A 72089-nucleotide genomic window follows, 5' to 3' on the forward strand; every position below is an offset into this window, starting at 1 on the left:
AAGGACAATTACTTGCATGGATTACGGTGGTAATCATGTATTGCGAACTGTCTCGGACAGTCAATCCGCAGTCACTGGTATCGATAGATCCATGTCGATAATTAACATGCTTCGTTTTCCTCTGTGTACGTGTTGGTTATGCGTAAACTATTTCGAACTCTATATGCTATTATCAAACTTGTATGCTCACCTTTACATTTTATGTATTGACTTTATTTTAACGTATGTGACAGGCAATTAGGATGCTTATCTGCTAGGAAGGCGAGCTTAGAATAAGCGTCTAGAGCATAGTTGTCTGTAGATCTTGCAGATCAAGTCTCTAGAGGCAATTGAACAATTTTTATATTTATATTTAAATCTGAGTTGTCGGAACAGAATATTTGACTAGTTGTTATCTGTGATAATTTGTTTTACTATTTGGGATACGGTATGGGACGCATTAATTAAACTAAATAGTAATGATAGTTGTTGTGAAAACTTCTGGACAATCTGTTTCGCTCAGTACCATGCCCCGATGATTCCACCATCGGTTGGGGTGTGATAGATTGGTATCAGAGCCATAACTATAGGGAATTAGGCTAGACACGACTTAGTCTGGGTCGCTGTCTTAGAGACCTAGACTATAGTTAGGAACCAACAGACCAAGCTTATGTGCTATATCCTGTTACTCTTCGCTATCACTGCACTCGATTTCCAAATAGAATCAAGCGATTTAGTCAGGATTAGGTGTGAAAATCGCAAACTCCCGACTAAATTGCTTGGTCAATGCTGATTTTATCAATTCATCGATGATTTCTTCATTTATTTTTCAAAAACCAACGAGGAGAATTATACCAAATCAGGAGTGAAATCCATATTTTGATGAATGATCTCCTCAATTTTACTAAAACAAGGAAGAAGTTGCTAAGCTAGGGGCGAAACCCTAACCTTGACAACTTGTTCCGGATTTTATTTCTCTGACCAAAGCCTCGATGGACTCCAACGACCTGAACTCACAAGTATGACTTAGGGAATACGTGTTGAATGCCCAGGAATCGAGGCAGCAATGCGAACCCGAAAGTTGAAAAGTGACGACAAGTCCACTGCGAATAGTCGAATCGCTTTGGGTAGCCGATGTCTAGTAGCTGCAGACAATCTATTCCTCGATTTTATGTGTTTCGATTATGAGCTAGCAACTGCCAACTCTGATAACTCGTTGATTTTATGTGTTTTATGTGTACTTGTCTGTTTACGTGTTTTAATTTTGAAAATTTTTCGATTTTCGCTATCACTTCAATCGACACACACGACTCGTATTGCCATTCTATCTCAAGACGCTAACAAGTCGCTGCAATTTTAGACAATATTATGCTACGACTATACTATACTACTCGATATGCTATACGCGATCACTATATTCGAACAACATGCAAACTTGGAAGGATAGGTTTCTGTATTCTGACTACATCTATGCTTAAATGTGTATGTGCTTATGTGCTTCTATGCTTCTGTGATTCTGTGCTCTATGTGCTTCTGTGATTACGTGAATCTGTGGTTTTGTGCCTATGTGTTTATGTGATTCATGCCTTATCGTGTTCCTGAGCTTTAGTAAGTAGTAGACGTGTGAGGTGAGATTCGATTTGTTGTGTCTGAGACCTACGACAATGTCCGTTGCAGACCATGTCGTCATCTGGACACCGAACCCCTCTTACCCGCCAAGAAAAGAGAGACAAGCGTCTCGCTGCTATCATCGCCAAGCAAGTGGCAAAAGCTGTAAGCGAGGTGTATGAAAACGTCAGCAAATCGTCTGAGGATTCGCGAACCGATGCTCCTAAAGAAGCTAACAAGACCGTTTTCAGCTTCAAACAGTTTAAGGCATGCGGACCAAAAGAGTTTACCGGAGAAGATGGCCCTACCGCCATGTTTCAATGGTTTGATTCGGTTGAAGTCACTCTGCGCTAAAGCAGCTGTCCTGAAAATCTCCGTACCCTAAATGCGACCGGTGTCTTCCAGTCCCGAGCTCTAGACTGGTGGACGGCCGAACGAAACAAACGCGGGAATGATGCAGCTTATGAGCTGACTTGGGAAGAGCTGAAGGCCATCATGATGGACGAATTCTGCCCTCCCCATGAAAGCCAAAAGCTGGAGGATGAGTTTTGGAACATCAAGCAGAAGGACGGAGACAACGTTGCTTTAACTGCTCGCTTCAAGCAGCTTAGCATTATCGTCCCGATCAAGTCAAAACGCAAGACATGGCCATCAAGAAGTACATTCGAGCTCTACCTGATTGTGTAGCCAACTTTGTTCACGCCGCCAAGACATCATCAATCGAGGAGACCTACTTGCTTGCCACCGAGATCAAAGACAAGCGGGTAAAGTCTGGTTTCTGGGATAAACCATCCAAGTCTTTGCATCAAGCTACCACTGCAGCAACCGCCGACTCCACTGCTCAACCATCCAAGTCATCACGCTGAAAGAAGAAGCACAACAACAGCAGCTCCAACAACAAGAACTGTGCTGTCAAAACAACTGCTGCCCCTCTGCAGGCCGTACAGGCTCAACAGCAGTCTCATCACCGACCAGCTCCAGTGACCAATGCACCGCCAGCAAAGCGTGCTTACACAGGTCCCCACCCGCTCTGCCCGACATGCTCATATCATCATCCGTTGGGAATCGCATGTCGTTTCTGCGCTCACTGCAATCTCTACTGTCATTTCACTGTGAACTGTCGCTATGGTCCCCGAAACACCGCAATTCAAGCCACCGCTCATCAAGCTCTACTCCCAGCCCCTCAAGGCCAACCCGCATCTCAAGCACCCGTGGTCAATGCTCGAGTCTGCTTTGCATCTGGTGATCCTAACCACTTTGCAAACATGTGCCCGAACAGGGTGGTGAAACAAGAGCCCCAACAGCAGCAGCAGCAACAGCCTCAGCAGTAGCAGCAACAAGCAGCCCGTGCCAGAACCTTCAACATCAACGCCCGTCAAGCCCAGGCTGACAACAACGTGGTTAATGGTACGTTCCTTGTGAATGGTATTTATGCATCGTGTTTGTTTGATACTGGAGCCGATAACTGCTTTGTGTCATTTGAATTCGAGAAGCTCCTTAGTCGTAAGCGCTCTTATCTCCCCTCGTCATTCGAAGTCGAAGTTGCTACTGGAAGAACTGTCGCCGTTAATTCTGTTCTCCGTGATTGCACCCTCGAGCTCAACAATCATATCTTCCCTATCGACCTTATTCCAATGCAGCTCGGAAGCTTTGATATCATAGTAGGCATGGACTTTCTTCGCGAAAACCATACTGAAGTTGTGTGCTTTGATAAAATGATTCGATTCTCGCTCGCAAATGGTGATCTATTATTTGTGTACGGTGAAACAGCTTCGAAAGGTCTCAAGCTCATGTCATGTATCCAAGCTAGCAAGTATCTCCGCAAGGAATACAGAGCTTTCTTGGCCAACATTGTAGTAGCGGAGAAGGAAAAGAAAAAGAAGGCCGAAGTTAAAGACGTGCCAGTGGTCCGAGAATTTCCTCAGGTATTCCCTGATGATCTTCCTGGACTACCGCCAAGTCGTGATATCGACTTTCGTATCGACCTTATTCCTGGAGCTAACCCTGTTGCCAAAGCTCCTTATCGACTCGCGCCATCCGAAATGCGGGAACTTTCGAACCAACTCCAGGAGTTACTTGAAAAAGGCTTTATTCGCCCGAGCACCTCTCCTTGGGGCGCACCAGTCCTTTTCGTTAAAAAGAAGGATGGGTCGTTCAGGATGTGCATCGACTATCGGGAATTGAATAAGTTAACTATCAAGAACGGTTACCCTTTACCTCGAATCGATGACTTATTTGATCAGCTGCAAGGTGCCAAGTGTTTCTCGAAGATCGATCTATATTCAGGCTATCATCAATTGCGCATTCAAGAGGAAGACATCCCCAAAACCGCTTTTCGTACTCGATACGGCCATTATGAATTCGTTGTTATGCCTTTTGGTTTAACTAACGCGCCCGCGGTTTTCATGGATCTGATGAATCGCGTGTGTAAGCCATTTCTAGACCGTTTCGTCATCGTGTTCATCGACGATGTCTTGATCTATTCCAAGACGAAAGCCGAACACGCGCAACATCTACGTTTGGTTCTCGAGTTACTTCAGGGGAATCAACACTATGCCAAGTTCTCCAAGTGCGAATTCTGGCTAGAGGAGGTTCAATTTCTAGGTCACATCGTTAATGGTCAAGGTATTCATGTCGATCCCGCGAAGATTGAAGCAGTTAAGAGCTGGATTACGCCTAAAAACCCGTCTGAAGTTCGTTCTTTTCTCGGACTGGCGGGCTATTATCAACGATTTATCGAAGGATTCTCCAAAATCGTTGTGCCGCTTACCGCCCTTACTCATAAAGACAAGCCTTTTGTTTGGGGAACCGAACAAGAGTCTGCTTTTCAAACCCTCAAGCATATGCTATGCAATGCCACTGTTCTCACGTTGCCCAACAGAAACAACGATTTCATTGTCTATTGTGATGCTTCCAACCTTGGTCTTGGCTGTGTTCTCATGCAACGGGACAAGGTTATAGCTTACGCATCTCGTCAGCTCAAAATCCACGAGAAGAACTATACAACCCATGATCTCGAGCTAGGCGCAGTTGTTTTTGCATTGAAGATTTGGCGACACTACCTGTATGGTACCAAGTGTACGATCTTCACCGATCACAGGAGTTTACAACACATCTTCAGCTAGAAAGAACTTAACATGCGTCAACGCCGATGGGTAGAACTTCTTAACGATTACGACTGTGAGATTCGTTATAACCCAGGCAAAGCAAATGTTGTTGCCGACGCGCTCAGCAGACAGAGTTATTTGCTCAGTATTCGCAATACCCAAGCCCAGCATGATCTCGAAGCCCTCATCCGCGAAGCCCAGCATGGTTGCTTTAACGAACGCACTTTGAAGAAAGAGAGGATCTATCACGATGGAGCTCAGCTTGTCAGCAAAGCAAATGGGATCTTCTATTATCTGGACTGAATTTGGATCCCCAAGCGGACCGACTTGCGAAAGATTATAATGGACGAAGCCCACAAATCCCGATATTCTATACATCCCGGTGCCGATAAAATGCACCAGGATCTTCGCTACAAGTACTGGTGGCCGGGCATGAAACGGGATATCGCTCTTTATGTTGGAAGTTGCCTGACTTGTGCGAGAGTTAAGGCTGAACATCAACGACCTTTTGGCTTACTCGAACAACCTCCAATCCCTATATGGAAGTGGGAGAGTATAGCTATGGATTTCATAACCAAACTTCCGCCCACGCCATCAGGTCACGACAGCGTTTGGGTTATAGTTGATCATCTGACCAAATCAGCCCACTTCTTGCCAATACGGGAAGACTACAAGGTAGAACGACTAGCCCGAATCTACACCTACGAGATCATTTGTAATCATGGTACGCCTCGTGACATCATTTCAGACCATGATGCTCGGTTTACTTCGCGATTGTGGGAAACATTTCAAGCAGCTCTCGGTACGTCGCTTAACCTAAGTACCGCATTCCATCCTCAAACCGACGGACAGACTGAAAGAACAATCCGTACTCTTGAAGACATGCTCCGTACGTGTGTCATAGACTTCGGTGGTAGTTGGAACAAATACCTACCGTTAGTCGAATTCTCGTACAACAACAGTTATCATGCCAGCATCCAAATGGCACCATTCGAGGCTTTATATGGAAGAAGATGTCGATCGCCTATTGTGTGGCACGAGATCGGTCACTCGCAATTAACCGGTCCCGAATTACTACAAGAAACGACTGACAAAATCCTCCAAATTCGAGACAACATGTCGAAGGCCAGGGATAGATAAAAAAGTTACGCCGATAGAAGACGCAAGCCCCTTGAATTTAACGTTGGCGACTACGTACTCCTAAAGGTATCACCCTGGAAGGGCGTGGTCAGATTCGGCAAGAAAGGGAAACTAGCGCCTCGATATGTTGGACCTTTTAAAATTCTGGAAAGAATCGGAAAAGTCGCCTACAGACTCGAACTACCGGAGGAACTTAGTAACGTCCACCCGACTTTCCATGTGTCAAACCTCCGAAAATGCCTAGCTGACCATGATCTGATTGTACCTCTCGACGACCTTCAAGTCAACGAAACGCTGCATTTCGTGGAAAAGCCTGTCGAAATCATGGATCGCCAAACCAAGCAGCTCAGACGCTCGCGCATCCCTATCGTGAAAGTCCGATGGGATGGCAAACGAGGCGCGGAGTTCACTTGGGAACTCGAAAGCGACATGAAGGCTAAGTACCCGCAGTTGTTTAAATAAAGATCTAAAGCGAGAAATTGGTAAGACCATTCACGGTGATGTGTAGCTTTCAGCCTAATTTCGGGACAAAATTCCCTAAACAAGGGGAGGCTGTAACACCCCGTGTTACCAAATGTCAAAGTCAAAGTCAAAGTCAAGTTTGACTTCTTTGACTGTAGTTAGTCCATTTTATGTTTTATTATTTGTATTATGTGGAGTAAGTGTTATTAATCAAAAGTAATCGAACGGATCCAATGTTTAATCGACGCGAAATGCTGTGAATAGTAGGAAGTAACAATGCGATAAAGTCAATCAATCAATAGTCAAGCTAATCGAATCATCAATTGAGCTCGAAACTCGAATTATGCGAATTTGGTGTTATATTACGTGTGTGTGTGCCTTACGTGTTACCTGTGCGTGCTTACTTTATGTTATGTGTGGTAATCAATCGAATCGAAACTCGAAACTCAATCGAAATCGAATTATGATGAATGGTAGCGAAAGGATGATGTGAAATATAGATGCTTGTATGTAGATATAGTGGTTGGGATTAAAAGTAATTTGAATAGGAAACTCTATCGTATCCGAATCGTCTTCAGTCGAAATCGAAATATTAGAAATCATCGCACCGAACGCTCAAAGCAGGCTGTGGATCGATCAGGCTCCTAGCCGATCAAACAGCCCAGCCGATCAAACAGCCCAGCCGATCGGACGGACTGTCCGATCGAGTAGGCTGTCCGATCGGGATGCCTGGCCGATCGGCCAGCTCTTTCCCCTTTTGGAAGCCTATAAATAGGCATGTCATTGTCATTCTTTCCACTTTTGGAAACCCTCTGACCGACCAGCTCGTGTTCTTCACTATTTCTCAGATTTCTCTCAATCCCGGTAAGATTTCATCCTAAATCTTCTACGATTTTGATCTATGCACACTCCTACACCTTTCTATCTTTCAAATCTTGATTTCTAACCGTGAAATCATCAAGATCTAGGTGTTCTAGGATAATGTCATCATGGTGTTCTTCAAGAACTTCATGTTTTGGCCTCAATCCACCAAGAATCACTTGGATCTAGCCGATTTCCACATGAACAAACAAAGATCTATCACAGATCCGAACATTTACATGGTGTGAAGGATTGAAAGAAGGATTTCCAACTTTCTTTTAACTCTTTTACACTCAATGCCTTCAAACCGGTAGAAACGGAGCTTGAGCCAACTCACTAATCATTCTAATGGTGGTGTGATTCAAGATTCGGATTCTATCTACAAGGTTCACCGATTTCGGGTTAAACATTACACTACCGTTCCGAAACGTTCACCGGCCGGACTTGGGTGATTCCTGTCCGAGCAGGGGAAACAAGTAAGAACGAAAGTGCCATGGTTCAGCTCGTTGTCAAAATACCTCGATATAACGTCAAACAATCAGAACAGCCAAGTGTTAGGCGAACAGGCCGACCAGGTCAGAATGCTGACCGAACGAACAGGCTGTTCGAACGAATAGCCCAACCGATCAGACATGTCAGCCGATCGACCAGGCCAGCCGATCGACTAGCACATGGCCCCACACTTTGACAATAGCATTGAACGAAGTGTTGTTCGATCGAACTACGGTTTGGGTTGAATTACTCTTCGGATCATGAGATACTATGCTTCAACACTTAACCGATTTTCAACTTGTTCGATGTATCGGAGTGCCACCCGATCGAACATGCTGTTCGATCAGGTGACATCCTGCTGAGGACTCACTACTGAAGTATCTAACCGATCGGTTAAGCCGGCCGATCGAACAGGCTGTTCGATCGATCGACCTGAAAGGTAAGAACACTTCAGTGTTCTCAAATACTACAACGAAAACTTCAAAAGGACAAGCCATCATACACAAACGCATCCTACTCAAAGGAATAAACAATCCACTCGAACAGTCCAACCGATCGAGCGTACTGGCCGATCGAACAGGTTGTCCGAACGGACTGTCTAACCGAACGAACAACCCGATCGACCGAACCTGCAGTTCGATAGACCAGGCTGTTCGACCCATCATCACTTGTTTCCATTTAGCGCGTTACTCATCGTTATACTATCAAATTATTCAGGCTAACCCTACTCCTAAGCGCTCCCTTCAATCCATCAATCAATCGCTGTGAGTATACTCGAACCCTTTTTGCTTTAGCACTTTTGGGTGTTACATACGTTACTTATCTAAAATCACAATCGAACACACTACTCAATTATTTAAACGCTAACCATTCTGCATGTATTACGTGACTAAATGAATGCTTGTTGTTATGTTTACACGTGGAATGTTGTCTACCTGCGTTAACGACGTAGTACTATAGTTTGGACTCAGCAACCGTTCACAAGGGATTGTTAAGGACAATTACTTGCATGGATTACGGTGGTAATCATGTATTGCGAACTGTCTCGGACAGTCAATCCGCAGTCACTGGTATCGATAGATCCATGTCGATAATTAACATGCTTCGTTTTCCTCTGTGTACGTGCTGGTTATGCGTAAACTATTTCGAACTCTATATGCTATTATCAAACTTGTATGCTCACCTTTACATTTTATGTATTGACTTTATTTTAACGTATGTGACAGGCAATTAGGATGCTTATCTACTAGGAAGGCGAGCTTAGAATAAGCGTCTAGAGCATAGTTGTCTGTAGATCTTGCAGATCGAGTCTCTAGAGGCAATTGAACAATTTTTATATTTATATTTAAATCTGAGTTGTCGGAACAGAATATTTGACTAGTTGTTATCTGTAATAATTTGTTTTACTATTTGGGATACTGTATGGGACGTATTAATTAAACTAAATAGTAATGATAGTTGTTGTGGAAACTTCTGGACAATCTGTTTCGCTCAGTGTCATGCCCCGATGATTCCGCCATCGGTTGGGGTGTGATAGGAATGCTATTAACAGTCTGAATAGGGAGGGAAAAACCCCGTTCGAGGAGGTTAACACCATCCCCGAGCCTTACTAGGTGACGTGGGTTTGTGTCAACCACTACTTGACATGGTTTCCGGATCCCAACGATGAAATCATCCACATCCCCCGAGACCATGGAAAACGACACGATTTGCTGGGTGATGTGGGTTTGTGTCAACCACCCTTTACCTTTTTTTAGTATATTTTTTTCTTTTTTAGAACATATATTAATTTATCAATTAATTTGATACTTATTTAACAATTTACGTTTATACCCTTTTTCTAAAAACTTAAATACGTAGTTGTGCTTGATTTTTCCTTGACATTCCGTAATAAGTTTTGTTGAATACGAAGTTGTACTCACAATAAAGTATTTATTTGGTATCATAAAACGATATAATTATAAACTAAACTGTTCTAATGGTTTGGCAATATGTTTTATTTTCAAACACGTTTTTTTACATTATCGTTTGCTCAGTTTCGTCGCAACGCACGACGTAAAAAATACTAGGATAATTTATAACTCAAACGTGAAATTAATGGGTGTTAAAAAAAACTTCTAGACATTTACGTCAACCTAACTGGATTTGATGATAAGAAAAAATATCTATACCAATTTATATTTCATACGAAATAGAAAACTAAATATATACACGAATAACATTAACAAGGTCTTAGTTAATAAGATTACGCATGAATATGACATTTTTTATATTTTATATTGTCAAACTAAAACTTTGACAAATTGAGAAACGGAAAAAGAAAGAAATACAAGATAGTAAATGGTGGATTCAGAAATAGTCAGCAATGTCATCCTCTCTTTGACCTCCACCTCAAACACAAAAAAAGAAACTCAATTGTACAAATACGAATAATACATCAAACTTTATAGACAAAAACTGAATACTTATGAAATTTAATTATTATATAATGATAACGATAATTTGTTAGTTTAGTGTAGCGTTCTAAAAATTTATTTAAAATAAGTTAAGTTTGTGAATGGTTTATATATATCTAAGAAGCAAATTTGCTTTTAGTCGGTTATTGTAATAGAAAATTATTGAAATTTGAATGGTTTTTATATAGATACAAGTTTTACTGATTTATTAAAAATATATAGCAGAAATAAAAATAAGGATATATGGTAAAACAATAAGGGTGGAAAGGCGCCATACAGGTAGGGTTTCCGGGTATGTACCCTAATCGGGTACACCACCGTCACCTTTGCGTGTAGGTTAGGCAGATATATGTCATCGAAGAACAGGGGCGAAGGATTTAAGGGGCGGGGAGGGGCGCCCGACCCCCTGAACTTTTCGGTCAGTAGTGTTATATATGTACGTTTCGTATAGGATTTTGTAGGTATATACGTTTTCGACCCCCCGGTTTTATTAAAAAAAATAGGTGTATACGTTTTCGACCCCCGGTTTTAATTTTTTTTATTTATATAGCCCAAATAAAATATTTACTTAGCCCAAATCATTATATTTGGTAGAATACTAGAATGTATATTATATAACCCAAATCAAATGATTATATAGCCCAACTTAAAAGCCTACCCTATAAAAAAAAACTCAAATTCGTTTACTTTGAGACATCGACTAGAAGAACAAAAGCCACAAGCCAGAACTGCAGAAGGGGGGAAAAACGCAGGTTCCAGACCTGTTCACTTCAGCTTTTTGTTCGAGAACATAAGCCAAAACGCTGCTCGTTGTTATGATCTTGTACTCTTGTTTGACTTCTTCAATCTTCCAAAGGTTAAAGGTGTGTGTTTTTTATCTTTAGGTTTAATTTAGGGCTGCAATTTATGTGATTTAGGTTGAAATTAGGGGTAGAATTGATCCGAATTTTTGCCCTAAACTTGTTGAATCTTTCAGTAACTATGTCTAATTTTATTTGTTTAATCTTATTGTGATTTGATTTAGATAGAAATTAGAGTTTGAAATTTAGGGTGATTTGTTAACTTGTTTTGTTATTAGATTATGCTATGGGGAAGAATAAAATGATAACTTTTTTTTAATGTTTGAGAACGTTTTTTATTTGATATTAATGTTTGACCCGACCCGACCCGAATCGAATCACCGATGTCCGACCCGAACATACACCTCGAAACTACGCGATAGAAAAAAATTTTTAGGTCCGTTACCTTCCGACCCCCCGAACTTTTTTTTCAAGCTTCGCCACTGTCGAAGAAGGGTTGATGAAAGGTTGTGTATGATTGATGAGTAAATGGGTGGAGCCGTTGATTATAGGATAGTTGAAAAAAGTAATGCTAGTAACTTTGTAATGTTAATATAGTTTAAGGTAAAAATAATGTGACAATACAAGATTGGAGAGGCTATGGTAGATGAAAGGAGCACGCCTCTGTGATGTTTTTAGTAAAACTTAATTAGATGTTTAGTAAGTTCTATATAGGCCTACGTCATTCAGAGCCAAGTTAAATTATTAAGTATTTTAATAGCCGTTCAAAAAGAAAATAACTTTTTAAATAGAAGAGTAAACAATTTTAAGTAAAAAATGTAAGTAGGTCCGTTAGTCGTCTAGAATCATTGTTCCAATCTTTGTGCTGACACGATAGTTTCATTTTAAATGTTTTTAATTACTTTCTTCATCCATGTTACTTGATATGTATCCTTTACATAGATTTTATTATAATTCGTTTGACCATATGTGACTGACTATTAGCTAACTTATCCCTTTTACATGTTCTCATTCCTCACCAAAAATGGGACGTCATATGAATGTCATGATACTATCCGACTTATGATCCATCCCGAGCAGTGGTAGTCTCATGATTCTTTTTCTTTATAGAGGGTTTATCAAACTTCAAAAAAGGGTGATCAAGAATTTTGTGTAAAAGTAACACTATTTCTTAAGATGGGTGTCTACCCCTAAAGTTCTCAATGGGTCCGCCAATGAGAACAAGTGGTATGGATATACAAGGGAAACACATATTATTTCATATATAAATTAGTAACTTTTTCAAGCATAAACACTTGTAACTTGTGCTTTGAGGATTTTTTAAAAACAAAAACTTGATTTTTTTTTGTTTTAACCCAAAGGTTTTTACCTTTTGCAATTTTTACCATACAAAATTTGTTTTTTTAACTTTAACTCATAACTTTTCATTATTTCCAATTTAACTTCAAAACTTTTATCAATTATACTTTTCATCTTTGGTTTAATGTTTTTACGTTTCGTTACGTATAGTTCTAAATTTTTCAAGTTAATACGACGCAACGTACGAGTGTGGTTCAATTTTTTTATGTTTTGATTCAAATTTTGCAAGTTAACACGGCGCAACGTGCATCTGTGGTTCAACGTTTTTACCTCTATTTTTTCATGTTTGACAGGTTCGTCGCAATAAGCAGATCCTAGGTCGAGTCAGTGTTGGTGGTCGATCACGGTTGTGTGACATTAGTACTATTTGACACCGTTTTACGCCGCGTGTGCTTTGGGGGTTTTCCAAAGAAAAAATGATTATGCATGTGGTTGTCGTAACCTTGGCTTTAGGGGTTTTCCAAAAAAAATGATTTTTTTTACTTTTCACCCAAAAGTATTTCATATTACTTTTAATCCAAAACTACATTTTTTTTACTTTTAACCCAAAACTTTTTATCTTTAGCAATATATTCTCACAACTTTTTTTACTTTCAACTTTGATCCTTTATAGTTTTCATTTTCTGCAAATTTTCCGCTTTATGTTTGGTTCTAAATTTTGTAACTTAACACATCGACGTGCGTCTTTGATTTAACGTTTTTACGTTTCGTTCTAAATTTTGCGAGTTAACACGACGCAACGTGCGTGTATGGGTGAACGTTTTTACATCGTCTATTTTTTTTCCCGTTTGACAGGTTTAACATAACGTGCGGATCCTAGGTCGACTTAGTTATAACTAAAGAATCCCCTCCGCATTGCGGCGGGTCTCAATTCTAGTTACAACTAAAGATGTACACTAGTTGCAACTGGGGAAGTAAACATATTACAAGAGAGGGAGTAAGAGAAAACCAGGCTACAAGTCTTAAGACAAGTCTTGTATCCGGTGTGTGTTGTAGTGCACCATTGGGCCGTTATTTATAACCAGTCAACTAGCTTCTCATTCTCTAAGCAAGACCCTTGATTTCTATAGGAGAAGAAAGGTAGCGGACCTCTTTCTCCTCCTTCAGTTTCTTGTCTACCCATAGCATTCCCTTGAAATTATTTGACTTCTCTTCTATTGAAACGGCTACACCCTTTTTGTCACTATTCCTGGTTTACAACTCATTTGTCTTTATGCCCCACCTTTGACTTGTGAGATTATGATCTACCACGATATTTGTGTCTTTGAGTTGTCTGTTTGAAGATGACAAGAGGTTTCCTCCTTACTTGTACTCGGGCAAATGGCGCCTTGATCTCTTTAGCTATTAAGGAGGGAAAGTGGGTTTAAACCCACCCCCGTCATCACCCCCAATACAGGTTGCTTGTGTGTTCTTTAATATGCAAGCGGGGCAGATTTCTCCTTATCTTCAGAATACCTTTATTGTTCATAAGGTCCAATTGATGTTACGATGACCTAACTGCCCTTACTGTGACTGCGCCCATCAAATCAGTCATGTCCCATCAACTGTCTCACGTTTACCAAGCAGTTATCCCTTTAATACTTCACATCTGCCCACATTTTTCATAAACCCTTTCATTTTCTTCCTAATCTTCGAACCTTCATCTTTTCTGGAAGGTTAGTTTCTTTCTTTGTTCTTTAATTTTTCTGTGTGTTTTTTTGCAAACGGGTAGGAAAAACGATTTTCACCTTCATTATTCGTAGCTTAACTATTGTTCCTTGGTGGATCACTTTACTCAATATCTTATTGGGGAGGAGTATGACCCTATGCTCCCCTTTGACGAGACGGTTATCAGTGATCCACACGACGGTTATATGGGGTTGTACACCATATATTTTGAGTTTTCCCATCTTTGATTGACCTTTACTCATTTTTTCTTCAAGCTATTCAATCGTTGGGGCTTGAAATCTATGAGTTCTCATCTTACAGTAAATTACTCATTTTGAGATGCTTTGCCACGCTCATGGTTTGCAACCAACTCTTCCTCCTTTTCATCAATTTTTCCATATTGCCTGTAGTAGCGATTGACTTACCAATGAGATGTTGAAAGAGGGAAGTCCAAGGTGTATACACTGGATTAAACCGTCATTGAAACACTTGAAAGAATTTTTTTTTTTTAGATTAAGAAATCTCTGGTTCCCTTCCAAATGCCTCATCGTGATCATGTCGGCCCCCTTGATCTTCCACTTCTTCGTGATCAGATGTTTGATTTGCGGTAGTTACCCTTCTTCAAACCCCTTTAACCTATGCTCGTCCTTATCACAAACATGTTCTTGTTACAGCCGGAGTTAGTCATTTATATTTTACTCGTACTGAAAATCCTGTGTTTTTAACGGAAGACAGAGGTGATCCTTCCATGCTTGTTTCTTTATTATATACTTGTTTTCCTCTCCTACCCTAATTTTTCCTACTTTATTTTTGCATAAATGAGTTTGCTAGATGTGTTGTCTAATAAGAGTATGGATGGTATTTAATATGAGTCTCGACAGTTGCTTAGTGGTAAGAAACCGGTTGTTGAGTCTTATGAGTCTACCTATCTTGGTGGTGATGATTTTGAAAGTTTGCTTGCTGACAGTGGGGAGTTTTTGGATGCTCCTATTGCTCCTCATGTTGGTGGTCCTAATCTCATTGTTCCTAATGTTGAGAATCCCGTCCCAGCGTCATCTGCTCCTTTACCACCTCCTCCCATGGAGGTGTCCATGTCTAAAAAAGATAATAAGAGGAATAAGAAGACTGCTCCTCATGATGTCGGTGTGTCCAAACAGATAAGATCAACTGTTAAAAACGCTGACCCTATTGATCTCAATGACAGTGATTTGAAAATTCTTGAAGGAAAGTCTCCCCATGAATATGACCGTCATTCTACTACGGACATGGTATCACACCCCAACCGATGACGAAAACATTGAAGTGAGACAAACAAGATTGCTCAAAACATCATACCGTACTATTTGTGATAATAATTTAAGAACCAAATTTCATTTCATTCATAGCTTTGAAAGATACATTGTTTCAAAAGAGATTACAAAAACTTGGAAAATAACAAGACGAAACATAAGGAATACATAAATAAAATTAGTGTGTTTCTAAATCCATCCTAAATAGATTTGTTGAATAACATCATACATTTCCTGCAACATGTATTAAAGTATCTGTCAAGACAAAAAGGGTCGGTGAGCACACAAGTTTGGTCTACATAGTGTATGTATAAAATGTCTCAAATCTAACATGGAGAATTGTACACAACGTTTTATATCATATTAGCATGCATAAACTATAAGTCAAACCAAAGTGTCCACTAGTGTAATGTTATCACCAAAGCGAATAAAACCGTATTGATTAAATACTTAACAATGACCACAAAACGGAAGATGTGCTACTCCTATAGCGCTATACATGTTAAGGTATGCTTACAAAGTTAATGACAAATAGTGTGCATAAAAGTATTCTAGCATGTATAAACATATTGTGTGACAAGTAGCATGTTTAGTGGATTGAGTGTTTGCATAAAATTGATTACATATGTTTGCGTGTTCAATAATCATACTTGTTACAACCCAAAAGTGACTTAAAGCGGAAAAAGGGTTCATGCATACTCACGGTTTTCAAAGGTAAATGCACAAAGAGCGAGTGAGTTGATTTCGGAAGGATGGAATTCACCAAGTTATCCTAAAAAGGATAAACAAGGTGTGTGAGTTCATGGGAGTCTGATGATAGGAATGCACTCGAGACTTAAAAGACGAAAATACATAAAATATATCTTGTTTAGATACTCATTTGGACACCATTTTTGCTAGTTTTCTTCATGAATGTTACACTCATTGAAAGCTCAAAATGAGGAGTCTAAAACTAAGATAAGTCTCCCCCTTGTCACATAATATTCAACCATGAGGTTGGTTGACAGCATGGTGTAACACCCTTAAATTTTTCACTTGATTTTAATAATAAAATATACTAATTATATCAAAATATTGTTTTAGTGACATAACATCCGTTAACGGAGTTCTTAAGTACGTCAACCTTAGTCGACTAGTGTGTAAGTTAAAACATACCAAAAGTAGTTTAACAAGTAGTTACAATTCATACATAAGACTACTAAAGATTTAAAATATTGCGGAAGCTTTCAAAATGTAGTGTTCGGTTCTTCATTATTCGCTCGACCGCCATCCGTAAGATCCATTACGTCACCTATGGTCAAAACCATTAAAACATTAGTTTTGACATTAATAAATAATATATATACACGAGAACTAACTTCAGATTACGAATAATAAATTTCAAGTTTTGCAGGTTCCACCGTAACTTACGGTGTCACCGTAAGTTACGGTAGGTCCTGTGAACTTTTGGTCTGCCGTAAGACAGGGGCAAACCACCGTAAACAATTGACCTCTACCGTAAATTACGGTACCACCGTAATTTATGGTAGTCCCTGGGCATCCATACCTTGTCTAAATTGTTCTTTATGCTCAACCCCAAATTCCGGGTTTCGCTTTTCTAGCATACTTATATTCTATATTCTCGTATTTCTAATATGTTATCAATCAACCAATATCAAAGATCAATCCATTATATCCCGAGACATCAACCATGCCTTATTTTGATTATTCGACCCGTTTGGCTCGTCTAAGGAATCCTCCTTTTTTAGCGACTACCAACGAGTTCTAACCAACTTTGACCTATTATTCAATGTAGCGTCATCTTGCTTTAATTCAAACAACTCTTATTCTAAAAAATTCTATTACGCATTATATGATTATCAAAATCTACTTAATGTAACGGGTCAAGTTACATACCTTCAAAGTAGCCCTTTTTGACGTGGTTCGCCACCCGCTTGTCCGCTTGACGCTCCTGCGCCCGTTCCTATTGAGTTCAATTATCATATGTTTAGAACTCTCTTTTCAAATCATAATTCGCATAATACACTAAACATCGTGATTATGCGTTTAAACTTGGAATTCCAGTTCTAAGCCTTCATAGAGGCATTTCAACAAACACTTCTTGAGCAGATTTTTACATAATTATATATCACATCTTTAGTTTATCATTTAGCCATAATTTCACATAAATTCACCATTTTACATGATTGTAAGCTCCTAATTGCTGAATTCATCTCAAAATTACCAAATTACACTAGATTAACAATCTATTTCCTAGTGTTCATTCCAATTCACATAACCCATTAATCACCTATAATGGTGATCATAGTTTCCATCAAAGTTCTACATGATTTCAGCCTCTATTTGTCTAGGGTTTGTCTCTAAACACCATAGTTACGCCTAAATCATCATAAGACGAACATGCAACTAAAATCTCAGATTTTTCCCCAATTCATGAGAATTCCAAGCTAAGAGTTTTTATTAAATTTCACATACCTTATAATCCTCTTGCGATGAGGATCACGATTCTAAGCTTGGATTTTCGTTTGGACCAGATTTGCTCCTTCAATTGAGAGTTTAAGCAGGATTTAGGGTTTGAGAAGTGGGGATCGCCCCTTTTCTTGCTCCTGGTCGACCAACACCTCCAAATGGGGTGTTTGGTTTTGTTTTACTAATTTAGTAACACAAATTTTAAACTTTGGCAACTTAAGTCCCTCCATTTTGAACAACATTTAATTTAGTGGCTTTTAATTTCTACTATAGGTTATTTCTAAACTATTAACCAACTAGGTTAAAATTTCTAGTTGGTGAATTCTCATTTATTTATACTTTATATAATTCTAATATAAAGTTTTATATTTTCGGGGTGTTACAAGTCCACCCCCCTTAAAAAGGGTTTCGTCCCCGAAACCGAAGTACGTACCAAATAATGTTGGGTGGAGACGTCGCATCTCCTCTTCGGGCTCCCACGTGGTGTCCGAACCTTTCCTGTGCTCCCATTTGACCCTGACTTGGTTAATCACCTTGTTCCTCAAACTTTTCTCTTTACGATCTAAAATCGCAATTGGTTTTACTGCATAGTTGAGGCTGTTATCCACCTCGATATCATCATAGTGGATGTGAGCAGTTTCGTCGGCCAAACATTTTCGGAGGTGCGACACGTGGAACGTGTTATGAATCCCACTCAACTCCTCGGGTAATTCGAGACGATAAGCTACTTTACCAACACGTTCAGTGATCCTGAATGGCCCAATAAATCTCGGGCTTAGTTTCCCCCTTTTTCGGAATCTAATTATGCCTTTCCATGGGGAAACTTTCAGCATAACCATGTCTCCAACCTGAAATTCAATTGGCCTATTTCTTTTATCCGCATACGCCTTTTGCCTGTCTTGAGCCGCTTTCAAGTGTGCCCGAACTATGTCAATTTTCTTATTTGTAGTTCGGATTATATCAGTAGGTGCTATCCCCCGTGGACCCACTTCTCCCCAACATACCGAGGTTCGACATTTTCGGCCATATAACAGTTCATATGGGGCCATTTTAATGCTCGTGTGATAGCTATTGTTGTATGCAAATTCGACCAAGGGTAGATGGACATCCCAACTACCTCCGAAGTCGATAATGCACGCCCGCATCATATCTCCCAACGTTTGTATTGTTCTTTCACTCTGCCCATCCGTTTGTGGATGATAAGCAGTGCTAATGAACAATTTAGTCCCCATTTGTTCTTGGAATTCCTGCCAAAATTTCGAAGTAAACCGGGTATCCCTATCAGACACAATGGATACCGGCACCCCATGACGTGCTATTATTTCATTCGTGTAAACCTCTGACATCTTTTCTGACGTATAAGTCTCACGGATCGGAATGAAGTGAGCACTCTTCGTCAATCTATCTACCACTACCCATATGGCATCGAAACCACGGCTCGTTTTAGGCAACTTGGTTAATAGGTCCATTGTAATATGTTCCCATTTCCAAACCGGAATTTCTAACGGTTGGAGTTTGCCGTATGGTTTCTGATGTTCCGCCTTGACTTGTAAACATGTCAAGCATTTTTCTACATGTCTCACTACATCCCTTTTCATTCCGGGCCACCAATAGTTTTGCTTCAAATCATTGTACATCTTGGTCGCTCCCGGATGAATTGAATAACGGGATTTATGAGCTTCGTTAAGTAGAAGCGCCTTCACTCCACAGGTATGTGGGACCCATATCCTTCCGGATCGAGTCTTCAACCCGTCATTCCCATCCGACAAATCCTTCAATTGACCTATAATTCTTTCTTTCTTCCAATTCTCTTCTTTCATTGCTTCTAATTGCGCCTCTCGAATACGTTCAAGTATACCCGAGGTCACCACAAGTTGCATCGATCTAACTCGTATTGGGTCGTAGTCCGTTTTTCTGCTCAGAGCGTCCGCCACCACATTAGCCTTTCCAGGGTGATAATGTATTTCACAATCGTAGTCTTTCACCATTTCCAGCCATCGCCTTTGTCGCATATTTAACTCTTTCTGATCGAAAAAGTATTTTAAACTCTTGTGATCGGTGTATATGGTGCACTTTACCCCGTATAGGTAGTGCCTCCATATTTTTAAGGCAAATACCACCGCAGCCAATTCAAGGTCGTGTGTAGGATATTTCTTCTCATGTATTTTCAATTGTCTCGAGGCATAAGCTATAACTTTGCCCCGTTGCATCAAAACGCATCCGAGCCCTGACAGTGAAGCATCCGAATAAACTACCATATCTTCGACCCCGTCCGGCAATGTCAGTACCGGAGCTTGTGTTAACTTCTCTTTTAGCGTCTGAAACGCTCTTTCTTGATCGACACCCCAAATAAACTTCTCTTTCTTTTGGGTTAGCTTTGTTAGCGGTAACGCAATCTTGGAGAAATCTTGAATGAATCTCCTATAGTATCCCGCAAGCCCCAAAAAGCTTCTAATTTCCGAAGGGTTCTTCGGAGGATTCCATTTTGACACAGCCTCAATATTGGACGGATCCACCAATACTCCGTCGGCGCTTATAACGTGGCCAAGAAATTGTACCTCTCGTAACCAAAAGGCACACTTAGAGAACTTCGCATACAGCCTTTCTCGTCTAAGTGTCTCTAACACTTCTCGTAAGTGGTTTGCGTGTTCAGCTTCACTTTTTGAATACACCAAGATATCATCGATAAACACGATGACCGACTTGTCCAACATTGGCTTGCAAACCCGGTTCATGAGGTCCATGAAAGCCGCGGGTGCATTTGTTAGCCCAAATGACATTACGAGGAATTCATAATGTCCGTATCTTGTGCGGAAAGCCGTTTTCGGTACGTCTTCTTCTTTGACCCTTAGTTGGTGATACCCAGATCTAAGGTCAATCTTTGAAAACCAGTTCGCACCTTGCAGTTGGTCGAACAAATCATCTATCCTCGGAAGCGGGTATCGATTCTTTACCGTAAGTTTGTTTAACTCCCGGTAATCGATACACATACGCATGCTTCCGTCTTTCTTTCTGACGAACAACACCGGTGCGCCCCAAGGAGACACACTCGGCCTAATGAACCCCTTATCAAGCAAGTCTTGGATTTGGGACATCAACTCTTGTAACTCCGACGGTGCGAGTCGGTATGGAGCTTTGGCCACGGGTTTTGCGCCCGGAATCAATTCGATTCCGAACTCCACTTCCCGTTCAGGCGGTATTCCCGGTAAATCCTCCGGAAATACATCTTGAAAGTCTCTTACTACCGGTACATCTTCAATCTTCCGTGATTCTTTCTCAGGCTCGTTTGTGTATATCATGAACGCCTTGCATCCTCGCTTCATAAGCTTGTGAGCTTTCATCATTGAGCACACTATGGAGTTACCTACTTTTTCGCCATAAATGGTAACGTGTTTCCCGCTCGGAGATGTTAATTTTATCTCCTTGCGGAAACACACGACTTTTGCATGGTGCTGGGCTAGCCAATCCATCCCGACGACTACTTGAAATTCCCCCATTGACATCGGGATTAAGTCTATCAAGTATTCCTCATCGTCGATGCTTAATTTGCAGCCTCGACAGACATCACAAACTATAAAACTTTTATTGTCCCCTACTTCAACCTCTAAGGGCACAGGCAATTTCGTCAATACAAATGAAGGATGTCGAATAAACCCATTCGAAATGAAGGATTTATTCGCACCCGTATCAAACAATACACGTGCTGGAATTGAGTTAATCGTGAATATACCTGAAACCACATCGGGTTCTGTTTTTGCTTCAGCTGTGGTAAGTTGGAAGGACCTAGCCTTTGCTTTGGGGGCTTCTGCTGGAGACTCCTTCGCGTCTTTCTTTCCAACTAAGTCCGGGCATTCGGACTTTTTATGGCCGGGTTGATAGCAATTGTAGCAAACTGATACTTTTCCCGGGCATAGCGAGGCCGTGTGCCCCGTCTTATTACATATGGGGCATGGCTTGTCTTTGAATCGACATTCCCCCTTGTGTCCTTTCCCGCAGACTTTACAATTTGGCGACCCACCCTTAGCATCCACCTTCTTTCCCGATTCTCCCGTTCGGGCTTTCTTTGTAGGGCTTGGATTTACATCGTGTGCCCTTCGCTCACCTCTTTCCACTTGTTTCTTTAACTCGATTTCACGTTCCCGGGCGGTGTTGATAATCTCCGTGAGGGTCTCGTATTTTGACGGAGTCATAAATTCCCGGTATTCAGCACTCAGCATGTTGTAATAGTAATATATATTTGGTTCTTCAGTGGTGACTAGCTCGACACAAAATCTGAGCTTATCCATGAAGATGCCCGTGATCTTATCGATTGTTTCACCCTTTTGTCTCAGCTGGATGAATTCTTCTTTGATTCTGTTAATAACCGCTTTGGGACTGTGGTGTTTAAGGAATGGTACCTTAAACTCGTCCCAAGTCATAACCCTCGCCGCTTCGGCTCCCATTTCCTTCTTCTTGTTATCCCACCAATCCTTGGCTTGATTTCTCAATTGACCCGTTCCGTAAGCGACAAAGTCACCTACGTCACAATGGGTTCGTTCAAACACTCCTTCAACATCGCTTATCCATCTTTGGCAAATTATCGGGTCGACCTTCCCGTTATAGATTGGCGGTTTACACGCCATGAATTCTTTGTATGAGCACCCTTTACGTTCTCCAGTTTTGTCTTTCATAAGGTTGACCGTATCCTCCAACCTTTTAACTCGTTCTTCTACGAGTGACAACACCGTACCTTGAATCTTGTCTATAAACCCAGATAGACTGCCTTCAATTGCCTTTCCTACTTCCTCGGCAATTATTTCTTTCATTTGTTCGGTGCTTGTCGGCACCGGATCATTATTGCTCCCTTTCGACATCTTGAAACTGAAATGTTTACATCAAGCGTTAAACATTTCATTTATGACATTGCTTTGTTTGTTTCGGTTTAGCCAAGTTCCCAACTTGCTTTAACCGTTCACATTTAATGCACTTTCCGGGTTTGAGTGTGTTAACACACTCTTCCCATGCATATCAATTCGTTCCTCATTCCTTACATAAGACCTAATCTACTAACATAATAAGTTAATTCTTACCGGACGATCGATCAAGCTTGAACCGAACACTTTGTTGACAACCTTAAGCTCTGATTACCAACTTGTAACACCCTTAAATTTTTCACTTGATTTTAATAATAAAATATACTAATTATATCAAAATATTGTTTTAGTGACATAACATCCGTTAACGGAGTTCTTAAGTACGTCAACCTTAGTCGACTAGTGTGTAAGTTAAAACATACCAAAAGTAGTTTAACAAGTAGTTACAATTCATACATAAGACTACTAAAGATTTAAAATATTGCGGAAGCTTTCAAAATGTAGTGTTCGGTTCTTCATTATTCGCTCGACCGCCATCCGTAAGATCCATTACGTCACCTATGGTCAAAACCATTAAAACATTAGTTTTGACATTAATAAATAATATATATACACGAGAACTAACTTCAGATTACGAATAATAAATTTCAAGTTTTGCAGGTTCCACCGTAACTTACGGTGTCATCGTAAGTTACGGTAGGTCCTGTGAACTTTTGGTCTGCCGTAAGACAGGGGCAAACCACCGTAAACAATTGACCTCTACCGTAAATTACGGTACCACCGTAATTTACGGTAGTCCCTGGGCATCCATACCTTGTCTAAATTGTTCTTTATGCTCAACCCCAAATTCTGGGTTTCGCTTTTCTAGCATACTTATATTCTATATTCTCGTATTTCTAATATGTTATCAATCAACCAATATCAAAGATCAATCCATTATATCCCGAGACATCAACCATGCCTTATTTTGATTATTCGACCCGTTTGGCTCGTCTAAGGAATCCTCCTTTTTTAGCGACTACCAACGAGTTCTAACCAACTTTGACCTATTATTCAATGTAGCGTCATCTTCGCTTTAATTCAAACAACTCTTATTCTAAAAAATTCTATTACGCATTATATGATTATCAAAATCTACTTAATGTAACGGGTCAAGTTACATACCTTCAAAGTAGCCCTTTTTGACGTGGTTCGCCACCCGCTTGTCCGCTTGACGCTCCTGCGCCCGTTCCTATTGAGTTCAATTATCATATGTTTAGAACTCTCTTTTCAAATCATAATTCGCATAATACACTAAACATCGTGATTATGCGTTTAAACTTGGAATTTTAGTTCTAAGCCTTCATAGAGGCATTTCAACAAACACTTCTTGAGCAGATTTTTACATAATTATATATCACATCTTTAGTTTATCATTTAGCCATAATTTCACATAAATTCACCATTTTACATGATTGTAAGCTCCTAATTGCTGAATTCATCTCAAAATTACCAAATTACACTAGATTAACAATCTATTTCCTAGTGTTCATTCCAATTCACATAACCCATTAATCACCTATAATGGTGATCATAGTTTCCATCAAAGTTCTACATGATTTCAGCCTCTATTTGTCTAGGGTTTGTCTCTAAACACCATAGTTATGCCTAAATCATCATAAGACGAACATGCAACTAAAATCTCAGATTTTTCCCCAATTCATGAGAATTCCAAGCTAAGAGTTTTCATTAAATTTCACATACCTTATAATCCTCTTGCGATGAGGATCACGATTCTAAGCTTGGATTTTCGTTTGGACCAGATTTGCTCCTTCAATTGAGAGTTTAAGCAGGATTTAGGGTTTGAGAAGTGGGGATCGCCCCTTTTCTTGCTCCTGGTCGACCAACACCTCCAAATGGGGTGTTTGGTTTTGTTTTACTAATTTAGTAACACAAATTTTAAACTTTGGCAACTTAAGTCCCTCCATTTTGAACAACATTTAATTTAGTGGCTTTTAATTTCTACTATAGGTTATTTCTAAACTATTAACCAACTAGGTTAAAATTTCTAGTTGGTGAATTCTCATTTATTTATACTTTATATAATTCTAATATAAAGTTTTATATTTTCGGGGTGTTACACATGGTTAGGTTTTGGAGTGCATATTATATAGTAGAGTAAATTACAAGTTTTGTCCTTTATGTTTGTCCCAAATTTCAGGCGCTGTCCTTTACCTTTAAAATTGATGAGTTTTGTCCTTAACGTTTCAAAATCATACACGTTATGTCCTTTAGGGCAAACCCAGTTAATTTTCAATGTTAAATCTGGTCACATAGACCCCACAAAAGGGCAAATTTGTCTTTTTACCCTTTCAATAAAAATACTACCTCCGTCCCATTAAAAGTGTTCTATTTTGAATTTTCAAAGTCTTTATTTATAAACTTTGACTTTAATTGTATATTTTTTGTGTTATATAAAACTTGATGAAAATTAACCCGATAAAAACACTTGTAAAACACACTCAAATCATATAACTTTCATCAAGTATTATCTAACACAAACAAAATTATTTAAGGTCAAAGTTTATAAATAAAGACTTTGAAAAATCAAAATATGACACTTTTAATGGGACGGAGGGAGTATTAGATATATACTTACAAAGCTTCATCTTCTCCACTCAATCACTCTCCCTCACCTCTCTCTGAACATCTGAACATCTGAACATCCACATGAGTACACAAGTGATCAATTAAACAGTTTGTCATATAACACAGCAACAAAATGACAATAAAGTCAACAACAGCCAATATGATTGCATGTAGCAGATAGATAACAAAACAGCTAAACAACAAATTATTAAGAAATAAACATAATGATTGTGTCACGCGCGAGTTTTAACAGAAAAGGACCTAGATCGGGGGTTATCGAGAGAGGATTCATCTAGTAATAACTGATTTTCTGGAGATTTCTTCTTTCCGAAGCTCCAATCTGGCGACGACTTGGCGCGTGAGGATGACGGAGAGGGTGATGGAGGCCTCCGTTGCGCCGGTGGTGTTGTTTTGGGGTTGATTGAGTCGGGAGTGGTGCGGATCTGGTGGTTGTATTCTGGAATGGAGATTCGTGGTGGCGTTTTGACGGAAACTAAACCGGGCATGATGGAGATGTGTTGATAAAATGCAGATCTGAAGTTACCGGTGAGTGTGGAGGTGAAGGGTATGGCGGCGGCGGTGGTGGGGAGTGGCTCAGATTTACTTCTTTGAATTCGATTATCATATGTCATTAATTGTTTTCGTGTTTATGCACCAATGTTGTTGGATCTAGCTTTGTTATTAGGTCAAGACTCTCACCAAATATCAAGGGTTTTGTCGACTAAAAACGTTTAGAACCGCTTTAGCACTGCAATTGGGTTGTTATTGATGAAGAGATGAGGAACTAAATTACTTGAATTATGTTGGAATTCCTGGTGATAAATGATATTTATTGATTTTTACAGCTTTTTTTTTGGGGGGGGGGTTTAAAGTGCCTAGGTTTTTGTTTCAGCTAGCTTAGTAGTGGTTGTGAGGTGATAATAGCAATGGTTCAGCTTAGTCGGAGTGATGATGGAGAAGGTGGGTGGTGTGAGATTGGTGCAGGGGGTTTGGTGGTCAGTGATGGCAGGTGAAGGGTATGGTGGCGGCGGTGGTGGGGAGTGGTGACAGCGGGTGTGGAGGTGGAGGTGATTGTGGTTTTTAGTGGGAGAGGGTACAAAGAGAGATGATTGTACGCAATTTGAAGATGGTGAGGTCTTTATTTTAAGTTATGTCACACCCCCAAAATCCACCTGCGGATAACACCCGCTTCGAGGGCGTGACTGACCAGGATCCAGCCACCAATTATACCGAATAATTAAGTTGTTAACATAAGTAATACTTACTAACCATAAGATTAGCAAATATCAAGTTCAGAGTTTAAGGTTTCAAGTTCAAACAGTTAATAAGTAGCGGAAGCATAAGTAAAGCAGTTTAAACAAAGTTCATATTTCAAAATAAGGTAATCACCCAACACAAGGGTGGACAGACACTACTCATTCCCAAGCAGCAAGCTCCTTCGTCACTGGTTACCTGCAAGCATGCAGTAAGGGGTCAACAATAATGCTGAGTGAGTTCACTAGTTGTCCAGTTTTAATTACCAAAAACTTGTTTCACCAGTTAATTTATCCGTTTATACATGCCATGGGGAGCTACCCCAAAAGTTAGCGACTAAACTGTTTTTCCAATACCGAACACTAGGTAACCGAATGCGTTTCCGCAGGATGCCCCGATGTCAATGTTCTATCATCATTGACGGATGCCTGAGTACATTAGTTCACGACCGATCCCAAACCAGGGCACGGTGTGAGGCTGGTAAAACCTAAATAGCGCTATCAACTAATAACCCGTTCGCCTGGCCCCGGCGACTAATCGGTATTATGTAGTAGGGACTTGAGTGATAGAGTTGCGTTTAGTGCCGTTTGGTTGCATTCCGTATAAACAGTAATTAACTAAAAGGTTTCCCAATACAAGGGAAAGAAAAGTAAGTTTGTTCCCAGTAACTAGGGAAGGAATGTGAATGGTATCCCCTTTTACAAGGGAATAGGGTTGTTTTAGTCTCGTGTCCCAAACCACCGGGACGCATGCTTTTAAGTTGTGAACTCACCTTGGGTTGCTCGGTAGGTTTAGGTTACTTGTCAATCACGTTGGTCACCACGTCCTAACATGGTTACCGGCATAGGTCAGGTTCGGTGTACAAGCATTCACATAAAAATCTATACACATAACTGGCACGTAGCATACACACAAGCAAACAGTCATGGGGTTATTGGGCCGGCCTAAACATTTAAGCAGTCAACAGCAACACATAATCCAGTCAACAGATAGCCCAAGATACACATTATGGCCCAATAACCAAAGTGGACAGCCCAGTCGCAACCAGGAGGTCTCGAGTCGCAACCAGGAGGTTTCGGCTTGTCACGCTGTGGTTGCGAGTCGCAACCGTGGTCTCGAGTTGTCACGTTGTGGTTGCGAGTCGCAACCGTCGTAGTCTCGAGTCGCATCATGTGGTTTCGAGTTGTCACGCTTTGGTTGCGAGTCGCAACGGCGTGGTCTCGAGTCGTAATGCCGTGGTTGCGAGTCGGAAGCTGTCCCTTTCATGTACACGTGATGATGCAGATGTAACAGTCCAATTTGTACCAAGTAATCAGGCCCAAATCGGGCAATCAGCCAATGAGGTTTCACAAACAACTTTGCCTAATCTGAATATTAGTAAACTTAGATCAAACTTTGCCATTTTTGAATCTTCAAACCACATTCAACAAGTTCATCCTATATTCATAGTTTTCTAGGGTTTTCACCTTAACAAAATCATACATTTTGGACCGAAAATCACCTATTTCTAACAAGATTATTATGCAAGAACAAGTAAAACATACACTTTGTAACCTTAAACATGGTTCGGTTGGCATAATCATTCCTAAATCATTATTCTTTTGGCCATGTAAACATATTATCATGCTTTCATACATAAAGATTTTCACATATAGGCAAACCTCACAAACCATCCTAAAGATCATGCATAATATCACTAACCAAGCATTTCTAGTTCATAAACATTTCACAAATCTTTTATACATAAAGTTAACACTAACCGGTTGTGAGGAAGAAGAATGAGCCGAAAACAAAGAGAAAGGAATCGAGAAGATGGAGTGTCCGAGTGATGATCTTGACCGAGTTCTTGTCCGAGATCCTTGCTTGAACCGAGATTTTGGAGAAGGAAAGTGGTGTTTGTAGAGGGTTTCTAGTGAGAGAGTTTAAGGAGTGTGTTTGTGTGTAAAATGAAGCAAGTGGGGGAAAAGGTTGGGATTTATACAAGAGGGTTTTCGGGTTGGGCTTGGGGTTTCGGCCCAAACCGGTTACGGCTCAAAGGCCCACTCGAGACCGAGTGGCCCACTCGCAACCGAGTGGTTGCGAGTCATGGTCTCGGGTCGTGGTCTCGACTTTCATACAATTATATATATATATTCCATACATATCACACATATCATGCACAAAGGTCACGTTTTCATTTAATAATATTTATATACACAAAATATTACAAGGTGTTCGTTTGGAAAAACCTAGAGTGTCACATTATCCCCAAGTTTTAAGAACTTTCGTCCCGAAAGTTAAGGCAGCCACTGCCAAACTAGCGTGTTTCAACGGGGTGTCACATCATCCCCCCGTTAGTTTGGAATTTCGTCCCGAAATTCAGTTGTAGCTTCAGCGCTGGGGTTTTTGTTTGGGAACAGCTGGGGATACTTGGACTTCATCTGGTCTTCCCGCTCCCAGGTAAACTCTGGGCCGCGTCGTGAGTTCCAACGAACTCGCACGAGAGGTATCTGGCTACGTTTGAGGGTTTTGATCTCTCGATCCGTGATCTCAATCGGTTCCTCAGTAAAGTGTAGCTGTTCATCAATAGTGAGTTCCTTGAAAGGAATTATGAGTGTTTCGTCTGACAGACACTTCTTCAGATTAGACACGTGAAAGACATTGTGCACTGCACTCAGCTCTGCAGGCAGGTTCAATCTATAAGCAACCTTACCGATTTTCTCGGTAATTTCGAATGGTCCAACATATCGTGGATTCAGCTTGCCTCGTTTACCGAAACGGACCACACCCTTCCAGGGTGAGACTTTAAGTAGAACCCGGTCCCCGACCTGGAATTCTAGTGGTTTCCTACGCTTGTCAGCGTAGCTCTTCTGACGGTCACGAGCTGCCGCCATGCGTTGCCTGATCTGTGAAATCTTTTCCGTTGTATCTACCACCAGTTCTGGGCCTGTGAGTTGACTATCACCGACTTCCGCCCAGCAAAGAGGTGATCGGCATTTACGACCGTACAATGCCTCAAAAGGTGCCGCCTGAATGCTAGTGTGGTAGCTGTTATTGTAGGAGAATTCCACCAGCGGTAGATGCTTCTCCCAGTTCTTGCCAAAATCGATCACACATGCCCTAAGCATGTCTTCCAGGGTTTGGATGGTGCGTTCAGACTGCCCATCCGTTTGTGGGTGGTAAGCGGTGCTCATGTCCAAACGTGAGCCAAAGGATTTGTGCATAGTTTGCCACAACTCGGAAGTAAAACGAGCGTCTCTGTCGGAAATAATAGAAGTTGGCACCCCGTGCCTGGAGACTACTTCCTTTAAATAGATTTCTGCTAGGGTAGAAAACTTGTCTGTTTCCTTAATAGCCAGAAAGTGTGCAGACTTAGTCAATCGATCTACTATCACCCAAATAGTGTCATTCCCACGTTGGGAGCTAGGTAGCCCTGTAACAAAATCCATGGAAATCTGCTCCCATTTCCATTTCGGGATTTCCGGCTGCTGGAGTAGGCCTGCTGGTTTCTGATACTCAGTTTTGACTCTTGCACATGTCAAACATTTGCCAACGTAAGCGGCTATGTGGGCTTTCATGCCAGGCCACCAGTAAGTTGTCCTTATGTCGTGGTACATCTTATCTGAACCAGGATGTACTGAATAACGGGACTTATGGGCTTCGTCCATCACAAGCTCTCGTAGATCTCCGTAAAGGGGGACCCAAATGCGCCCTGCCACATAGTAGGCGCCGTCTTCTTTCTGTTCTAGCTGCTGCCTCGATCCTCGCAGGGACTCAGCCCTGATGTTTTCCGGTTTCAGAGCTTCAATCTGAGCATTTCGGATTTGGGTAGGGAGATTAGACTGGATGGTAAGTTGCAATGCTCGCACGCGCTTTGGTATAGTGTCTTTTCGGCTAAGGGCGTCTGCCACGACATTGGCCTTGCCCGGATGGTACCTGATGGCGCATTCATAATCATTCAGAAGTTCGACCCATCGGCGTTGTCGCATGTTTAATTCCTTTTGCTTGAAGATATGCTCGAGACTCCTGTGATCGGTGTAAATGGTGCACTTGGTACCGTACAGGTAATGCCTCCATATCTTAAGCGCAAAGATCACTGCTCCCAGCTCCAAATCGTGCGTTGTGTAGTTCCTTTCGTGTGTCTTAAGTTGTCGAGAGGCAAAACTCATCAATTTTAAAGATAAAGGACAGCGCCTGAAATTTGGGACAAACATAAAGGACAAAACTTGTAATTTACTCTATATAGTATATTATATATTATAGTCAAGTGTATGTCATGTATTATCATGCATGGGTAGGATGAATCCTTTAACCCTATAGTTTCACCAATGCACAAATTACCAAATGGATGATTCAGATGGTCATGAATTGATGTACAAGAATGTCAATAACTTATCTAATTCACCAAGTAGCCAAGTGAGTTCAACTAGACGAGTGCTTCCAAACATGATTATGATTGGAGACTTGGTGTAGTTTGTTCACTTTGCTTGCTTGAAAACTACTTGGTGACTTAGATTTGATAGAAAGTAAACTAATATGTCTAACATTTCTGGAATAAACATCAATCCAAATCTATCCAACAAAGGGATTTGTTGGCAACTTTAAGATCTCCCAAGAAATTAAATAGGATTAACATAGTTTGAAATTGTGACAACTCGAACTTTAGGCTTGCTGTGATGTAACGTTACGTGCTTATGTGATATTTTCGGACTAATGAATGTTATGATATTATGTGCTTTTTATGTGTGTGTGTTATGTTTATCTTTATCGAGCCAAACCCGATCCGCACAACACTACAAACCGGCCACACAAAGCCCTTTGGGCCACACCTTGTACGCGGACCATTAGACAACCGAGTGGGCTCGGCCCACTCCCCACTCGCAACACACAAAACTGAGTTTAGGGGTTTTGTTTTACCACTTTTGCAAAACACAAGAACACACACACAAACCCTAGAAGCTTTGCTCTCCCTCTCTCGTTTACTTGGAACCCGACGGCGAACAACACTTCTCGGCTCACCCTCTCTTTGATTTCAACCGGTTAGTGTACATTGTTATTTGATTGTATTTGATGATTTTATATGATTCTTGAACATTACATGATGTAATTCGGATGATGATAGTATGGTTGATTGGGATAGAACCGGTTTACATGTGTGCTTTGTTATAAATCAAATGTTAATATGTGTTTCGGATTGTTAACATGTTCATACGGATCGGATGAAACTCGATGAAATCTGTTGTCATGCTATGTGATTCGGATGTTAACTTGTAGATGTGCTAAGTTTTGGGCTAGGTAATTAGTCACGGTTACATGTTCATAGAAATAGATTATTGTTCATATGAATGCAGTTCACGTTTTTGATGTTCTTGAATTGTTATGAACATGCATGAAATCTGAATTAACTGATGATAAATTTCTGTGATTGATCTGATTTCGAAACTGCCGTAGATGTTTGCTAGAATCACGGAATAGTCAATGCAGGAATTATGGAAATCAGTTACATACGCGATTTCGACACCTGGTTGCGAGTCGGGACCATAGTTGCGAGTCAGAATCCCACTCGTAACCAAGCCAGCACAAGTCGAGACTACGGTTGCGAGTCCCGTTGCGACTCGTAACCAGCACATGATCAGTCGTAACCAGACCATGATGAACCGAGATCTCCATTGCGACTCGCAACCAGCTGTTGCGACTCGTAATCTCCGGTTGCGACTCGAGATCTCCGCTGCGACTCGAGACCATCGTTTACACGCACACTGTTGGGCCTTCACTGTCACGGGCCCAATCTATTGAGCCCAACGATTTGAACTGTGGACTGTTTATTATTGGACTTGTTTGTGCTTGCTATTTGGGCCGATTGAGAATCTGGACTGTTTTGTTATTGGGCTGCTTATGTCATTGGGCCGGGTATGGTTGGACTTAGACAATTGGATCCTCACATGCTATGTCTTATCTGCTTACGTGCGTACATGCTTGCCATGACTATACGTGATTACTATATACGTGCTATACAAACCTGACTCGTATAATAACCATGATAGGACGTGAGTGACCATTTACTTGCTACTTATATTCTTTGTGTATCTGCCGAGCAAACCAAGGTGAGTTCACACAGCCAAGGCATGGGATTCCCGGGTTGGGAATTGGGTTGGATTTGTTACTGTAAAATGAGTTACTCGTACTTACGCATATACCAGACTATAGACCATCGTCCTCAGGTTAGTCAGGACACGTTACGTAAAGCCTACGTAACCCAGTATGCTTGCCATATGTCTCCCGGGTCGGGAAGGACACGTTACGTAAAGCCTACGTAACCCAATACCATTCACTGGCTTCCAGGTCGGAAGGCCACGCTGCGTAAAGCCTACGTAGCCCCCACGCGTACCACTGTCCTCGGGGAAGGGCACGTCACGTAAAGCCTACGTGACCCTGTACGTATTCCTGTTCTCGGTAAAGAAGAACACATGGTCGGATGTTAGTCTAGTAAGTACCGTTAATGAGAAGCCCTCATTAACCAGGATGAACATGGGAAGCCCCCACCTTTATTACACACTAGTATGGGAAGCCCCCACTAGCTATACTTATGCATTACACAATGAACTTACTTTCTGTGAACTCGCTCAACTAGTTTGTTGATTATTTGCTGCATGCCTTGCAGGACCTTAGGTATACTTGGAGCTTGCACAGGGAAGAGCAGGTCGTTGTGGGCAGATGGATCGTGATGATGTTGAACTCTTAACTCGTAAAACTATTTGGATTTACTTTACTATGCTTCCGCTACTTAAAACAGTGTTTGGTTTTTGAAACATCAATCATGTCATGGTGACTTATATTAACTACTTCTATTATTAATTGCTATGGTTTGATATGATTGATGGCTTGATCCTGGTCAGTCACGCTCCCGAGCGGTGGTATTCCGCGGGTGGATTTTGGGGGTGTGACAGATTGGTATCAGAGCCATTGGTTATAGAGAACTAGGTTTTAATATGGGAAAACGTTTTTATTAAAACCGGACTATAACCAGAACAGTGCTCTCAACGATCCACAACGACGCTTCGCTCCACGTGCAAGACTCGACATCCTAGGTAATAAGGGTTATGTTATGTTTATTGCCTGTTTGCTAGAACTGCTTAGAACTTTGCTCGCATTACGCTTAGATACACATGCTTTGATTTCATGAGAACACCTATATGCCTACGCTTTTCTGTCATCGCCCTACTCGCGAACCATTCTTATGTATGCTACTTGTTACTATGAAGATCAATGGCCGCACGAATTAACATGACTCAAGCCCAGCTAGAGGCTCTCATTGCTGCGGCAGTTGCAGCCGCCCAAGCAGGTCAACCCGCTCAGCAGCAGCCTGGGTGCACCTTCAAGAACTTCATGGAATGTCGTCCTAGCTCGTTTAGTGGCACAGAGGGAGCAGTTGGACTCCTCCACTGGTTTGAAAAGCTCGAGTCGGTTTTCGAAATGTGCGAATGCCCTGAGGCTCGCAGGGTGAAGTTCGCCACTGGCACACTTGAAGGGATTGCGCTCACTTGGTGGAACGCACAAGTGCAGATTTTAGGGTTGGCAGCTGCTAACGCCACCCCATGGAACGACTTTAAGGAACTCATCAAGCGTGAGTATTGCACGCGGGAAGACATACACAAGCTGGAAGATGAGCTTTATAACTTGAAAATGGTTGGATCGGAAATCGAAGCGTATACCAAACGGTCCAATGAGCTGGCCGTTCTGTGTCCAACTATGGTGGACCCTCCATACAAGCGCATTGAGTTGTATCTCAAGGGATTGGTGCCAGAAATTCAGAGCCACGTGACGTCGGCTAACCTCGAAAACATCCAGGAAATTCAACGTCTCGCTCACCGTATCACCGATCAGGCAGTTGATCAGAATAAACTGCCCAAGCGTGTTAATGCTATTGCTAACGTCACCACCTCAGTTACTCCTGCTACATCTGGTGACAGTAAAAGAAAATGGGATGGAGATTCTAGTAAAGGTTCAGCATCTGTTCAGCCACAAGCTCAGCAACAGAAAATCGACCATTATCAGAGTCCCAGTCAGCAATCCTCTGGTGGTCACAGACAGAGGAGATATCAGGGTAGTCAACCCAGGTGCCACAACTGCAACAGGCATCACCACGGCCCATGTAACAAGGGTCGCTGTCAAAGGTGTCTCAAGATGGGTCACGAGGCCAAAGATTGTAGGAGCCCTCGTCCTGCGAATCAGAATCAGCAGCCTCAGCAACCAGCTCCACAGAACCAGCAGCAGCAGCAGCAGCCACAGCGTGGAAACCGGGGATGTTTCCAGTGTGGGGCTGAAGGTCACTTCAAACGCGATTGCCCTCAGTTGAACCAGAACCGCAACAACAATAACAACCAGGGCAACGGGAACAACAATGGTGGAAACAACAACAACAACGGCAATGAAGCTCGTGGTCGTGCTTTTGTGCTAGGTCGAGGCGACGCAGTGAACGATCCCAACGTTGTCATGGGTAAGTTTCTCCTTGACAATATTTACGTTACTGTTTTATTTGATTCGGGTGCGGATACAAGCTATATGTCTGTGAAAATGTGTCAACTGCTAAAACGTGCACCAACACTTTTACCCACCAAACATGTAGTAGAGTTAGCTAACGGTAAAAGTCTAGAAGCCACGCACGTAGTTCAGGGTTGTAATCTTATCCTAGCTGGTCAAGCCTTCTCCATTGATCTCATTCCCATAGTTTTGGGTAGCTTCGACGTCGTGATTGGGATGGATTGGCTTTCCCAACACCAGGCAGAAATCTTATGCAGCGAAAAAGTTATTCGCATTCCTCGTTCTGGTCAGGAACCTCTAGAAGTTCAAGGCGACAAGAGTGGTGCAGTGGTGGGCATCATCTCTTTCTTGAAGGCTCAGAAATGCTTACGTAAGGGGCACACTGCCATTCTGGCACTAGTTTCAGATGCATCGACGAAGGAAAAGAAATTGGAGGATATTCCGATTGTACGTGATTACCCTCAGGTGTTTCCTGAAGACTTACCTGGCTTACCGCCTCATCGTCAGGTCGAATTCCAGATCGAGCTCGCTCCAGGAGCAGCACCCATAGCTCGCGCACCATATCGCCTAGCTCCATCGGAATTGGAGGAATTGTCAAAGCAATTACAAGAGCTCTTGGAAAAGGGTTTCATTCGACCAAGCTCTTCGCCTTGGGGAGCTCCAGTACTTTTCGTGAAAAAGAAGGATGGTACGTTCAGGATGTGTATAGACTACAGGGAACTGAACAAGGTGACGGTGAAGAACCGTTATCCTCTTCCACGCATAGACGACTTATTCGACCAGTTGCAAGGGTCGTGCTACTACTCGAAGATAGACTTGAGGTCTGGTTATCATCAGCTGAGAGTCCGGGATGAGGACGTCTCCAAGACTGCATTCAGAACTCGTTACGGTCACTACGAGTTTCTCGTCATGCCATTCGGGTTAACGAACGCGCCTGCGGTATTTATGGATCTTATGAACAGGGTGTGCAAACCCTATCTCGACAAGTTCGTCATTGTGTTCATCGACGACATCCTGATTTACTCCAAGAGTCAGGAGGAGCACGAGCAGCATCTTCGCCTGATTTTGGAACTCCTTCGGAAGGAACAGCTGTACGCTAAGTTTTCTAAATGCGACTTCTGGCTTCGTGAAGTCCACTTTCTAGGCCACGTGGTGAACAAGGATGGGATCCATGTCGATCCATCCAAGGTAGATTCGATCAGGAACTGGCCTGCACCGCGTACACCGACAGAAATACGCCAATTCTTGGGTCTGGCAGGTTACTACAGACGGTTTATCAGGGATTTCTCGAAGATTGCTCAGCCGCTTACGTTACTGACACAGAAGGGTGTTACCTATCGCTGGGGAGAGCCCCAGGAGACTGCTTTTCAGCACCTAAAGGATAGACTTTGCAGTGCACCTATCCTCTCATTGCCAGAGGGCACGGATGACTTTGTGGTTTATTGTGATGCATCCATTCGGGGATTGGGATGTGTGTTAATGCAGCGCGACAAGGTTATCGCTTACGCCTCTCGTCAACTCAAGGTTCACGAACGGAACTACACGACGCACGATTTAGAGCTGGGAGCTGTTGTTTTTGCGCTTAAGATATGGCGACACTACCTGTACGGTACCAGGTGCACGATTTACACCGATCACAGGAGTCTCGAGCATATTCTTAAGCAGAAGGATTTGAACATGCGTCAACGACGATGGGTCGAGTTACTTAATGACTACGAATGCGCCATCAAGTACCATCCAGGCAAAGCCAATGTTGTGGCTGATGCCCTTAGTCGAAAAGACACTTTGCCACGGCGCGTGCGAGCGCTACAGCTTACGATTCAGTCTAGCCTTCCTGCTCAGATACGAGCTGTTCAGACAGAAGCACTGAAGCCCGAAAACGCCAAGGCTGAAGCCTTACGCGGCTCACGACAACAGATGGAACAGAAGGCAGACGGCGCCTACTATGTAACGGGCCGGATTTGGGTCCCACTCTATGGCGGTCTACGCGAACTTGTGATGGATGAAGCACACAAGTCTCGCTATTCGGTACATCCAGGGTCGGATAAAATGTACCACGATATTAGCACTACTTATTGGTGGCCTAGTATGAAGGCCCACATTGCTACGTACGTTGGAAAATGCTTGACCTGTGCAAGAGTCAAGGTCGAATATCAGAAACCAGCTGGCCTACTGCAGCAGCCTAAAATACCGCAATGGAAATGGGAGGAAATTTCCATGGATTTTGTTACGGGTTTACCTAGATCCCAGCGTGGGAATGATACTATATGGGTGATCGTGGATCGACTCACTAAGTCTGCACACTTCCTACCGATTAAGGAAACGGACAAGTTCTCCACACTTGCAGACGTCTATCTTAAAGAAGTTGTTTCGAGGCACGGGGTGCCCACATCTATCATTTCGGATCGCGACGCACGATTCACATCAGAACTATGGCAAGCGATGCATAAATCTTTCGGCTCACGATTAGACATGAGCACAGCATACCACCCTCAGACGGATGGACAGTCTGAGCGTACGATTCAAACACTTGAAGACATGCTTCGGGCATGCGTTATCGACTTCGGCAACGGCTGGGAAAAGCACCTCCCTTTGGTGGAGTTTTCTTACAATAACAGTTACCATACCAGCATTCAAGCCGCTCCATTCGAGGCATTGTACGGGCGTAAATGCCGGTCACCTCTCTGTTGGGCAGAGGTGGGAGATAGTCAGATCACGGGTCCAGAGATTGTTGTGGACGCCACAGAAAAGATTGCACAAATACGACAACGCATGGCGGCAGCACGCGACCGTCAGAAAGCCTACGCGGATAAGCGTAGAAAGCCATTGGAATTTGAGGTCGGGGACCGGGTTTTATTGAAAGTCTCACCCTGGAAGGGTGTGGTTCGTTTTGGCAAACGGGGTAAACTGAATCCGCGGTACGTCGGACCATTCGAAATTATAGAAAAGATTGGCAAGGTAGCCTACAAGTTGAACCTACCAGCTGAACTCGGGGCAGTTCACAATGTCTTTCATGTATCGAACTTAAAGAAGTGCCTATCAGATGAAAATCTTATCATTCCTTTTAAAGAACTCACTATCGACGAGCGGTTACAGTTCGTCGAGGAACCAGTTGAAATCACGGACCGGGATGTGAAGGTCCTCAAACACAAGAGAATCCCTCTTGTCCGAGTTCGTTGGAACTCCACACGTGGCCCAGAGTACACCTGGGAACGCGAAGACAGGATGACAGAAAAGTACCCCCAGTTATTCGGGAACAAGGCAACCACTACTGAGGCTGAAGCTACTACTTCGGAATTTCGGGACGAAATTCCAGATCAACGGGGGGAGGATGTGACACCCCAGGAAAACCAGTGAACAGTACAGTTTACCTAGCTTCCTCAGTGAGTGCATACCAAATTTCGGGACGAAATTTCCAATTAGTTGGGGATAATGTGACAACTCGAACTTTAGGCTTGCTGTGATGTAACGTTACGTGCTTATGTGATATTTTCGGACTAATGAATGTTATGATATTATGTGCTTTTTATGTGTGTGTGTTATGTTTATCTTTATCGAGCCAAACCCGATCCGCACAACACTACAAACCGGCCACACAAAGCCCTTTGGGCCACACCTTGTACGCGGACCATTAGACAACCGAGTGGGCTCGGCCCACTCCCCACTCGCAACACACAAAACTGAGTTTAGGGGTTTTGTTTTACCACTTTTGCAAAACACAAGAACACACACACAAACCCTAGAAGCTTTGCTCTCCCTCTCTCGTTTACTTGGAACCCGACGGCGAACAACACTTCTCGGCTCACCCTCTCTTTGATTTCAACCGGTTAGTGTACATTGTTATTTGATTGTATTTGATGATTTTATATGATTCTTGAACATTACATGATGTAATTCGGATGATGATAGTATGGTTGATTGGGATAGAACCGGTTTACATGTGTGCTTTGTTATAAATCAAATGTTAATATGTGTTTCGGATTGTTAACATGTTCATACGGATCGGATGAAACTCGATGAAATCTGTTGTCATGCTATGTGATTCGGATGTTAACTTGTAGATGTGCTAAGTTTTGGGCTAGGTAATTAGTCACGGTTACATGTTCATAGAAATAGATTATTGTTCATATGAATGCAGTTCACGTTTTTGATGTTCTTGAATTGTTATGAACATGCATGAAATCTGAATTAACTGATGATAAATTTCTGTGATTGATCTGATTTCGAAACTGCCGTAGATGTTTGCTAGAATCACGGAATAGTCAATGCAGGAATTATGGAAATCAGTTACATACGCGATTTCGACACCTGGTTGCGAGTCGGGACCATAGTTGCGAGTCAGAATCCCACTCGTAACCAAGCCAGCACAAGTCGAGACTACGGTTGCGAGTCCCGTTGCGACTCGTAACCAGCACATGATCAGTCGTAACCAGACCATGATGAACCGAGATCTCCATTGCGACTCGCAACCAGCTGTTGCGACTCGTAATCTCCGGTTGCGACTCGAGATCTCCGCTGCGACTCGAGACCATCGTTTACACGCACACTGTTGGGCCTTCACTGTCACGGGCCCAATCTATTGAGCCCAACGATTTGAACTGTGGACTGTTTATTATTGGACTTGTTTGTGCTTGCTATTTGGGCCGATTGAGAATCTGGACTGTTTTGTTATTGGGCTGCTTATGTCATTGGGCCGGGTATGGTTGGACTTAGACAATTGGATCCTCACATGCTATGTCTTATCTGCTTACGTGCGTACATGCTTGCCATGACTATACGTGATTACTATATACGTGCTATACAAACCTGACTCGTATAATAACCATGATAGGACGTGAGTGACCATTTACTTGCTACTTATATTCTTTGTGTATCTGCCGAGCAAACCAAGGTGAGTTCACACAGCCAAGGCATGGGATTCCCGGGTTGGGAATTGGGTTGGATTTGTTACTGTAAAATGAGTTACTCGTACTTACGCATATACCAGACTATAGACCATCGTCCTCAGGTTAGTCAGGACACGTTACGTAAAGCCTACGTAACCCAGTATGCTTGCCATATGTCTCCCGGGTCGGGAAGGACACGTTACGTAAAGCCTACGTAACCCAATACCATTCACTGGCTTCCAGGTCGGAAGGCCACGCTGCGTAAAGCCTACGTAGCCCCCACGCGTACCACTGTCCTCGGGGAAGGGCACGTCACGTAAAGCCTACGTGACCCTGTACGTATTCCTGTTCTCGGTAAAGAAGAACACATGGTCGGATGTTAGTCTAGTAAGTACCGTTAATGAGAAGCCCTCATTAACCAGGATGAACATGGGAAGCCCCCACCTTTATTACACACTAGTATGGGAAGCCCCCACTAGCTATACTTATGCATTACACAATGAACTTACTTTCTGTGAACTCGCTCAACTAGTTTGTTGATTATTTGCTGCATGCCTTGCAGGACCTTAGGTATACTTGGAGCTTGCACAGGGAAGAGCAGGTCGTTGTGGGCAGATGGATCGTGATGATGTTGAACTCTTAACTCGTAAAACTATTTGGATTTACTTTACTATGCTTCCGCTACTTAAAACAGTGTTTGGTTTTTGAAACATCAATCATGTCATGGTGACTTATATTAACTACTTCTATTATTAATTGCTATGGTTTGATATGATTGATGGCTTGATCCTGGTCAGTCACGCTCCCGAGCGGTGGTATTCCGCGGGTGGATTTTGGGGGTGTGACAGAAATTTTGTTATTTGAAATGTTTTAACAAAACACAAAATAAACCTAACTTTGGACCTCAAAATGATGATGTACCAATTTGGTTTACCATGGTAAACTTGTGGTAACACTCCTAGAGGTTATCCAAAGAAGTAGGAACAAGTAAACATGAAGAAGAGATGAAGAAAGTGAGTTGAAACTCACTTTTGCACTTGGAACGATTTGGCCCAAAGTTGCAAGATCTGAAAGTTTTTTAGGTGTTTTGAGAGTGATTAGAGAGTGTTGAAAGTGAAATGGTGTGGTGGACGGCTTGGTTTTATATGTGAGGATTAGGGTAAAGTGTTTTAATGAAATAGTTGGTGGTTAGGAGTTGGAAAATGGTTAAAACAAGCAAGATCCGGAGTTGCAACAAACTTGTTGTCGAAACAGCCTTGTCGCATCGCGCGACGAGGAGATATTTTGGCTCTCGCACGATGCGAGCGCATGGTTTTCCAAAGTTTTGTGTTTTTGTTCATTTTACACCCTTGAACTTGATTCTTGTGATCTTTTAAGCTATAAACTTATAATTAAGCTTAATTTTAGGTATTTAAGTTATATACAAGAGTGTGTAACGTATGATTGTGCATCCATAATACTTCAAGGATAGCATAGACTCGGTGTATGTCAGTTTGTACAAGGTTTGATTGTTTGGTTATGTTATGCAGATCATGAAATTCTAAGCTTGTTTTGGATGCTTCAAAGTGTGCACATGTAAAGCCCAAAACTTTACATGACCAAAAATACTTACAATCACGACGAAATCGGGTCAGAATTTTAGTTCTTTTTAACATTACTTACATGATTCCAAAAGAATCAAGTTTGACATTCCCAAGATAAAAATACATAATTGCACTAAATAAACCATCATAACTAACATACAAAACAAGAGTAAAAAAAAGTGATTAACACCACTAGACTTTGACCATAATAATTTTCTACAAGAGTTTTTCTTTTGACCCGTTTGGCCATGTAACATCCTGAAGCGCTTGTGGGTGGTGTGTTCATTCCAAGTTCGCCAATTACCTAGAAGGAGGATTTACTTACAACCATGATAATGCAAATTAATCACAACAATGCATATAAACATGAAGTCAAACTTTCTCATCCAACACGGTAACCATACTTCCAATTTCTTCCATTCTCATAAACATATTAAGATATTTCAAAACATGGTTCTTACTCCATCCGAATTTCTCTTCTTTCCATTCTAAAATTATTTCAAAACATACTTGAGGTCAAATTATTTAACCCAACCATACCCAATCTCAACATCTAGGCTTCTCTTTCATTTTGTCATTCGTTAGCCATTTAACATGTTTCACCAACTTCATACCATTAAGATACCATCAAAATTATGTATTTCACATAAACCTCAACTCAATTGACACTACAAAAAACTAATAAACAAACTTGTAAGCTAAAACAACTTACCTCGGTCTTGAATTCCTTATTACTTGGTGTTGCTTGGGCCTTCTTCTTTCACTCCTACATTTAAATAATTCATTCTTAGTTTTCATGATTTCCATTCATTTACACACTTATAAAACAAGAGGATGTCAAAATCACCATACACATAGGTTCCTACGTTCTAATCAAAATTAATATAATGCTTTCTGAAGTGTTGGAGCGTGTACGAATTTTTTAATATACTTTTAGTACCTTTTTATCCTTTAATCAAGCTTTAAATTTATAAAACTATCACTCACTACAACACGCTAGGGCAAGTGCACCCATCGTTGGCGTAGTATAGTGATGGTAAAATACCGAGGTCGTCCAAGGACACAAGAGCTTTTAATACCGGAATATCGTCGACGTCTAATCTACCAAATATAGAGAAAAGTTTTTGTTTTTAAATAAATAAAAATAAAGAGATAAAATAAAGAAAAACAGATAGACAAGATAGAATAACTTGGATCTGAATTGTCATTTATGTATCCTTTGATAATTTCCTCGCTTTGGGTTTTTAAGAGATTATCTTAGTTATTGTGGTATATCCATCTTTTGGAGGCAACGCTACCCTCAGCCATATTGGTCTGAGTCAACAGGCATATAGTCCCACAAGGCCGGATTATTGAAAGATAATTAAGTAAGTTATTAATGCAAAAAGTGGCATATCCCTCTTTTGGAGGCAATGCTACCCTCGGCCATGAGGAATTTGGCATTTCCTTTGACTTTAAGAAAGGACCGACAATGTCCATCCCCCATTTGTAATCATGCTACGAGGTCGAATAATTGGATTCCAAGGAAGGTGAACATTCACGTGTGGCATATGTTATTGGATCGTATTCCTACAAGAAATAATCTGAGTAAGAAAAGGGTTGAAATTATGTCTATCTTGTGCCTTGTTTGTTTTGTTCGGTTGAGACTACGAACCATGTTTTTGGTGAGTGCACGGTTGCTTCTCGAGTTTGGAGTGGCATTGAGAGGTGGCTCGAATTATCATTTCTGGATTCTTTATGTCCTCATTCGGTTATTGCTTGGTTGGAGTCAAGTCATTTTACTAAAACTAAGAAGACCCTTATTGAAGCGGTCACTTATACAACTTGGTGGAGTATTTGGAAAGTTTGCAACAAAAGTATTTCTGCTCGTCACGACGGAAATAAGGATTTGATTATTTTATTATCTTTTATTTGGTGTTCTAGTCGTAAAAGTAGATTTAAAATTGGGTCGACTGAGTTGTTGAAAACCCCGCTCTTTTTCATGTAAGTGGTTTGTTTCTTCCCCCCATTAGTGTTTTGCTAGCCAATGTACGGTTTATAAAGTTACCCTTCCTAAAAGAAAGGTTATACAAGTCTTAGATATTTAAATGACTAATTGCGAAAAACATAAATGTTTGCAAAGTACTTCAATAACTTTGAACATTTTTTTAAACTAAAATAATTATAAAACAAGTAAAGAATTTGAACACTTCTATAAAAACAAAATCAAGTCAAAATTTTATTAAGATTATTAAATCTTTATTAAAGTGAGTAAATTAAGATGACAAACTCTTAGTTCTCTAACTTTCCCATATTATTTGTATCTTAAAAGTTGATTTCATATGGATTCACAACTTAGTTCCGCACTTGCATCTAACCGTTTGAAACTCAAAAACCAAAAGTCATATCCTGACGACTCAAATATCTTATCAGTCTAAAATATCGAAGAAGATGAAGAGGTTGAACAAGAAAAAACTCTTTTGGTCTTAGATTGTAATATCCATTGTAAAACACGTTTTTGTATGTATTTGTAAGAGTTAAATCCATTCTAAGGAATATAAGTAGTATTGGTGACATTTACCATCGCAGAGATACAATTAGAGATACATATGTATTCAATCATGCTATGTTGAACAATTGTTTTACACCTAAATAGCACCTAATCTTTCACTTGCAAGGATTTGATTTCACACTAGTTTTGTGAGGGCAAACAACGTACCACTAGACTTATATCATTAGTTGATTTTGTTGTTTGAATATGATTTTGACCTAGTTTTCTTTTGAACAAGGTCGTCACTTAACTATGAAACAAAGTTGGGATGGTTGGTGGATGGTGGCATTTGGTTGTGATTTGAAACTTTCATTGAGCTTTGATCCACTTGTAAGCCCTAACGGCCACTAAAATGATATAAGATGTTACAACTACCAACACTTTTGGACTCATATTATAGAGGCATAAGACATTACAACGACCAGTCTACCACCACCATTCCCAATTTCATTGACCATTGTAGTTTTTTAGCAAGCGACGGCCACAAAAATAATATATACTTTTTTGACCTGGAAGAAAATCTTATTTCTAGAACTTTAAAAGATATTATCATTCATATTTATTCAACAAACTTGGTGAATTTCTGACACGCCCGAATACACGACATTAACCTAACACAAAATTCGCATGTTTAAGTTTAGTCTAAACAGGTTCGTGTTAGTTTCAAGTTGAACCCGAGAACCCGTTTAGCTTAATGGGCCGGGTTTGGGTCAACCCGGTCGGGTTGACGGGTTGACCCGTTTAACCCATATTATATTTTATTTTTTTACAATATGTTTTATGTCATAAATTAATTTGGGTGTGTATTTTATGGATATACATAAATTAAAAGAAGAGATTGATCTAAGGTTTTATAATTAAAAAGTAATTTTATCATACACATTTGTGTTTTTTTTAGTAAAATTTCAATTTTAATATATTAATTTGCGAAAAAAAAAATCTGAAAATTCGGGTTGAGCGGGTCGTGTCTGGGTTAACCCGCTAATATTCGGGTCGTATTCGGGTTCATATATATGACAAGATTTTCAGGTTCGGGTTCATCTAAAATATTCAGGTTCGGGTCGGATTAAACCCGCCAACCCGCAAATCCGGCCCATTTAGCACCCCTAGTAAAAACATATCTATACAATCAAATTTCATGGAATGCGGTCATTTGTTATCTGAATGACCGAGGCAAATAATCACTTACTTTTCTTAGATTGGTGGAAAAATTATTAAGAGTTATGTTATTTTTGCTATTATGGTTTGTCCAATTATGCCACTTTTGACCAAATTTTAAATTTGTATCATTTTCGACCATGATATTTTTGAAACATGGCAGTTTCGTCCAAAAAAACCTAATGTCTGTTAAAACATATTGTTTAATGAAGGGTAAAAATGTCATTTCCTTTTTTTATTTTGTTTTTTTTTTCTTAAAAGATGTGAGATTTTAATAGGGTTTAAAAAGGGAAAATAAAAGAAAAATGGAAAATGACGTTTTTACCCCTCACTAAACAACAAGTTTTAACAGACGTTGGTTTTTTTTACAAAACTAACATGTTTCAAGAATGTTATAGACGAAAATAGTATAATTTGAAATTTGGTCTAGACTGACATAATAGGACAAACCATAGAGACGGTAATGGCAGTTAACTCAATTATTAATGATAACATGAAATATAAGAGCAACTATAATGGGGTAGTCCGTTTGGACCATCCGCCTGACAAACCAACAACAAAATGGACCACATTGTTGGAGCATGATAACTCGGATTGGTTTGGAGGAAGCAATCCGCTTGAGCGAGAAGGTGGGGAGAGGGTGGGTCCCATTGTGAATTGCTTAAATCACACCAAATTCGCATTTGGCGGGGCACTACCTTAACTTTAATGGTTTTGTCAAATGGACTCAATTACTTGAGGAAAAAGTAAAGATTTGGAATGGTTGTGGTTTGTAATGATGTATCATGCTAACTAGACAGTTTGAAGTATGGACCACGTTTATTGTTGTAGATTCTCTAATCTACTTTGTTGTGTTATATTTTGCCTCTTTAATAAGTCCTTATGTTTAGATTGGACTAAATAGAGAACTTTTAATGTATAATCTGTTTTGTTGTGTTGTCTTTTTTTCCTCTCTAGCCGCTTGCTAGTAGATTTATTTTATTGAAAGTCGTCATTAAAAAAAACATGATATACAAGTAGCTAAGGCACACGAATAGAGTTGAAACAAGAAAAAAAGAAAAAGTTTAAATGTGGAAAGTAAATGTAAAAAGTAGGGATGAACATTTGATACTGGGTATCGGTATCGAATTTTTTCGATACCGGTATCCACTTTTTGGTATTTTTGGTATCGGTAGCGGTTCGGTACGGTACCGGTAAAATACCGAATTTTACTTTCAAATACCGGTCCCATACCGGTAGCCAGTTTTGAGGAATTTTAGGACTGGTATTTTCGGTACCGTTACCACACTCATCCCTAGTAGAAAGTGTCTAAGGCTAGAAGGTATGGTTTGGCTCATCCCCACGGGGATGAGCCTCCACGTAGGCGCCACGTAGGCGGCTAGCATGGGATGAGCCAAAATGAAGATGGAGGGGGATGGAGGATGGGGCCCCACCACATATTTTTTATTGTTTAATTTAATAACCAAGTTAATAAACTTTATAAAATTTAAAAAACACAACATAAAACAACATAAATAATTTCATTTCATAACATAAAAAAAAAATTACATTCCCTAAAAAAAAGAAACCGAAAATAAAAAAATAAAAACAATTACATTTCCTAAAAAAAAAAAAGAAACCGAATATAAAAAATAAAAAAATTACGTTTCCTAAAACCTACGACGTCCATTTTTTTTTCACCTCTTCTTTCATCCTCCGATAAACCTCGCGTTGAAATAGGAGAATATATGGAATGACGATTCCTGCTAGAGGTGTACCAAAAATAGTGTATCAACTATTCCAAATCAAGTTCTATACACGAATCCTGTGAAAAAAACCCGGAATATGCAACTCCAGTTTTGAATTATGAAAACAGACTGTGTATCATAATCAATACATCATGCTGATGTGAGTAAGAATCCTCTGGATAGTCAAAGTTGACAAATATTATGGTCTTGATATTTTGGAGTTTGGATTTTTTGATCAATTCAAGTTATTGGTCAGAAAATGTGCCTCCTTTTGGCTTTATTATAAAAAAAAAAGTTACCTATTTCATTTCTCTTCGTTGATGTATATTTTATATGAGATCTAACTTGTTTAATTTAGTGAGATTACGAAGTTATATAATATTATTTGTTGCACCACTACCATGTTCTAAAAATTGACAAGCGTGTTATATATATATATTTATATATACGTAACTGTATGAAAAGCCACATGCAAAATACCAGATTTTAAGCTATAATAATAAGCGATGAATTATTGATACTATAAGATAAGATGTCAACAGAAGTGTAAATCTAGAAAATGAGAAAGAAACAAAACAAAAATACAAACTAAAATCCTATTCGCCCTATATATATGTACATGTTAAAGTTATTCAACAAAGGCTTCTAATTGTAAAAAGTGTAAGAAGGATTTATAGAGTGACAAGTGTTCAATAACCTACCCACTACATCATCACCCAAAACCTAAACACCCACCCCCACCCCACCACCACCCAAAAACCTAACCCCCCCCCCCCCCCCCCGCCGCAAAAAAAAAAAAAAAAAAAAAAAAAAAAAAAAAAACTATACCTCACCAAAAAAACCCCCAAAAAACCTAACCCCCCCCCCCCAAAAAAAAAAACCTAACCCCGACCCCGGCCCCCCAAAAACCTAAAAAAAATCTAAAAAAAAACTTAACACCAACCCCCCACCCAAAAACCTAAACCCCCACTCCCTCGGCAAAAAAAAAAAAAAAAAATTGGGTGGGTGATGGGGGTGGGGGTTTAGGTTTTTGGGTGGTGGTGGATGTTTAAGTTTTTTTTGTGTAGTGCGTTTTTTTAAGAGCCTTTGTACCCTTCTTACAATTAGGATCCTTTGTATTTGATCCTAATCCTTGTTTTTTAATATATTTTCAATATTAAGTAGTTTAGTTGGTAAATGAAAATATCCAAATTTTAACAAACTCGTTATTTTACAAATAAAACAGGTTTAAAACAATGTTTATTTACACTTAGCAATGACTGATAATTGAGCTTATGGAAGATTGTTTAACCATAATCATAATCAATGGTCGGTTAAACACGGTCGATTAACCTTCGGTCTTTGTTAAGTTCGGTTAATTATTAGTACATTTTTATTTTGCTTTGTTCTAACTAAAAATGGTTCGGTTATGCAGCTTCCTAGATGATATATACATGTTCCAAGCTTGCTTTTGGATAGTTGCAACATGACTTAAAATGTTGGAAAATGGAAATTGAGGTATAAAAAGTTGGAAGTAGAGGTATAACAGCTGGAAAATCACAAACATATTAGGTTTGGTTCGGTTTCGGTTAGTAAAGTTACGTTAACTTTAACCATAACTAAATGGTCGGTTAATCAGATTCACTTAACAATGTAGATGATATGCTCATTGCTGGAAGTGATGACAAAATCATAAAGCCTACAAAGAACATCCTAAAAGCAAGATTTGACATGAAACACATGGGTTTTGCGGACGTGATTCTGGGAGTTAAAATCACACGAACCCAAAGTGGACTTGTTTTAAGTCAATCCCACTATGTGGACAAAATTCTTGAGAAGTTTAATGCTAATGAATCTAAAGTAGCTAGAACTCCCATTGACACAAGTCAACATCTAGCCAAGAATAGAGGTGAACCTGTTAACCAGTTGGAATAATCAAGAATTATCGGCAGCTTGATGTATCTTATGAGTTGTACTAGACCAGACTTAGCATATGCTGTGAACAACCTAAGTAGATACACGAGCAACCCAAGTTCAATTCATTGGAATTGTATCATTCGGTTGTTTCATTACTTAAGATACACTCGGAAATACGGGTTGCACTATAACAGATATCTAGCAGTTATAGAAGGACACTGTGATGCAAATTGGATATCTGACACGAATGATTCCAGAGCAACAAGTGGGTATGTATTCACACTTGGAGGTGCAGCTATATCGTGGAAATCATCGAAACAAACGGTTATTGCTAGATCCACGATAGAATTAGAGTTCATCGTTTTAGATAAAGCAGGTGAAGAGGCAGAATGGCTACGTCAATTTGTTGAGGAAATATCAAGATGGCCTACGCCACCATCGGCCATTCGTATACATTGTGATAGCTAATCGGCAATTGGCAAAACTCGTAACACAATGTATAATGGTAGGAACATACATATCAGACGTAGACATAATACGATACGACAACTAATCTCTACATGAATTATCACTGTTGACTACATGAGGTCAAAGGATAATATCGCGGATCCGCTAACAAAGGCCTAAGTAGAGAGTTAGTTAAGAAGTCATCCATGGGAATGGGACTGAAGCCCTTGAAAAACTAAGTTCATATGATGGAAACCTAACTCAATAGACTGGAAATCCCAAGAACTGAATTCAATAGGAAAACCTAATTATATGAATGAGTGAGGTCACTGTGGGGGATAACCCTACGTACATAAATTGGTAGTTTATTACAAAGCTTAGTAAACTTCCTAGTCCATTGCTAAAAGTGACAAGTGTGAGGCTAAGCCTATGGTTTTTAATGATTCGACTAAGGTAACCATACATAGTGAATCACCTATGTGAGAGAGAAGTTGGGTCGTTTTGAAGGGTATTGTTGGGGCACAATTCTTAATGGCTCTCGCAGAACCAGGCTCATGTTCATGACCATAACGCATGACTATGAGGACTTGACATTGTCAGAAAAAGTTTTGTGTGAAGTGTATTGTCGTCTACACAAACCGCAGACGAGTTCAAAGACATCAATGGCTACTCAGAGCCAGTGGGCTAAGTGCATTTCATGAGCGAAGGTTCAAAGGGTAACACCTATCTATCATATGCAAAACTCAACTGTTGAAATCTAATTGGAATAATGTTGTTTCTGAGATCGACCTCCATTCATGTGGGGGATTGTTGGAAGTTTTGGGGTGTGTATGAATGGAAGTCTCAAAGTAGTAAAACACTTTGTCCCACATTGGTGGGGGAACAAAGTAAATGGTTGTTTATAAGGTAAGATCTTTACCAAACCATTATAACTTTATGACATGTTTTACCACAAGTCCTATCCGCGCGCGCGCAAGGGGATGCAAAAAAATTTGAGTTTTGGAACTGGAATTTGGTTGAACTCGTGCGTGGCCGCATGTCCTGCGGACACAAATGCAGCTCCGAAAATTCGGGCCCGCGTGAGGTGGTTTTTGCACTCAAGACTCGTAACTGTTATTCGTTTTTAATGTGTTTTAAGCTGATATGATTAATGATCAATGACCATTATTTGCTATAATTCGCTGCAATAATGGCCAGAATTCAGTTATGGTTTTGTGACTATAAAACCAGTTCAAGCGAATCAGTTTAGACACACCAAACAACATCTTCTCCTCTCTCGATCTCGGCAACAATTCTCCTGTTTCTTTTCAGGCGAGTGTTCAAGTCCGGTAGTGCGTTGTTGCTGCTTCGAACCGGCATACCCTGGGAACAGACCGCGAATCTGTTTAAGGGAATCGTGTCAAACACAAGCCCGGTTCACTGTTACTGTTTCTTTTTCCTTTCCTGTAATTTGTTTCAGATTTCAAGTTCATATCAGCAGTTTACTAACAAACTTAAACAGATTATATTACTGATTATTCCTGTCATGTTTCTTTTCAGAATGGAATCCCAGCCCATGAACACTACTGTTTCTACGATCATGACTTCTGTTGTTGTCACAACCAGTTTAGTTGCACCACTGCCTAATGCAGTGACATTGCATGCTGAGAAACCAGAGAAATTCACCGTTATGAAGTTCAAACTGTGGTAGCAAAAGATTTTCTTTTATCTAACCACGTTGAACCTAGCAAGATTCTTGACTGAAACTATTCCCCATGTTGATGATGGGGATATGGATGCTCAATCAGTGAGCGCGGGTGATGCTTGGAATCATTCGGATTTCTTGTGCCGCAACTATATCTTAAATGGTATAGTTGTTACGCTCTACAATGTGTCTTGCAAAGCCAAGACTGCCAAAGAATTATGGATACAAAACAGAAGATGCGGGCACTAAGAAGTTCGTGGTGGCTAAGTTCTTGGACTTCAAAATTATAGAAGTTAAAACTGTCATTAGCCAAGTCCAATGTAACACCTTGAAAATTTACGTCCTATAAAGTATTGACACGTGTCATAAGCTTGAACGTGCGAAAGAATACTCTAGAGGGACTAAAGTTGACAAACATGGAAAGTATGTGAATTCAAGGGTTCAAAATGTCAACAAGGGATAAATATACTTTACATTAACCCTACATGATGCTCATACCTTCAAACAAGTAAATCATGGATCATATGGAACTAAACATGAAAGAAAGTGGGAGATTACAAACTACAGGGGTTAAATGTGTCAACATGTTTAAGTTATACCTCTGAGTGACCTTTTAGCAAACCCGAAGCTTTGTAACGGTGAATTATACTCACTAGAATGCACGATAAAAATTTCATAAAGTTTCATTATAAAATGAGAAAGTTATGACCAAATTCGTACATGAGGGGTTATAGCGTCAACGTTGAAAGTTATGACTTTTCGGGTAATAACAAAGTAACCGAGGACTTAACAAGATGGGTAAAAGTCTCGAGGCCCTTGTACGTAAATAGGAAGGGCTCATAATGCAAAGTTACCCTTTCGAAAAGCCAGAAACCCAACGTATAATAATTGAAAGATTTGAAATCTGTCAGGAAGATTCAGGCGGGCCGCGTAAGCCTTGTTAAGTTACGCGGGCCACGTCAGACTCCCAGATATAGAAAACGTTGGCAGCAGCACTGTTCAGCCTTTTAACCGACTTATATCGATTATTTCTCAGCATGCGCGACCCCTAATTGACTCCTAGGCTCTAGGGACATGTGTTAGTGATCAGGGACTGTTGGTAGACTTAGTTGTCATGATCTTGAGCAACCAAGAACACTATAAAAGGCCAATGAGTTGCAACTTTGTGTTCACTCATTTCTTCTGCATTTCTGGAGTTTCCTGGAGCATAAGAGCAGACCCAAGCCATTCCTAGTCGTGCATTAGACTTCAGTAAGTATGCTTAACCTTTCTTAGTTGTGTTTTACTTAGTTTTAGCTTAAAAGTCAAACCGTCGTAATTAACGGTTGACTTAACGATTAATCAATAATGGTCCACTGATTAGTCGAATCAAAGGTAGTTATAAGTTGGTAATCATGTGGGCTTTAAACCCTCAAAAGGGCACCCTCTGATTCCCACTCTAACTAGATCAAATGTCGGGTCAAAGTTGTTTAGAAAAAGCCAACAGAAGCTTAATTTTTGGATTAACACATAATTAGCAATGCAGAAGGCATGTAACCTGTTTTATCACTCATATAACTCGGTAATAAGTATTATAACCGGTCTAAGCTTGTTTGATCCGACAATTTTCTGTTTAGACCCGGTTCGGAACCGAAAGTCGCAAAACTTTGACTTTTGCTTTGACTTCAGTTCTGACCCGTTTTAGTAGAGTTTAGAAATGCCTTAGGACTTCCTTAGGTCCAGGTTACATGATAGTATAACCCTCTGTGACTGGTTCATTGATTGTCCGCTTCGTTTACAAGTTTCCGTTAAAAGCTTAAAAGTTGACCATAATGCCCTTTTGATCATAAAACGAGAATTTTGGGAATGTGAGAGAGCAAAAATCTTTTTTACTTATTTATAAACATGTCCCTAAAATTTCACGTCAGTTAGAGGTCTAGAATAGGAGTTATGCTAAATAGCGCATTTTAGAAACCTTAGTTAATTAAACGGCGCACTTAGCATAAAGCCTATCTAAAACCCAATTTCGACACCAAACCTTTTACACACTGAGGTAATATAATATTTTGAGATTTTTAAAGATTTTTAACTTGCTCATAACCTAAGGTTATGGCATTGATTCGGTAAATACTGATTTTTCCCTTTTCGGGCATAAAATGAGTTCTACATGGCATCTTAACACCAATCCAATTGCTACTGATTTTATATTATAAATAAAGTATTTTGAACTATGAAACCTGACCAGAAAACTCAGATTTCCTGTTTAACCCAGAAATCGCTTAAAATGGCTTTTTACACGTGTTAAACGCCCAGTAAAGGTTTAAAACCATTTTGCCACATAAAGACTTTTACCTATTGATGTAACTTGTTAAAGTAGGTGGTTTTACTGATCACTTCAGACCCGAACATCAGAATTATAAATAATCTCTTTTATAATCTTTAAAATGACCAAAATACCCCTACGGGGCGTATTATGGGATTAAACTCGTTTTGGGCATAATGGGAGATATCCTACTGATATCACAACCTCTTTAAAGCATATTGACATAGGAAACCTGTATAGGACTCTTACGGTTACCTGTTACGCTAATTACGCGTTCGGTTCGGTTTATGTAACTAGTTTACATAAATTAGCCGAAACGGGTCAAACCTTGTTGTTTTATCTCTAAATCCAGAATGTGGTTGGATTACCCATATTATACAAGTCTTCAAACTTGTCGGGTCTAAATCACATTCTATTCCGGTCTTCGCTTAATCACGCGTTCGAACCGTATCTTTCATTAAAACTACCCGCATTAGCTATTTGTGATTGATACTTGCAAAGGTAAATACTTTTAACTTAATTTCCCTTATACGGGCTTGGGGTACGGTATATAGAATACCGCTTGGTCCAGCATTCAATCTTTAATCAAATAGAGATTGAATCATTGATATGCTTTGTTTTGAAATGTTTTGTTTGCTTAAAGCCTTTGGGGGGTTAATGACCATGTCCCGGATATCCCTGGCATCATCTTACGAGATGGCCACGACCTGAGCACGGGGTGTAGGCGTACACCCGTCAGTGCATAAATGAATAAATAATGTGGTGTGTCTATTGATCTTTAACCCGGTCTACGGATCGGGCTACTAAACGCATAAGAAACATGTAAATCGTTTACAAGTATTATATTGAAATAATTATCCCAAGTTATAAAAGTTTGTGCCTCATGCATTCAAATCAATTTTATTAAACTTTTCAGACTGAGTCAGTTGAATGTATTTACCAGTGTAAACTGACGTATTTTCTCAAAAAGGTTAAGTGCAGGTACTACGCGAACTAGGCTGGCTTTCTCCTAGCGTCCTCAATAAGTCTCGCAAGCTTGGATGTCAAAACTGTTGAACAATGTTTCCTATTTATGTCTGATCCCCTGTGGATTACTTTCAACTGTTGTGATACTTGATATTACAATTTATTAAAGTTGAAACATATCTATCTTTTGCTTCCGCTGTGCATTTAAATATTGTGTTGTTTGATTGTAATGTTACCAACTACGTCACGATAATCCCCCACCGGGCCCACCGGTGAAACGTGTAAATATCAGGGTGTGAGAGGTTGGTATCTGAGCCAAAGTTGAGTGAATTAAACACTAGCCTTATGTGTTTAATCTCAATGACACAATTGCACATACTCGAGTCTAGACAAGAACTTAGGACAAATCCAAATTATTGCTTTAGTTTGTCCTTTATTGTTTGTTATTTATCTCAATTGTTTAATCAGGAAATATGCCACCGAGAATCAGAAGAGGAGGAAGAGGCAAGGGGCCAATCACTACCCACAACGATCACGAGGTCGGGCCTTCTCACCTGCGAGCTCCTTCCAGTACAATGAGTGCCGATCCCCAGAGGAACAGGAGGAACCTTTTTGAGCCCTCTAGACGGTCTATCTCTCATAGTTCGACACCTTCTTACCGTCACTCTTTTGGGCCGCACTCGGAAAACGAGCCCGATAACCCACAACCTTCATTCATACCTCTCAAGTGATCCGTTTCGCACCGTTCCTTTGGCGACCCTACTCCTGTCTTTCAGGGCCGGTTCAACCCGGCAAACTTTGTCCAAGAACCAGTGGGCTTTAACCCATTGGGACCGGAGGACCATTTCTCAGAAGATAATGCAATGGACATGGACGAGGACACGGATCCCGTCGAACCTGCAAGAGGTACCCCCAACCATCCCATCGAGATCTCTAATGGATCATCCTTCCATGGAACATCCTATCAGGGTCCAGAAAGTTACCAAGCAAGGTTCAACCAGTGTGAGTGGTACTTTACACCCTCTCGCCATTTATCGCCTCATGAGCAGCAACAACAGCAGCAGCAGGATCCCTCCGAGGATTCGCGTTTCGTGGCAGTCACGCCACCGCCACCGCCTCCACCGCCACCAGTTCATCAAGCACCTCCAGATCCTCCAAGGCGTAGGAGAACAGGCGCGCGGATATCCGCACGAAGAGGGGATTTTCATTTTAGCACCCCTCGACACTCAAGTGGCAGTCATTATCCACCACTGCATGAAGACCCACAAATGGGTGGACCTTCTAACTCAGCTACAGAGGTGAATTCTGCACCAGTTGCACCACCTCCGCCACCATTTGGTTATGATAACCCGAAACCTACATACGCCGGTTCCACAGCATACAACCCGTTTGAGCTGCCAGCTCACACTCACTACAACTATATTGATACCGACCCATACTTAGAAGCGGCGGCAAACTACAACGCCCTTCATCCCGAAGGACCTTATGGAACTCCTTGGGGAATGGGATACTCAACTCATGGGTATCCAGTACCTGCTAGACCTCCGGCTCAGCACCTATCGCAGCCGCCACGTTTTTCCCCACCGGAGCAGGAAGAAATCCTCCACTGTTTAAACAGGGTGGAACGAGATTTTGAAGAAGAACGTAAGAACAACCGTGGATTCCTCAAGGGTCTGGCAAACCTGTTAAAAGGAAAGAAGAAGCGAGATCATTAATCTCTATATGTATTATTGTATTTCCTATTTCAATCAAGTCCCTGCGTGGACATTTATATGTGTATGTTTAGTCCCTGCGTGGACCTATCTTTCAGTCCCTGTGTGGACATCTATCCTAGTATTGGTCCCTGCGTGGACTTGTTTTCTTTAACCTCTGTGTGGGTAATTCGTCTATTTAAAAGTCCCGTTTAGGGCATTGTGTAATCCTTTTTAATGTTTAATGGAATGCTAAGTTTATGAAATTCATTTTTGTCACTATGTACGTTATATATGAAATAGATAAATCAAAAATCATTCCTTTTTATAAAAATAATCTGCCTACCATATATTAATTAAGAATCTTAACGGTGTAACCTAGCCTTCGTGTCATTATAAGACCTGGCCAAGATGGTAAGACCTGGTTAAAAGATTCAAATCTTTGTTAACATCTGAAGACATGTTAACACTCCTGGCTGATGTGATTCGTTAAAAATCACAAACGTCATTTTATATAAGGATTCTTCAAAAGATTCCAAAACCTAACTTAATGACCTATAAATCGTGGGTTTAAATCATCAATTAAGATGATCATATGTTAGTAGTATAGTGCCTACGGGCCATACTCATTGTCATATAAGACAAAAGACAGTAGTAGTCTATGACTCCCTGTCAAGAAAAAGGTAAAGAACTGTGTTCAAACCTTAATGCTTTGATTCTCTGAAATCATGGCTTATGAATTGAAATGTCCCTGTGACTAGGCCTTTTGTGCTAATAATACAATTACTGTTGTGTAATTAGGATAAATTATATAAAAATCCTAAATAAATGTGAGTAATAAATTAACCAAATATGGCTTATGTTACCATGGTTAATGAATTGCCCAAAAGGGCAAATTCCATAATAAACTCCCAAATAAAACTTTGCGGATATCTTGTGTAACAGCTCAAGATACAATGGCTGATTCGGATGAAATAAATAGTCACCCAAAGGAGAATCAGAATGATGCTCGGATTAATATAGCGGGTGCTGAACTGCAAGCGTTAATTGACAATGCTGTTGCAAAAGCCTTGGACAGGCAGTATAGCGAATCGAGCGGTACTCGGAGTAGGACCCTATCCGCACCGCATTCTAAGCCCAAGACTCATTCTGGGGCGCATAGCAAGCCTCCCTCCAAGAAGGAAGAACCAAAGAAAGATGATGACGATCGTGACTCTTCAAACCATCATAGTGTCTCATCTCAAGGTATTGTGCTGAATCAAGGACCCCGTGATAAGGGTTGCTCCTACAAATACTTTGTTTCATGCAAGCCCCGGGATTTTACGGGGGAGAAAGGAGCAATAGACTGCATGACTTGGTTGGACGAGATGGACACAGTGGTTGATATCAGCGGGTGCGCTGAGAAGGATGTAGTAAAGTTTGTGTCTCAATCATTCAAGGGTGAGGCCTTAGCCTGGTGGAGATCGTTGATTCAAGCTACTGGGAAGATTCCACTGTACAGTATGTCATGGGAACAATTTGTTGCCCTCATCCAAGAGAACTACTGCCCTCAGCATGAGGTAGAGAAGATTGAGTCGGATTTTCTGTCATTAGTAATGAAGAATCTGGATTGCCAAGCTTACCTTACGAGCTTTAATACAATGTCAAGGTTGGTTCCCTATCTGGTGACCCCGGAACCCAAAAGGATAGCTCGTTTCATCGGGGGTTTAGCCCCAAAGATAAAGGCAAGTGTAAAAGTGTGACACCCCGTTGAAACATTCTCACTTATACTAGCTTGACAGTGACTGCCTTAACTTTCGGGACGAAAGTTCTTAAAACTTGGGGATAATGTGACACTTCGGGTTTTCCCGGGCAACTTTCTTGATGTAACGTTGCGTGTACGTATATTATTAAATGAAAACTATGAATTATCTGTTATTATGTGTTGTATGTATGTATATTATATGTATGTGTGTGTTATAAGTGAGCCGAGACCCCAAGGATCCGACTCGAGACCACTTCCGGTCTCGAGTGAACAGTAACAAGCGGGCCGGTTGGGCAATGCAACCGAGAAGCCCATTCGGGAGCCCTCAACCCACTCGAGACGGGTATAAAACCCTTGAGGGTGACCAACCTTTACCATTTTTGCAAACACTCTCCCTCACTCACTCTCTCCTTCACTAAAACCCTAAAACCCTAAATCATCATCAACCTCCTCTCATCTCCTTCTCTCTCTCGGATTCAACCAAGGATTCTCGGTTCTAGCTCCGGATCCTAACTTGAAGCTTATTCATCATATTCTCACACCTTGAAATCTAACCGGTTAGTGATTCCTTGCATTTTAGAGATGATAATGTTGTATATGTTGGCTTGTTAAATCATATGCATGTCAAATATGCCTTTTCTTGTATAGTTGATGTTATTATTGTTGTTTATTGATGATGAAAGTGATTGTTTGATAAAAAAAATGGTTACTTGTTACTAAATGATGCTTATGTGATGATTAAGGTTTTGATGCATAAGATGAGTTGTTAAATGGCTATGTTATCCGATTAATGTTAGATGTTTGGTTAGATGGTTTTGATACCGAATGATATGCATAACTGAAAATGAATGTTTGAATCTTAGTAAATGTGATTGCTTGATAATATGAGGAATAATATGAAGAACAATATGAATGTCACAAAAATATTTGAAAATCATGTTATTTGATCCATTTTGGTTGATAACCGGACAAGAAAACATGTTGGTGGAATGTTATTGGTTAGTACACATTATCACAAATATGAAATTCTATTGGCTAGTACATTGGACAGGTTCTAGAAGGATTCTGGTGCATGTAACTGTGGTTGCGAGTCGGAACCCTTGGTTGCGACTCGAGACCAAAGCATGATGACTCGAGACGGACTTCAGGGACTCGAGACCGACCAAGTCTCGACTGGAGACGACATGATCTCGACTCGAGACTGGGCTCGAGACTCCTGAGATTGCGACTCGCAAGCAAGCACACTCGAGACCAAAACGTGATTCTTCGAGATCTCCCGGTTGCGACTCGAGACCGTGTATTCTCGAGTCGAGACCACCCTTGTCTCGACTGGGCTGCCTATGTGTTATTGGGCCAAGACTTGTTGGGCTATCTGTTGACTGGGCTGCATGTGTTTCTGCTACTGTTTGTTTATGAAAATGTTAGGGCAGGCCCAATAACCCAACTGTTTGAATGTATGCATGCTAAGTGTGTCTATACGTGTTTGCTATACGTGATTACTTGTACCCCAACTTGACCTATATTTGGTAACCATGCTAGGACGTGGTGACCAACGTGATTGACCGGGTAAACAACCTACCGAGCAACCCAAGGTGAGTTCACAACCTAAAGCATGCGTTCCCGGTGGTTTGGGAAACGGAACTAAAAACAACACTATCTCCTATGAGGGATACAACTTACTTTTCTTCCCTTGTTATTGGGAACCTTTAGTTAATTATTGTTTATACGGATTGCAACAAACGGCACTAAACGGAACTCTATCACTCAAGTCCCTACTACATAATACCGATTAGTCGCCGGGGCCAGGCGAACGGGTTATTAGTTGATAGCGCTATTTAGGTTTTACCAGCCTCACACCGTGCCCATGTATGGGATCGGTCGTGAACTAATGTACTCAGGCATCCGTCAATGATGATAGAACATTGACATCGGGGCATCCTGCGGAAACGCAACGGTTACCTAGTGTTCGGTATTGGAAAAACAGTTTAGTCGCTAACGTTTGGGGTAGCTCCCCATGGCATGTATAAACGGGTAAATTAACTGGTGAAACAAGTTTTTGGTAATTAAAACTGGACAACTAGTGAACTCGCTCAACATTATTGTTGACACCTTACTGCATGCTTTGCAGGTAACCAATGACTGAGGAGCTTGCTGCTTGGGGATGTGTAGTGTTCGTCCACCCCTGTGTTGGGTGTTAAATAAACATGAACTATGAACCTTGTTTAAAACTGTTTTACTTATGCTTCTGCTACTTGCTACTATTCGAACTTAAAACTTTAAGCTTTGAACATGATATTTGCTAATCGTATGGTTAGTAAGTATTACTTTGGTTATTAATTCAATTATTCAGTATAGTTGGTGGCTGGATCCTGGTCAGTCACGCCCTCAAGCGGATGGTACTCCGCAGGTGGAATTTGGGGGTGTGACAGATTGGTATCAGAGCCATTGGTTATAGTGAACTTGGTTTTAAAAAGGGGAAAATCTTTTTGAGAAAAACCAGACTATAACCCGTGACTCGTGACGACACTACACTCCAAGTGCAAGACTCGACTTATCTGACCTCATAGCTCGGACCCATGTTTACTTGCTTGTTTGTCTTATGCTTTCTGCTCTACTATACGTACTAGTTTGCCTAATTAGATAGATACGCCTCCCCTCTTCTGTCTCATTCTCGCTATGTTACGACATCGCACTCATACTATGTTTTCTGGCTATGAAGACAATGAGTGGACGTGGACGAGGAAACGTCAACATGACTCAGGCTCAGTTCACTAACCTGATCAACACGGTGGCTGCAGCTTTCGCAGCTCAACCTGGAGGTAAGCTCGTTGTTTTAGGATGTTTAGATCCTACCGCCACATCGTCTTTTCACCTCTGAACCCATTTCGCTTCACTCTTCACAACAGGTCAGCATGCACCTGTGCAACCACGTGTTTGTACTTTCAAGACCTTCATGTATTGCAAACCTCTTCCTTTCAATGGCACTGAGGGTGCCAGACCCAAGAATTGGCGTATTTCTGTCGGTGTACGCGGTGCAGGCCAGTTTCTAATCGAATCTACCTTGGATGGATCGACATGGATCCCATCCTTGTTCACCACATGGCCTAAGAAGTGGACTTCACGAAGCCAGAAGTCGCATTTAGAAAGCTTAGCGTACAGCTGCTCCTTTCGAAGGAGTTCCAAAATAAGGCGTAGATGCTGCTCGTGTTCCTCCTGACTCTTGGAGTAAATCAAAATGTCGTCGATGAATACTATGACAAACTTGTCGAGATAGGGTTTGCACACCCTGTTCATAAGGTCCATAAATACAGCAGGCGCGTTCGTTAACCCGAACGGCATGACAAGAAACTCGTAGTGACCATAACGAGTTCTGAAGGTTGTCTTGGAGACGTCCTCATCCCGGACTCTCAGCTGATGATACCCTGACCTTAAGTCTATTTTCGAATAGTAACACGACCCTTGCAACTGGTCGAATAAGTCGTCGATGCGCGGAAGAGGATAACGGTTCTTCACCGTCACCTTGTTCAGTTCACGGTAGTCGATGCACATCCTGAACGTACCGTCTTTCTTTTTCACGAAAAGTACTGGAGCTCCCCAAGGCGAAGAGCTTGGACGAATAAAGCCCTTTTCCAAGAGCTCTTGTAGCTGCTTTGACAGTTCCTCCAATTCTGATGGAGCTAGACGATATGGCGCGCGAGCTATGGGTGCTGTTCCTGGAGCGAGCTCGATCTGAAATTCGACCTGACGATGAGGCGGTAAGCCAGGTAGGTCTTCAGGGAATACCTGAGGAAAGTCACGTACAACTGGTATGTCCTCCAGTCTCTTTTCCTTCGTCGATGCATCCGAAACAAGAGCCAAAATGGCTGTGTGACCCTTACGTAAGCATTTCTGAGCCTTCAAGAAAGAGATGATGCCGACCACTGCACCACTCTTGTCACCTTGAACTTCGAGAGGTTCCTGACCCGAACGAGGAATGCGAATAACCTTCTCGCTGCATAAGATTTCTGCCTGGTGTTGGGATAACCAGTCCATCCCAATCACGACGTCGAAGCTACCCAAAACTATGGGAATGAGATCGATAGAGAAGGCTTGACCAGCTAGGATAAGATTACAACCCTGAACTACGTGCGTGGCTTCTAGACTTTTACCGTTAGCTAGCTCTACTACATGTTTGGTGGGTAAAAGTGTTGGTGCACGTTTTAGCAGTTGACACATTTTCACAGACATATAGCTTGTATCCGCACCCGAATCAAACAAAACAGTAACATAAATATTGTCGAGGAGAAACTTACCCATAACAACGTTGGGATCGTTCACTGCGTCACCTCGACCTAGCACGAATGCACGACCACGAGCTTCATTGCCGTTGTTGTTTCCCCCGTTGTTGTTATTCCCGTTGCCCTGATTGTTGTTGTTGCGATTCTGGTTCTGGTTCAATTGAGGGCAATCGCGCTTGAAGTGACCTTCAGCCCCACACTGGAAACATCCCCGGTTTCCACGCTGTGGCTGCTGCTGCTGCTGCTGGTTCTGTGGAGCGGGTTGTTGCTGTTGTTGATTCTGATTCGCAGGACGAGGGCTCCTATAGTCTTTGGCCTCGTGGCCCATCTTAAGACACCTTTGACAACGACCCTTGTTACACGGGCCGTGGTGATGCCTGTTGCAGTTGTGGCACCTAGGTTGACTACCCTGATATCTCCTCTGTCTGTGACTACCAGAGGATTGCTGACTGGGACTCTGATAGTGGTCGATCTTCTGCTGCTGAGCTTGTGGCTGAACAGTCGCTGAACCCCTGCTGGAATCTCCATCCCATTTTCTTTTACTGTCACCAGACGTAGCAGGAGTAACTGAGGTGGTGACATTAGCAGTAGCATTAACACGCTTGGGCAGTTTATTCTGATCCACTGCCTGATCGGTGATACGGTGAGCGAGACGTTGGATTTCCTGGATGTTGTCGAGATTAGCCGAAGTAACATGGCTCTGGATCTCTGGCGCCAAACCCTTGAGATACATCTCAATGCGCTTGTAGGGAGGGTCCACCATAGTTGGACACAAAACGGCCAGCTCGTTCGACCGTTTAGTATACGCTTCGATCTCTGACCCAACCATCTTCAGATTATACAGCTCGTCTTCCAGCTTGTGAATATCTTCACGCGTGCAATACTCACGCTTGATGAGTTCCTTGAAATCGTTCCATGGGGTGGCGTTAGCAGCTGCCAACCCAAGAATTTGCACTTGCGCGTTCCACCAGGTTAGCGCGATTCCTTCCAAAGTGCCAGTGGCAAACTTGACCTTGCGAGCCTCAGGGCACTCGCACATTTCGAATACTGATTCTAGCTTTTCAAACCAATGGAGGAGTCCCACTGCCCCCTCAGTGCCACTGAAAGAATTTGGACGACAGTCCATGAAGTTCTTGAATGTGCAGACAGGCTGCTGCGCGTGTTGACCTATTGTGTACGAATAGGACGAAGTTAAATACGAGAATTAATGTAGGATCCAAAGATCCTAGTGTGTGCCTATACTGCAGGATATACTACCTGCTTGAGCTGCTGCAACTGCCACAGCAACTTGAGCTTGAACGAGAGCCTCTAGCTGGGCTTGTGTCATGTTGATTCGTCCAGACATGATCTTCATTGTAACAAGTAGCATACGTAAGAATGGTTCGCGAGTAGGGCGATGACAGAAAAGTGTAAGCACGTAGGGTTTCTCATGCTATAATATCATGTGTATCTAAACGTAATGCGAGCAAAGTTCTAAGCAATTCTAGCAAACAGGCAATAAACATAACCTTATTACCTAGGATGTCGAGACTTGCACGTGGAGCGAAGCGTCGTTGTGGATCGTTGAGAGCACTGTTCTGGTTATAGTCCGGTTTTAATAAAAACGTTTTCCCATATTAAAACCAAGTTCTCTATAACCAATGGCTCTGATACCAATCTGTCACACCCCCAAAATCCACACGCGGAGTACCACCGCTTGGGAGCGTGACTGACCAGGATCAAGCCATCAATCATATCAAACATAGCATTTAATAATAAAAGTAATTAATGTAAATCATCATGACATGATTGATGTTTCAAAACCAATCATCGTTTAAGTAGCGGAAGCATAGTAATGTATCTCAAAATAATTATAAGTTCAGGTAACGTTCATGATCCGTATCCCACAACGACCTGCTCCTCCCTGTGCAAGCTCCATAATGTACCTAAGGTCCTGCAAGGCATGCAGCAAATAATCAACAAACTAGTTGAGCGAGTTCACAGAAAGTAAGTTCATAGCATAGTGTATAAATATGACTAGTGGGGGGCTTCCCATACTAGTGTGTACTAAAGGTGGGGGCTTCCCAGACCTTGTGTTCATATTACTGGTGGGGGCTTCCCATATTTATCCTGGCTAATGAGGGCTTCTCATTAACGGTACTTACTAGACTAACTTCCGACCATGTGTTCTTCTTTACCGAGAACAGGAAAACGTACAGGGTCACGTAGGCTTTACGTGACGTGCCCTTCCCCGAGGACAGTGGTACGCGTGGGGGCTACGTAGGCTTTACGCAGCGTGGCCTTCCGACCTGGAAGCCAGTAGATGGTATTGGGTTACGTAGGCTTTACGTAACGTGTCCTCCCGACCCGGGAGACAAATGGCAAATAATCTGGGTTACGTAGGCTTTACGTAACGTGTCCTGACTAACCTGAGGACGATGGTCTATAGTCTAGAGAATGCGTAAGTACGAGTAACTCTTTAACAATAACATATCCAACCCAATTCCCAACCCGGGAATCCCATGCCTTGGCTGTGTGAACTCACCTTGGTTTGCTCGGCAGATACACAGAGAGTACAAGTAGCAAGTAAATGGTCACTCACGTCCTATCATGGTTGTTATGCAAGTCAGGTTCGTATATAGCACGTATATTGTATCACGTATAATCATGGCAAACACGTACATGTATCATCAATCCGATAAACAATCTAAGTGTTCGGTCCAATCATTACCCGGCCCAATGACAATAAGCAGCCCAATATCATAACAGTCATAAGATTGGGCCCGTGACAGTGTAGGCCCAAAATAGTGTACGTGTAGCTAGTCTCGAGTCGCAACCGATGGTCTCGGTTCGTCATGGCCCGGTTACGAGTCACAGCCAGATTACGAGTCGCAACAGGAGGTTGCGAGTCGCAATGGTGATCTCGGCTCATCATGGTCTGGTTACGAGTCGCAACGGGACTCGCAACCATGGTTCCGGCTTGTGCTGTTGTGGTCTCGAGGCGTGATTGTGAGGTTTCGACTCGCAATCTATGTCGCAACCGGCTGTGTAACTTGTTTCCATAAATCTTAGCAACAAACACTCCGTAATACCAGCAAACATTTATGCAGTTTCATGATTCGGATCAAATCAGTTTCAATTCCAAAATCAACCAAATTCAAACAACATATCAACGATCAAACAAGTCAACCTATCATGAACTCATATGAACCCTAATCGAAACAAGCATCAACAAGAACATCATTAACATTCATACTCAATCTAACATCCCAAACCAATACATGGCAGCCGATTAGTATCATCACACCATCCGAATTACATATCATAACAACAGATTTATCCGATTTATTATAAGGTGCACATGTGAGCCGATTCACAATCATTACTAACTACTATCACAAACAACATGTCAACAAGAATCCTCGGACATCAAGCAAACATACTCGAAAACATCAACACACACACAAACAATTTACAAACATGACAAGTACTAACCGAATTAGAGAAGAAGAGAGGGTGATCCGAATTGTGGATGCTCTTGCCGTCGGGTTCCAAGCAAACGAGAGAGAGATAGAGAGCAAGTAGGGTTGTGTGTGTTTGTGTTTTTGCAAAACAATAAAACAAAACCCTTAAACTCGGTTTTGTGTTGCGAGTGGGGGAGTGGGCCGAGCCCATCCGGTTACTTCTAAGGGTCCGTGAACAAGGTGTGGCCCAAAGGGCTTGTGTGACCGATTATAATGTGTAAATCGGGTTTGGCTCGATTAACATGCAAACACGTAAAGCACTAAGCATAAGACGACATTCAATAAATCACATAACAACCATAACATTCATTAGATCATATAATTTAGTTCTCGTAAGCACGTAACGTTACATCAAAGCAAGTCTAAAGTTCGAGTTGTCACATTATCCCCAACTAATTGGAAATTTCGTCCCGAAATTTGGTATGCACTCACTGAGGAAGCTAGGTAAACTGTATTGTTCACTGGTTTTCCTGGGGTGTCACATCCTCCCCCCGTTGATCTGGAATTTCGTCCCGAAATTCCGAAGTAGTAGCTTCAGCCTCAGTAGTGGTTGCCTTGTTCCCGAATAACTGGGGGTACTTTTCTGTCATCCTGTCTTCGCGTTCCCAGGTGTACTCTAGACCACGTTTGGAGTTCCAACGAACTCGGACAAGAGGGATTCTCTTGTGTTTGAGGACCTTCACATCCCGGTCCGTGATTTCAACTGGTTCCTCGACGAACTGCAACCGCTCGTCGATAGTGAGTTCCTTAAAAGGAATGACAAGGTTTTCATCTGATAGGCACTTCTTTAAGTTCGATACATGAAAGACATTGTGAACTGCCCCGAGTTCAGTTGGTAGGTTCAACTTGTAGGCTACTTTGCCAATCTTTTTCTATGATTTCGAATGGTCCGACGTATCGCGGATTCAGTTTGCCCCGCTTGCCAAAACGAACCACACCCTTCCAGGGTGAAACTTTCAATAAAACCCGGTCCCCGACCTCAAATTCCAATGGCTTTCTACGCTTGTCCGCGTAGGCTTTCTGACGGTCGCGTGCTGCCGCCATGCGTTGCCGTATCTGTGCTATCTTTTCTGTGGCGTCCACTACAATCTCTGGACCCGTAATCTGACTATCCCCCACCTCTGCCCAGCAGAGGGGTGACCGGCATTTACGCCCGTACAATGCCTCGAATGGAGCGGCTTGAATGCTGGTATGGTAACTGTTATTGTACGAAAACTCCACCAAAGGGAGATGTTTTTCCCAGCCGTTGCCGAAATCGATAACGCATGCCCTAAGCATGTCTTCAAGTGTTTGGATTGTTCGCTCAGACTGCCCATCCGTCTGAGGATGATATGCTGTGCTCATGTCTAATCGTGAGCCGAAAGATTTATGCATTGCTTGCCATAGCTCTGACGTGAATCGTGCATCGCGATCCGAAATAATAGAGGTGGGCACTCCGTGCCTTGAAACAACTTCTTTAAGATAGACGTCTGCGAGAGTGGAGAACTTGTCCGTTTCCTTAATCGGCAGGAAGTGTGCAGACTTGGTGAGTCGATCAACTATGACCCATATTGTATCGTTCCCACGCTGAGATCTAGGTAAGCCTGTAACAAAATCCATGGAAATTTCTTCCCATTTCCATTGTGGTATCTTAGGCTGCTGAAGTAGACCAGCTGGTTTCTGGTATTCGACCTTGACTCTCGCACAGGTCAAACATTTTCCAACGTACGTAGCGATGTGGGCCTTCATGCTAGGCCACCAATAAGTAGTGCTGATGTCGTGGTACATTTTATCCGACCCTGGATGTACCGAATAGCGAGACTTGTGAGCTTCATCCATTACAAGTTCGCGTAAACCGCCATAAAGAGGGACCCAAATCCGGCCCGTTACATAGTAGGCGCCGTCTTCCTTTTGTTCCATTTGTTGTCGTGAGCCGCGTAAGGCTTCAGCCTTGACGTTTTCGGGCTTCAGTGCTTCTACCTGAGCATCTCATATCTGTGCAGGGAGGCTAGACTGAATCGTAAGCTGTAGCGCTCGCACGCGCCGTGGTAAAGTGTCTTTCCGACTGAGGGCATCAGCCACAACGTTGGCTTTGCCTGGATGGTACTTGATAGCGCATTCGTAATCGTTAAGTAACTCGACCCATCGTCGTTGACGCATGTTCAAATCCTTCTGCTTAAGGATATGCTCGAGACTCCTGTGATCGGTGTAAATCGTGCACCTGGTACCGTACAGGTAGTGTCGCCATATCTTAAGCGCGAAAACAACAGCTCCCAGCTCTAGATCGTGCGTCGTGTAGTTTCGTTCGTGAACCTTGAGTTGCCGAGAAGCGTAGGCAATAACCTTGTCGCGCTGCATTAACACACATCCAAGTCCCCGAATGGATGCATCACAATAAACCACGAAGTCGTCTGTGCCCTCTGGCAATGAGAGGATAGGTGCACTGCAAAGTCTATCCTTTAAGTGCTGAAAAGCAGTCTCCTGGGGCTCTCCCCAGCGATAGGTAACACCCTTCTGTGTCAGTAGCGTAAGCGGCTGAGCAATCTTCGAAAAGTCTCTAATAAACCGTCTGTAGTAACCTGCCAGACCCAAGAATTGGCGTATTTCTGTCGGTGTACGCGGTGCAGGCCAGTTTCTGATCGAATCTACCTTGGATGGATCGACATGGATCCCATCCTTGTTCACCACATGGCCTAAGAAGTGGACTTCACGAAGCCAGAAGTCGCATTTAGAAAGCTTAGCGTACAGCTGCTCCTTTCGAAGGAGTTCCAAAATAAGGCGTAGATGCTGCTCGTGTTCCTCCTGACTCTTGGAGTAAATCAAAATGTCGTCGATGAATACTATGACAAACTTGTCGAGATAGGGTTTGCACACCCTGTTCATAAGGTCCATAAATACAGCAGGCGCGTTCGTTAACCCGAACGGCATGACAAGAAACTCGTAGTGACCATAACGAGTTCTGAAGGTTGTCTTGGAGACGTCCTCATCCCGGACTCTCAGCTGATGATACCCTGACCTTAAGTCTATTTTCGAATAGTAACACGACCCTTGCAACTGGTCGAATAAGTCGTCGATGCGCGGAAGAGGATAACGGTTCTTCACCGTCACCTTGTTCAGTTCACGGTAGTCGATGCACATCCTGAACGTACCGTCTTTCTTTTTCACGAAAAGTACTGGAGCTCCCCAAGGCGAAGAGCTTGGACGAATAAAGCCCTTTTCCAAGAGCTCTTGTAGCTGCTTTGACAGTTCCTCCAATTCTGATGGAGCAAGATGATATGGCGCGCGAGCTATGGGTGCTGTTCCTGGAGCGAGCTCGATCTGAAATTCGACCTGACGATGAGGCGGTAAGCCAGGTAGGTCTTCAGGGAATACCTGAGGAAAGTCACGTACAACTGGTATGTCCTCCAGTCTCTTTTCCTTCGTCGATGCATCCGAAACAAGAGCCAAAATGGTTGTGTGACCCTTACGTAAGCATTTCTGAGCCTTCAAGAAAGAGATGATGCCGACCACTGCACCACTCTTGTCACCTTGAACTTCGAGAGGTTCCTGACCCGAACGAGGAATGCGAATAACCTTCTCGCTGCATAAGATTTCTGCCTGGTGTTGGGATAACCAGTCCATCCCAATCACGACGTCGAAGCTACCCAAAACTATGGGAATGAGATCGATAGAGAAGGCTTGACCAGCTAGGATAAGATTACAACCCTGAACTACGTGCGTGGCTTCTAGACTTTTACCGTTAGCTAGCTCTACTACATGTTTGGTGGGTAAAAGTGTTGGTGCACGTTTTAGCAGTTGACACATTTTCACAGACATATAGCTTGTATCCGCACCCGAATCAAACAAAACAGTAACATAAATATTGTCGAGGAGAAACTTACCCATAACAACGTTGGGATCGTTCACTGCGTCACCTCGACCTAGCACGAATGCACGACCACGAGCTTCATTGCCGTTGTTGTTTCCCCCGTTGTTGTTATTCCCGTTGCCCTGATTGTTGTTGTTGCGATTCTGGTTCTGGTTCAATTGAGGGCAATCGCGCTTGAAGTGACCTTCAGCCCCACACTGGAAACATCCCCGGTTTCCACGATGTGGCTGCTGCTGCTGCTGCTGGTTCTGTGGAGCGGGTTGTTGCTGTTGTTGATTCTGATTCGCAGGACGAGGGCTCCTACAGTCTTTGGCCTCGTGGCCCATCTTAAGACACCTTTGACAACGACCCTTGTTACACGGGCCGTGGTGATGCCTGTTGCAGTTGTGGCACCTAGGTTGACTACCCTGATATCTCCTCTGTCTGTGACTACCAGAGGATTGCTGACTGGGACTCTGATAGTGGTCGATCTTCTGCTGCTGAGCTTGTGGCTGAACAGTCGCTGAACCCCTGCTGGAATCTCCATCCCATTTTCTTTTACTGTCACCAGACGTAGCAGGAGTAACTGAGGTGGTGACATTAGCAGTAGCATTAACACGCTTGGGCAGTTTATTCTGATCCACAGCCTGATCGGTGATACGGTGAGCGAGACGTTGGATTTCCTGGATGTTGTCGAGATTAGCCGAAGTAACATGGCTCTGGATCTCTGGCGCCAAACCCTTGAGATACATCTCAATGCGCTTGTAGGGAGGGTCCACCATAGTTGGACACAGAACGGCCAGCTCGTTCGACCGTTTAGTATACGCTTCGATCTCTGACCCAACCATCTTCAGATTATACAGCTCGTCTTCCAGCTTGTGAATATCTTCACGCGTGCAATACTCACGCTTGATGAGTTCCTTGAAATCGTTCCATGGGGTGGCGTTAGCAGCTGCCAACCCAAGAATTTGCACTTGCGCGTTCCACCAGGTTAGCGCGATTCCTTCCAAAGTGCCAGTGGCAAACTTGACCTTGCGAGCCTCAGGGCACTCGCACATTTCGAATACTGATTCTAGCTTTTCAAACCAATGGAGGAGTCCCACTGCCCCCTCAGTGCCACTGAAAGAATTTGGACGACAGTCCATGAAGTTCTTGAATGTGCAGACAGGCTGCTGCGCGTGTTGACCTATTGTGTACGAATAGGACGAAGTTAAATACGAGAATTAATGTAGGATCCAAAGATCCTAGTGTGTGCCTATACTGCAGGATATACTACCTGCTTGAGCTGCTGCAACTGCCGCAGCAACTTGAGCTTGAACGAGAGCCTCTAGCTGGGCTTGTGTCATGTTGATTCGTCCAGACATGATCTTCATTGTAACAAGTAGCATACGTAAGAATGGTTCGCGAGTAGGGCGATGACAGAAAAGTGTAAGCACGTAGGGTTTCTCATGCTATAGTATCATGTGTATCTAAACGTAATGCGAGCAAAGTTCTAAGCAATTCTAGCAAACAGGCAATAAACATAACCTTATTACCTAGGATGTCGAGACTTGCACGTGGAGCGAAGCGTCGTTGTGGATCGTTGAGAGCACTGTTCTGGTTATAGTCCGGTTTTAATAAAAACGTTTTCCCATATTAAAACCAAGTTCTCTATAACCAATGGCTCTGATACCAATCTGTCACACCCCCAAAATCCACACGCGGAGTGCCACCGCTTGGGAGCGTGACTGACCAGGATCAAGCCATCAATCATATCAAACATAGCATTTAATAATAAAAGTAATTAATGTAAATCATCATGACATGATTGATGTTTCAAAACCAATCATCGTTTAAGTAGCGGAAGCATAGTAATGTATCTCAAAATAATTATAAGTTCAGGTAACGTTCATGATCCGTATCCCACAACGACCTGCTCCTCCCTGTGCAAGCTCCATAATGTACCTAAGGTCCTGCAAGGCATGCAGCAAATAATCAACAAACTAGTTGAGCGAGTTCACAGAAAGTAAGTTCATAGCATAGTGTATAAATATGACTAGTGGGGGGCTTCCCATACTAGTGTGTACTAAAGGTGGGGGCTTCCCAGACCTTGTGTTCATATTACTGGTGGGGGCTTCCCATATTTATCCTGGCTAATGAGGGCTTCTCATTAACGGTACTTACTAGACTAACTTCCGACCATGTGTTCTTCTTTACCGAGAACAGGAAAACGTACAGGGTCACGTAGGCTTTACGTGACGTGCCCTTCCCCGAGGACAGTGGTACGCGTGGGGGCTACGTAGGCTTTACGCAGCGTGGCCTTCCGACCTGGAAGCCAGTAGATGGTATTGGGTTACGTAGGCTTTACGTAACGTGTCCTCCCGACCCGGGAGACAAATGGCAAATAATCTGGGTTACGTAGGCTTTACGTAACGTGTCCTGACTAACCTGAGGACGATGGTCTATAGTCTAGAGAATGCGTAAGTACAAGTAACTCTTTAACAATAACATATCCAACCCAATTCCCAACCCGGGAATCCCATGCCTTGGCTGTGTGAACTCACCTTGGTTTGCTCGGCAGATACACAGAGAGTACAAGTAGCAAGTAAATGGTCACTCACGTCCTATCATGGTTGTTATGCAAGTCAGGTTCGTATATAGCACGTATATTGTATCACGTATAATCATGGCAAACACGTACATGTATCATCAATCCGATAAACAATCTAAGTGTTCGGTCCAATCATTACCCGGCCCAATGACAATAAGCAGCCCAATATCATAACAGTCATAATATTGGGCCCGTGACAGTGTAGGCCCAAAATAGTGTACGTGTAGCTAGTCTCGAGTCGCAACCGATGGTCTCGGTTCGTCATGGCCCGGTTACGAGTCACAGCCAGATTACGAGTCGCAACAGGAGGTTGCGAGTCGCAATGGTGATCTCGGCTCATCATGGTCTGGTTACG

General features: G+C 41.8%; 2 long non-coding RNA genes across 2 annotated transcripts; both read right to left on the minus strand.

Annotated features, from left to right (window-relative positions):
* Positions 1 to 16355: 16355 nt before the first annotated feature.
* Positions 16356 to 17763, minus strand: LOC110891976. The gene is made up of 3 exons (XR_002565729.2): positions 17676 to 17763; positions 17097 to 17163; positions 16356 to 16491 (listed from the first exon to the last, which is right to left on the minus strand). It is a non-coding gene; the product is annotated as an uncharacterized LOC110891976 (long non-coding RNA).
* A 5181-nt stretch (positions 17764 to 22944) lies between these two features.
* Positions 22945 to 24353, minus strand: LOC110891975. Its single transcript, XR_002565728.2, has 3 exons — positions 24266 to 24353; positions 23687 to 23753; positions 22945 to 23080 (listed from the first exon to the last, which is right to left on the minus strand). It is a non-coding gene; the product is annotated as an uncharacterized LOC110891975 (long non-coding RNA).
* Positions 24354 to 72089: the final 47736 nt, after the last annotated feature.

The sequence above is a fragment of the Helianthus annuus genome, chromosome 11, assembly GCF_002127325.2.
Source record: "Helianthus annuus cultivar XRQ/B chromosome 11, HanXRQr2.0-SUNRISE, whole genome shotgun sequence".
NCBI classification, from domain to species: domain Eukaryota; kingdom Viridiplantae; phylum Streptophyta; class Magnoliopsida; order Asterales; family Asteraceae; genus Helianthus; species Helianthus annuus.